Source organism: Parasteatoda tepidariorum, chromosome 4 (genome assembly GCF_982258835.1).
Source record: "Parasteatoda tepidariorum strain Cologne lab strain chromosome 4, Ptep-v5.0, whole genome shotgun sequence".
Classification (NCBI taxonomy): Eukaryota; Metazoa; Arthropoda; class Arachnida; order Araneae; family Theridiidae; genus Parasteatoda; species Parasteatoda tepidariorum.
This window is the reverse complement of record NC_141758.1, coordinates 94424535-94496623: the sequence shown is the minus strand read 5'-3', so window position 1 is coordinate 94496623 and position 72089 is coordinate 94424535. Positions and strand designations below refer to the sequence as shown.

Sequence of the window (72089 nt, the reverse complement as noted above, 5' to 3'; positions counted from 1 at the left end):
TTTTGCTCCCGCCTAGCACCGACTTCAATGGTGACAAAATATCCTCATTGAATAAAGGGTGGGAGTCCCCTTGCCGTTGGGCTTGACCTTGGGAGGATATTGTGGTTTCATACTACATGTAACACCAACGCGGGTAAGCTCCACCAGAAAGTCCTGCTTGATCCTTGTTTTCTGGATTGGGTTCAAAATTACGAGGCTACGGAATTGAACATTGGTAGTTGTAAACTCAGAATCGGGTCGGCTGTTCAACGTCGGGGGTAAAATAAAATTTTAAATACTTATAAGTTTGCATTTATTACTTTAATTCGTATCGAACAGTATTTTAGAAATTTAAAAATGTTTCGCAGTAATAATTTTGAAAATGCACCTAATAGGTTAAAAAAAAAAAAAAAAAAAAAAAAACGATCGACAAGGGTCTAATAGAAGAGTTTTAAAATATCTAAGTGTCTTTACCATTTCGAATTTAATACTTCATATTCGAAATATTATTTTATTTAATGCTTCATTTATATATGTGTGCCCAAACATTTGAAAGATTCTTTATGAACTATATATATATATATATATATATGTTACTCGGCGTTGTTTTAATATGTACTATACATACGGATCATGATACCTACTATAAGTACTGGGCAAATAGGTTTTTTTTTCCAGCTTACTGAATGCGATAAGTACCGGAGAAAATTGTTGACTATAGTAAATTTTAACTATCAGGAATTGGTCTCAAGCCAAAGAATACTGAATTAAGCCAAAGAATACTGAACATTGTTAATTTTTGACTATCAGGAATTGGTCCCGAGCAAAAGAATTAAGCCAAAGAATACTGAACATTGTTTATCTTCATTTTTGAGAGGACGAACTTCTGAAAACATGCTTTGCTTAATCTAATAACTTAAAGGCATCAAAATGAGCGAGAAATTACAATAAATAAAAAAATTGTATTTTTTTAAGTTAATTGTGTCCTCATATTTCTTTTAACTTTGTGCAAGATTTCGCAATATTGATCATTACCGATTTATTGAAAATTTAGTTATTCCATATGAAAAACGAGTATTCAGCTCGTAACAATAATAAGAAACTGAAAAAGTTGCATAAACACAAAATGATACTTAGTTTCAATGCAACTTAGCTTAAATTCATTACCAAGGTCTCTAATTCTGTCAACTAATTCAAACCAGAAACAAACAAAAAATTATATTCTGAAGCTATTTAGGAGTTTTTTTTCTTTCTTTTATAATTATTGATTTGTAAAAAAAATTAATTTAAAAATTCCTCTTTAATGTTTAGATGCTCCTGTTTCAGGTTATTCATTTTCACCACTTTATAGATCTTCTTTCGGAATTTATAGATTAAACAACATAAATGAATGTTATACATTTAAATAAGAGTAAAATTAGAACGTCTTCCAAGAAATCTCAATTTTTTTAGAAATGTCACATTGTCGGTTCCTCCACTAAACTCTTCATTTATTACTGAATTTTTACGAAAATTTTATTCTTTTATAGTTTTTTTTTTCCTTTGAGTTTTTTTTCCCTTTGAAATTTTATGTTAAAATAGCACAAAAAGAAAACTATTACAAATAGCTAATACTTCAAAGTATATTCTTCTTTCATTAATTAATCATGAAGATAAATCGGTATTGGAGAGCGATTTTCTTTTCTAACTTGAAAGAATCGATCGAAAAGATATAGAAATTATTTGAAAAAGTGAAGAAACTCGTTTATAAACGACTCTCTTCAAGTTATGCCTTTCGAAATATCTAATTCGAACATGATTTCTATTTTACATTCAAATTTTATAAAGCTAACAATATTATTATATTAAGTTAAAGATTCGAGATATATTAATAAACATAAATGACTTTCTGTAATTAAATTTAAAATATATTTTATTGAAATGCTTACCTAAAAGACTAACAGCAAAATACTTTTTGGAAACTACCAGAACCAAAGCTATGTTTTAAACTTAACGAATTTCTTCCACTAGAATAATAAGTATTTTTTTTTTTTTGCAAACGATTTTTTAAAAAAATCAAATTAAATTCGAAATCTTTTGCTTTTATTAAATTAAATAGTTTTAATATTTATTTCTATATTTTGTTCTAAAACTAGTTCTGCATAATAAGCAATATTTTAAATGTTATAGTATTTTATTTTAATTATAACTTCCATTCTAATTGATTAGTGGAGATTAACGCGAACAATTACTTCAACTTGAATATAAACTAGCATAAGTTAGGGATATTGAAGTGGTATATTAGTTCTTTGACTAAATAAACTTTATACAAAGAGAAATCCTCTCTGTCCTAGACTGGACAGTATCGAAAAAAAAAAGTTTTCGATAATTGAAAAGCACTACCTCCCAAAGTTGTAAACAGACTGGTATATCACTCGTGAATTTGAAATTTTTTCAGATTTTTTATGCACTTCAAAATATTTATGCACCTTAAAATTTTTCAAAAAACTAAAAAATTTTAAAAACCTATTATATATAAAAAAAAAATTACCATTCAAAAGTAGTGTATTGAATGAAATATCACTAGTGATTCTTTTTGAGAATTGTCATAAATATTATAAAATTTTACATTAAGTACAAAATTTTAAAAAATCACCGAATTTTTAAAATTTTGTTAAAGTAAAAGTTGTTCCGGTTCTTTTGTGAAAGTATCAACTTTAATCAAGTCAATTCAATTTGGTGATTGTACAATTTTAAAAGTATCTGCATCCTCTCATTTTACGAAGCAATGATTCTTTTCCGATAAGGAATTAGAAAAGAAGTCCTACACCGAATTTTTTGGAGTTTGATAGCAACTTCTATGCTAACTTTTTTGCAATGCGCCTTCAAAGCTCATTGCAAGAAGCCTAACAAATGATGCCGACAGTTTGCAAAAAATTCAGTTTTCGAATTCAACTACGACATATATCGTGATTTCTGTATTGGAATTAATATACCAATGACATTGCATCTTGAAAGATATAGATTTTTGAAAACTTTTGAGTAGAAAAATGTTTTACATTATATTATTATACATTTTAAACAAATTCCTCACAAAACCGAAATGTACCAGTGAGGCTTATATAATGAAAGAATTCATGCAAAAATAATTAAGGTTTGAAAGGAGCTTTTTTTTAATTATTTTTTAAGCAATAAACCTTTTAGTTCTTAAATTTTTTAGTATTTTTTTCTCCAGTCACACAGAATAGTGAAAATCTTTTTGCATTTAAATGTGGAAAAACAATTCACAGATGTAGCCATTTATTTATTACTGAAGAGCAGGGCCGGATTAAGACCTCTTGAGGCCCTAAGCACTGAAAATATTTTGGTGCCCCCCTCTAACAATTAAAAATACATCTGCTATTAAGTCACGTGTTAATTCTAAATACAAAATCAAACTTTTTTTAAAAGAAAATATTTATTCAAATAAAAAAAATTAAAATATGATCAATTGAAAACTTTTTAATTGATATAAAAAAAACTTCTGTTTGTGCACATGTACCATGTGCAAAAAAGCAAACACTTTGAATGACTTATGATCGAAAGTTTGAACTTTTATATACTAAGACTCAAAATACTTTAGAAAAACAAACACATCTTTTTCTAAAAAAAGCATAACTTTTTTTTAAATGGTTCGAATTCTTGACTCTCGAAATATATAGTCAAACCACGAGAATTTTTTTAAACGAACTAAAAAATTTTAGCGCACAATAATAAAATTCATTTTCCTAAAAATAGTTTCTTGTCAAAAATAATTTTCAAGAAGTATTAATTATTTTATATTAATTTATTTAAGAGAATAGACGAAAGAACTTTAAATTGAAAATTTAACAAATGTGATTTTAAATGACAAAATACAAAATTTAATGTGTATTAAATCAGTCAAATACAACTGAATTATTCATTTTTAAAAAAGTTATATATTTAACATTTAATTTCTCAAGAACTATTCCACAGATTTCGTTCAAATTTTGTATTTTACCATTTACATTTATGTTCTTTAAAATTATATAAAAATTTGTATTTTTTTAAATTGAAAATTTTTCCGACTATTAATAATAAATAATTTTAAAAAAAAAAAACTATTTTTGTCGGGAAAATATTTTTAGGTAAATGCATTTTATTCGGTATAAAAATTTTTCAATTCGTTTCAAAAGTTCTCGAGACATTGCGAAATGCATGAAAACTGAAATTAAATAATGGAGCCCAAACTTTCAACCTAAAAAAAACTTTTGGGACCTTAATTTCCTTATTGCGAATATCATCCATATTTTGAGGGACAAATATCCAAATTTAACAACAACATACATATACATATGTATATATATAGGTAGAGTAAGCACGTTTGCCTGACTTAAAAAAATATCTTCTGCACCATCTAATTAGCATATTTTAAGATTGGCCCTTAAGCCATTTAGATTGAGATCTAGAACCTAAGTTAAAATCCGATCATTAAATCAAGAGTTATTCAGGTTTTTTACTTTTTTTTATTTTACGCACTGTATATAATACAACATACTTTTACAAATAATAATGCTTTTCATTATTTCTTTTTCCTTATTAAACCTAATATATTAATAATGATTGGAAGAGAAATGAGGGAAAAAAAATTGTGATGAGTAAATTTATAAATGCAACAATTATCATAAATGATCTTATAAAATCTGGATTAAAAATCATAAATGAACTTATTTCATAATAACAACTCACTCTAGATTGCATCTGTGGAAAACAGAACTAATTACTTAATAAAATTATTACTATTTTGTTTAATATTTTGGACATTCTCTTAATTAGGTAACCTGTCAAAGGTACAGAAGAGTTTAGGAGCAATAAATAACTATCAATTAAATCTTAATTTGACTAGTAAAATAATGACCTTTTAGAACAAATGATAGAAATCACTTAAAACTACTCCATTAAACCTGTACATAAAATTCTCATAAGTGATAGCAGTAACTTTGGTCTGAAAAAGCTGTCTCAGTAAATAAACACTCTGTCCTCAATAAGTAAATAAATGCAAAAACAAAATACTTTAAATAACTATAAATTCAATTATCAGATTTTCGTTTACAAATTTAGAACATATTATCATAATACAAAACAAATTATCATAATACAAAACAAAAACATAAATAGAGCAACAATGAATATAATATAAAAACTAAACTTAATTAATAATCAGTAGAACATAACAAACCATAATTTTTAATTTATTCACTTTTTTTTTGGTGTGTGTTAACGATATGTTTTATTCCTGTATGCATACGCGTACATAATACCACATAAGTTTTATAGAAAATAATTTTAGATTTGGAAAAATACAATCCTTAGAAGCATAAACAGAAGTATTGTATGTAATTTTATTGAACCAACATTTATCTTAAACCAACCGAAATCTACTTTGCCTACTCAAATTTTGTGTACTAAATATTTCACATATTCTTTACAACATTTAAAGACAAATTCATAAAATAAATCGAAATAAAATTTGTGCATTGTTACTTAAAATTTTTATTTAAAATCGAATAAATATTTAAATTATAACGTAATAGAATAAAATTTATTTCAACAAGATCAATTATTTAAAAAAAATTTAATTACTTCTTAAAACTTATAATACGGCATCCCCTCTTAAGAAATATGTCACATTGTATTTTTAACAAAAACTTGAAAATTTTTTTTATTACTTTTGAGTATTATTACGTAATAGAATGCTTAAAATGTAAAAAAAATTATATAATTTTTAAAAATTGTAATTTTATTTTTTCATTTAGGTTTAATTAATTTTTTATAATTAAAATATTATAATGCTTTAGAAAAATTTAACTCTTTACTTATATTTATTCAGACATATAATCAATATTGATCGATAAATAATAATTATTGATAAAATTATTTGAGGGGTTTAGCTACTACCTGAAGCAATATAAGCTGTACACTATTACAGCATGCTTTCAAAAGCAAGAATAATGTTGATATAATGTCTATATTTAGAATAATGTTTCAGTACAATAAACTTTTCCTGTGCATTCACGTATAATTTTATCTTTTTTTTTCCCCTTTCATGAAATTTATTTTTTTTCTTCTCATACTTCCGTAAAAATATCAATAATTTTTAGAGTCACAAACAATAGTTTTATTTGTTCCTTATAATTTTTATATACAAGAAATGACTTTGTTAAAATAAGGAAAAACTATCGATACTATAATTTCAATAGCCTATTGAAATATTAACTATTTTAAAGATTAAAATGATAAAATTTAATTACGAATTGCAAATAAAATTTTAAGTTTTTAAGAAAAGATGGTTAGTTATTTTACATATTATACATTAAATGTTACATTATATGTTAAAATAACCAACCTTGAAATACCTTCTACTAGATCTTAGTACACATTTTAACACAAAAAAAGAAGAAAAAGAACTTTTGAATTCAAAATTTCGGTACAGGCAAAGCTGATAAAAGAAAAATTTTGAAAATAAATATTTTCGAAGTGGAGAAACATCAAAGTTAACCATTTTAACAAGGCTATTTATCAAACACCTGACTTTAGCTTTTCCTAAAAATAAATTAGTGATTTCGTTTGAACAAAATTAAACTTATATTTCATTAATCTGCCTTTAAAAACCTGTTCAAAATTTAATAATTAAAATTATTTGCCCAATGAAATGGAAGATTCCTCAAGTATTGTTTATAAAAACATTTTCATTTTCAATAAACATTGGGAACAAGGAAGGAGAACCAATTTAAATAGAATAAATGGTTACTTACGTCAACTCTAAAATTTCTGGAAGAGTCATGTTTGTCTTTATATGATCGTTGCCCGAAACTTTTCTCTTAAAATAGTCACAAAAATCAAATAGTGAAATAATCGATAAAATTAAATAAAAATTAAACAATGCGAAAAAGTAAAATAATCTAAACACGAACCAAGTTGAAACAAAATCCTATAAACTAAGGTGTAAAGTGTTTACCAAAATGTTTAATTTGTGTGTATATACGGGGGTGTGTAAATACGGGAAATTAGTTACTGAATGTAGCTTAAATAAAGTTATTGGTTGAAAATTATGTCAATCAAGAAACTTTTCTTTTCCTAGACCTCCCACTTTCTTCAATCTTAAGTCATCATTTATTTGTATCTGTACCCCTAGAAAGGAAGATCATTTGAATTTTCTGAGATATGGCCCTTTCCTCTAAAAAAAAGGAAGGGGGAACGAGTCGACTATAGGATGCTTAAAGATATCTGAGATGAAAGGATGCTCTCTGTCTGTAGCAAATCAATTGGTTACACTTGTCTTGTCCTTAAAGTGGTTCTTCTCAGAAAATTTAAGCTTTGTATTCTAATGCATATGTTGGGGACAATCACGGTGGTCCTTTTCAAGAGCCTTTGAATTCATGAAATCGAATGCTGGCAATAAACAGCTTTTGTTGTTTTACGACGGGATTGTTTGTTACATGCAGAAAGCAAGATCAGGTTAAATTGAACCACGTTTCCCAGCAGTCTGGTGCTGATAATAAAATAACAGGAACAACAATATTTTTCCCACTCGTTTATGCAGAATGACCAATTTTTATTTTAAGAAAAAGTTAAATGGAAATACTACCTTAATTAGTTATTTATTTATTTCAATCTTCTGCAAGTAAAAATTAAAAGCAACGATTAAATTTATTTTTAGTGACAGAAATAATATTATTTTCAAAATATTTACATGTTCAAATTATCATCTTAATAAAAGTTGATGAAATTACATATATATATATATATATATATATATATATATATATATATATATATATATATATATATATATATATATATATATATATTCTCAATAATAATTTTGATTGGCTCTAACTTTAATCATTATCATTAAGGATTTTCTTTATTAGTTATTAAACATATTTTTAAATTCAATTAATAAAAATATCTTTATATCTTTCTTAAATTTGCTATTTATTTTTGATTTGAAATTTTCAGAAGTTTTCTTATTTCTTAATTGTAATTTTTACAAATTTCGTTATAAGATGCACAAAATATAGTTTACTTGCACTAAACCCAATTCAATGATCGAAAATTTGATTTTATTGTTACTTATTTCTTATATTTGATTTTAATATTAAATTAGTTTTAATGGATACTCTTTTTAACGTATTTTTCACCGTCAACGAACATAAGATTCACATTGTGAATTTACACATCTTTTGTGCTCAACTTTTTGACATTTGTATTTATACAAGACTCTAAGGACTAAGGAACCTGTAATTCTTTCCTTATTAAAAGACTCTTGCATTCATATTACATAGTATATATTTTAAGTTTTAAAATCTAATTTCAACATTCGCTATATATAGATAAAAAAAATTATAAGTAATGCGAAGTGTGTGGTCATATTTTCGCAAATTTAACCTCTCCTCCACAAAAAAATTTTGAAAAATGATACTTAAACACAGCTCCTTTTTCTTAATTTGGAGAATAAAAAAATTATTTGACGTAAAAGTTTGAAATAAATTTTTGTAACACAACCTTTACGTAATTTGATGACTTCTTTTTAATATGCAATGAGAATATAATTAAAAATATAGTGTAAGCAAATATTTTTGAAAAATGTGCAGCACATAAAAACAAAAACATGCACAAAAACTGCAAACATGCATAATACAGTTTTTTTTTCACATCAAAAATCACATATTTTACATCATCAAATCATTGCATCAAAATGTTGTAAAAGAAATTTTTTTTACATAAAAAAAATCAAATTGACGAAGCATCAACTTTGCTACAACTGCGAAAAATATTATGTAAACATGAATCGTAGCAGTATGTTATGGAATCATTGTAATGGATAAATAAATAGATCCTTTATCGCATAGAAGTTCGCTACCTTATTTAATTATAAGACGAAAAATTTTTGATACATAACATCTTTTGTTTTTTTTTCTTTTATTATGTAAAATTTCGCACTTAGAAAAGCTTGTTATCTACTCTTAAAATGGAAGCTCAAAATAATAAATTTTTTAAGTAATGTTTCAAAAAAAATTAAATTATATATTCCTAACATTTAGTCAGGCTTTGTGGTGCCCCCCTATCCCCTGGTGCCCTAAGCACGTGCTTAGTGAGCTTAATGGTTAATCCGGCCTTGCTGAAGAGATACTTAATAATTATTTAAAAGGAAATAAATCTTCAAGTATTCTAAATTTGCACTAAAAGTACTACGACTTAAATGGTGCTGCCATCTATTAGTTACATCAGCATAAAAATATGACAAATTATTTAATGTAAACAAAATAAGAAAATTTTTGAGAATTGCAAGTGAATGAAAAATAAGTTAAATTCTTCACATTTATAATATAGTGTTTTTAAAGACAGTATGCATCAGGATCTACATATAAATCTAATAAATGCCTAATATTGTTTAATACTTTATTTTTATTATTTTCATCAAACAATTATTATCCTGGATTATTTTCCTTTTGAAAAATAATTGTATCAAGTTTCGTTGCAAAAAAAAGTAAAGGAATTTCGAGTACAAAAAATGTCAGCATATCTTACAAATTCGTATTCATCAAACCAAAAATTAAATGTATACTGTCAACAAAATTTTACCCTGCAGTAAAATGCAATAAAAATTATTTATTAAAATGCTGATGCGAATCAAAATTATCTAGTCTTTTTCTTTATATTTATTTTATCTCTCTTTGCTAAAATTTAAATTAAGTACATATATATAAATATATTTTAAGATACATCGATTAACTCAGAGTTATTACCAATGACTAGAACAATCCAATCACAATAATATCAGTTTCAATAGCCAAAGTTCTGTTTTGTATAAATAATTTTATTATACACAAAATTCAATACATTGAAGCATAAAATACACCGTAGAATTAATAACTCCATAATCTGCAATAACACTTGAGTGTAAAGAAGTGAAAATAGCAATATTTTAGTGCTCTTTAATCAATAACTTTTTGTTATCATACAAAATCTAATATATTTCTTAACTGGCCAGTGCTCAACGTCATACTTATTGGACAATATCTTTTTACGAAAGCATACATTGTAATAAGACAATTGCTTCAAAATTGTTATTTCTCCAGAATAATTAAAAGACTCTCACACAATATAATTTATTAATGAATTACACATCCGGAACTAGAATTGGTAGAAATTAGAATGATATTAAGTAACAATATGAAATATCCCCTTAGTTTGAACGCATACATTACACCACTTTTATCATAAGGCTACTTTTTGCATCACTTCATTATAAAAAGTCAAAAAAATGGGTTAAGCATGGACAAAACTTATCAGTTAAAGGGAACATGAAGCAAAGTTCGTCAACATGCCAGATATTTGCTTACACAGATCATCGAATACCAATAATACAAATAGGTGTAACTAATTATGACATCTCCCAATGGTTAACAATAATGATACATATGAAATATATTATCAAGATCAATATTGATGTCTATAATTATTGAATATGATATCATAAATAACAATAATTATTGAATAAGATATAAATAGTGAGCGCTGATAAATTTTATTTGAGTTATCGAGTCAACGTGTAGAAATAATGCCAGATATTTGCTTACACAGATCCCCGGATACCAATAGGTTTAACTAATTTTGACAATCTTTAGACTTCGGGAAAAGATAAAAATTCTATAGGTGTAACCATTGTACACATAACAATTACAAATATCAGTAAACATTTGATACTTTTTGCACAATTTGTTTTAACTTATTGAAGAAAATAATATAATAGGAAAATATTTATAAGTTTTAAAGCTCCACAAGTGAATACAGTGTCCCCTCGCCACTTCGTGCTTCACGTTTTGCGGCTTCAGTGCTCTGCGGGTATTTCCAAAATATTCATCAAAAAATGAAAAAATACAACCATGTCACATTGCGGAAAGGAGCGTTGTTTCATGATACGCGAGAGAGAAGGATCCCTGCATGCCAAACAAAGAGATGAGTTGACTCAGAGTACATATACCACGGGCTCACATATATATTCCTAAAATTTCTATGAGCCAAGTGAGAGCCTCTCCTCTGTCACCAGCACAAGAGTCTTCACCTCTCTCAGAAAACAATGTTGATTGATGTTTATTACTGTATAAGGTTTTGCAATTAACCTTAATAATTAGCACTGACACGTTTAAGTAAATACGTATGCTGTTGTAATTTTTGTCTTAAATGTGTAAAGTATAAATACTGTTTACATATTTAAAATGTTCATGTACCAGCATATACGAAAATTCCTAGGAGAAAATCCTACTTCCTTGTTTTTCAGCTTTCGCGGCTGGTCCCCATTAATCGCGAAAAACGAGGCATCACTGTACCTTATCCTTTAAATATAAATAAATATGCTTTTAATACTGATAAATTATGCTTCGGCATAAGAATAAATAATGCAATATCAAAAATAATAATAAACTCTTTAAATAAAAAAATTAGTTTTCATTTTGTTTCTTGTTCAACAATTAACCTTTTATTTTTCACAATAATTTTTTTTCTTCCAAATTATGACATAATTTTAATAAAAGGGTTTTGAACAGAATGGTTTAAACCGTGGATTAATCCATTCTGTCCAAAACCTTTACAACTCTGGAATATGGATTATCTTTCTAATATTATGTATCATTTGACAGGGATAGATATTTCAACAATGTTGAGGAAAAGCAATAAAATTGGTAAATTAGCATCATAATTTGCAAATGAAGAACCAATGTTAATGATCTATGTGCATAATAAAACGGAGGAAAGGCACATTAAAATTAACCGACCCTTCATCAACCGGGATGTGAGTATCGTAGACTTGATAAATAACATAATTGGTTGACAAAAAATATTATTAAGAAGCAAAAGATGGCAAAAAATTTATGTGCTCAATTATTTTTAAGTTTAATAATGTTGAATGCTTGGCTACTAAACAAATGCGTGCTTGTCGAGAGGTAACAACTGAAATAAGGAAATCTGCAGAATCTAACAGCTGAAAAGTTGTTAAATTCTGCAGATTTCCTTTTTGAAGGTGCAGAAACTTTTTGCAAACTGAACAGCATGTCTAAAACTAACAGAAAAATAAATATCAAAGTTCAGTAAAAAAATATAAAGGTCCGGCTCAGCATATTCCACCATAGTCGGTGCGACCAGATAAAATCTGAGACTGGCCCAATTGGCAAAAGAATTTGATGCAAATGTAAAAAATGCAAAGGATTAACACAAAATATTTTTGACAGATGTGGTGTAGGGCATTGTTTCAACTAGAGTAATAACAGATTTAAAAATTCCGCATTAATTGAAATTTTTGAATATCTAAAACATGCTTTGCTTAATCTAATAACTTAAAGGCATCAAAATGAGCAAGAAATAACAATAAATTAAGAAAATAGTATTTTTTAAAATTAAATTAATTGAGTCCTCATATTTCTTTCAATTTTGTGTATGATTGCGCAATATTGATCATATAATTTATTTTTCCGATTTATTGAAAATTTAGTTCTATTCCATTCCATAAGAAGAACGAGTATTCAACTTGTAACAGAAAAATTTGCATAAGCACAAAATGATATTTCAATATGACTTAGTTTAAATTCACTACCAAGGTCTCCAATTCTGTCAGCTAATCTAAACCAGAAACAAACAAAATAATATATTCTGAAGCTATTTAGGAGTTTTTCTTCTTTTTTTAGAAATTATTGATTTGTAACAAAATAAATTCCTCGTTAATGTATGGAAGCTTATGTTTCAGGTTTTTCATTGTCTCCCCGCGATTTAGCGTTCGATGCACAGCAAGTGATTATCTTGGGTTGTTGACTACTTGTAACTAAGTCACTTAGCCTGTTCTTCCATCAAAAGAATACCCAAATAATGCTACTTCCCTGGTTCTGCCATTGAGTATCTTCAGAAGTAATATATTTAGCAATATAAATGAATGATAGTTTAAGTTTAAATTAGAATGAAATTAGAACTTCTCCCAAGAAATCTCAATTTTTTTAGAAATATCACTTAACCGGTTCTTCCACTTAACTCTTCATTTATCACTGAGTTTTCGCAAAATTTTATACAAAATCGTAGTTTTTATATAGATATAACGAAATTCTCTGCAATTTTCTTTTAATTAAATAAATAAATAAATAAAAACTATTCTATGAACACTATGCATACACTCTATAACAAAAAAATCGAGACACCAAGAAGCAATCATCCGATTGCTTTGAAATTTCGTATGCATTAATGTTTTGAACAGATATGGCTGGAATAATGCCGACAGGGGACGTATAGTCTTTAGCGACGAATCCCGCTTCCAACTGTGTCCTGACGATCATCGAAGACGTGTTTGGAGACGCACAGGGCAGAGGGGGAATCTTGACTTCACTATTGCACGCCAAACCGACCCTCAACAAGGCATTATGGTCTGGGGTGCCATTTCCTTTGACAGCCGGACCCCTTTGGTCGTCATTAGAGGTACACTTACTGCACAACGGTACGTCGACGACATCCTAAGACCTGTTTTGCTACTGTTCCTTTTGCAGCGCCCTGGGCTGGTTTTTCAGCAGGACAATGCCAGACCACATACGGCACGTGTTGCTATGAACTGTCTGCAAGCTTGTCAATTTCTTCCTTGGCCTGCCAGATCACCAGATCTCTCTCCCATCGAGCATGTCTGGGATATGATGGGAAGGCGATTGCATCTGGCACGGAATGTTGATGACCTCGTTCGACAATTGAATTGCCGATCGAATTTGGCAGGAAATACCGCAAGAGACCATCCGGGAGCTTTATTGGTTTATGCCACGCCGTGTGGCAGCTTGTATCCAGGCTAGAGACGGATCAACATCTTATTGAACTTGTTACTGTAACTCTGCAATAAATTATTCAATTGTTCTGAAATTGTAATCATTTACTATTCTGTACAGTGTCTTCCTATCCACCAATTTTCGTTTCAATCGGATAATTCCTTCTTGGTGCGTCGATTTTTTTATAGGGTGTATATATATTTTTTGTAAGGAATTTTGGTCGATCCATTTTGACATTTTGCAAATTGTTTCGAGCTTCACCATTTGTTTTGGCTCATCAAACATTATTTTCTTGTTTGATTTTATAATAGGGCATTCATTTTTTTTCCTTACCTGCTCTTGATCATGGAATTTGTTTCTTTTATTTCATATCGTCCTATAATACTTTTGAAATCGATATCCAATACTTCACAGACATAAAGTGGAATTAATTTCTGTAAAATATTTTTCCCTATGTTTTCCAAATCATTTAAATATCTTGCTCCTTCAAAATATATGCATTTTCTGCACTTGAATTAGAAACAGCTTCGAAGAAAGCTTTTTGTATCGTCTCATTTACAAATACTGCTTGTGCTGTGTGCAAGCAAAATTTGTAAATGAGACGAATAAAAAAAAGTTTCCATTATTTCATTCAGTAACAGCAAATGTATCTTGGAAATAATGTAAGCCACAAGAATCAGGTGGAAAAAATTATCAATAGCAAGAATTTATTCAATACCATATTGTTGGAAACACATTGAAAAACCCTTTAATGTTACATTTCGACTCCAACATAGTGAAATAACACTAGAAAAAAATAAAGCACTCCCTGTAAGCTATCTCCTTATCAGAAAGAATTTACTTTTCACTAGTTAGAGTTTCAACAAAAGAGAAAAATATTGATTATGAATGAATACGTACCTTACATTACTTTCTAAGAATTACAGTAACCTCTCCCACTACTGTCTATTATTTGCCACCTGCAAATTCAAAAGAATCCCCCTTTTTGGATTTCAACTTCATTGTTATTCTTGAACAAGTGTCATAATACCATTTGAATGAACTGCACACAACATAACTGTGTGACTCAAATAAAATCTAAACGCTCATAAAATGCCAGTTGATTTTCAACTAATATTTTAACTTTAACATTTCAGGATAAAATTTTGAACTTCATGCCGAACTGTTTGTTGTATTATCCTTTTAAAAGCCCGTGTCTTATAAAAATAAAATTTTCGGTTAATTTTATTACAAACGGGAGAAAAAATAACAAATTATATCACAGTTTTAAAAGCCATAAAAAAATAATAAATAATGACATAGAATCTAACTAAAAGTACAAAATACTTCAGAATGGAAATTTCAAATCTAGGTAAAAGAAAATATTAATTTCAACTTTGTTTTCTCATTTAATTGAAACTCAAAATCAATGTTCCATTATTGGAACATTGACAGGTAAATGGTTAAAACGTACTTAAGTCTTTATTTGCATTGATTTGGATGTATAAATATTCTTTTAAAAGCAATAACATAAACACAAGGAAAATTTCAAAAAATTAAATACTAATAGCTCAATGGTGATAGATTTGTGAGAAAAATAGATAGGATGACAAATTTATAGATAGGATATCACTTTATAGGATAGAGAGACTCAACCATTCACTGAAGACCACTACCTGGCATGTTTTCATTGCTTCTATAAGTAATCCATTTTATATCAACATGAGATGGGCTTCTAAGAGTATTGTATCGGACGCAAGAAAAAAAGAAAATTCATCAAAAGAGACTTAAAAATTAAAGAAATGTCCTTTAAAATTTTATAAAACATGTTTTATATTAGCTTTTTTAAAGAAAAAATTATAAATCGAAACTTGTTCTTATAAATTTGCAATATACATAATAACTAAATACTTACGTACAATTAATTTTTACAGAAGCGAACGGAATACATAAATTATATCATTTCGGGTTCTTCTGTTCCAATAATGAGTCGGAACAATAACTTATCACCAGGGATAAGACAATGATGATCTAAAAATGCCCTTAAATAAAGCAAAACTGTTGCTGAAACAAATACTTCAAAATTTTATAAAACGTGTTTTATATTAGCTTTTTTAAAAAAAAAATAATTTAAGTCGAAATTTGCTCTTATAAATTTAAGAAAAAATGTGGTAATAATTAAATTAAATATACAAATAAATATCCAATAAGAATAAATAGGAATTAATAAAGTTTTAATTATAATTTCCACGAACATTAGAATTACATTTTGTTACCAAATTTTATATCTATTTTTTAATATTCTTAAAATTGAAATTGGCCAAAAGCAATTCGTATATCTTGAAAAATTCTGTTCAACATTAACACTTATTATTGAAAGTCTGAGGATACACTCGTTTGACTAATTTACATAGAAAAATCTTAATTCACTAACGAATTCTTTTAAAATGTAAAACAACTTTCAACATTTAAAGAAAAAAAATCTAAAAAATGAAATAATTTCCAAAATAAGTATCCTTTAAAAAAAAAACACCCAAAGATGCAAAGGAATACATTCATCATCACAACCTAGCCTTTGTTTGTCACTATTCACAACTCCCAAAGGTTTAGTTTTGAATTAATATTATATTCTTCTTTTTAAGTATTGATATGAATTGTTATTGAGTCAGCATATAATGACTTCTATGTCACATCTATCATACAATTCTGGGATTTCTGTACATTTGTGTCCTATTCTTGTGATACCTATCCTAAAATACAATCATACCTTTCTTCGATTTGTATTTTTGTGGTGGCAATCTCTGAAAATAATCAAATGTCATTCTGATTCAAAAGAATAATACCATGACTAATGATAACAACACCTATGACAATCAAAGTTCATATTATTGAAACATTCATTTTTTTTTTTCATTAGATAGGATCCAAGCGGGAGGTCTACTGACTTTCCAAAAACGTTCAATTTTAAAAGAGATTCAGGAAAGTTTGTTTGACATTCTATAAACATAGTTCTTTTTTCTAGATATTTTTGTATTGTAAAACACTAATTCATTTATACTAAAAGAGAAAGCAACAGGACACATTTAAACAATATATAGGTATAAATTCGTCACATGCAGGAGACCTAAATGTTGTATAAAAATAAATACATTCTTTTTTATTATTATCATTCAATACTGATGTCATTTATTTTGATAATTTTGATCAACTTAGGCCTACTGATCTCCCAAAGCCTACTGATCTCCCAAAAATGTTCGATTTTTTAAGAGATTCAGGAAAGTTTGTTTGACATTCTACAAACATAGTTCTTTTTTCTAGATATATTTGTATTGTAAAACACTAATTCATTTATACTAAAAGAGAAAGCAACAGGACACATTTAAACAATATATAGGTGTAAATTCGTCACATGCAGGAGACCTAAATGTTGTACAAAAATAAATGCACTCTTTTTTATTATTATCATTCAAAACTGATGTCATTTATTTTGATAATTTCGGATCAACTTAGGCCTACTGATCTCCCAAAGACTACTGATCTCCCAAAAATGTTCGATTTTTAAAGAGATTCAGGAAAGTTTGTTTGACATTCTATAAACATAGTTCTTTTTTCTAGATATTTTTGTATTGTAAAACACTAATTCATTTATACTAAAAGAGAAAGCAACAGGACACATTTAAAGAATATATAGGTGTAAATTCGTCACATGCAGGAGACCTAAATGTTGTACAAAAATAAATACACTCTTTTTTATTATCATCATTCAAAACTGATGTCATTTATTTTGATAATTTTGGATCAACTTAGGCCTACTGATCTCCCAAAGACTACTGATCTCCCAAAAATGTTCGATTTTTAAAGAGATTCAGGAAAGTTTGTTTGACATTCTATAAACATAGTTCTTTTTTCTAGATATTTTTGTATTGTAAAACACTAATTCATTTATACTAAAAGAGAAAGCAACAGGACACATTTAAAGAATATATAGGTGTAAATTCGTCACATGCAGGAGACCTAAATGTTGTATAAAAATAAATACATTCTTTATTATTATTATCATTCAATACTAATATAATTTATTTTGAAAATTTTGGATCAACTTTTTATTTCCATCTAAATGACTAAATCACAAATTTGTCTAATTAGTGAATCTGAATACTATAAATTGCTTCCAAAAGGACAATACTACATAGATTTTCTGGTAAAATACAAAAATATATAATTCGCTTAATTCCCTTTCTTAAGGGACACCTACAGAGCTGGAAAAAAACTCTTCACGGCAAATTCTGTTTTGATCAAAGAAGCAATGGATTTTCTTCTGAGGATTTTCTTCTAATTTGTTCATTGTCCTGCACTCTCTTCCATATATTGACGGACGTTACATAGCATAACTTTCTTTCCTTACTAAATATTTCGGTTCGAACTGCCCTCTCAAAACAGAGTAATATTCAGGTATTACCCACATTAATTCGACAGTTGATTTGCATTTCGAAGTCATTTTATTATTCAGAACTGTTAACTGTTACACATTTTCGAGAACGTAATCTTTTATTTTCAATGGTCGCGAGTCTTGCATTTTACTAGTCACTGCCATGAATTCAGCTTTCCCCCCATTGATTATCAAACTAGAATTTTAAGCAGCAGACATAAGGGCTACGGAAGCTTCGCTTAGGCTTTCTTACTGTCCATCCCCCCTTCGGTTTTCGCTTTAACCATAATTTTATTAAAAGGAATTAAGTCCATGATTAAATTTAAGCAAACGATGTATAACTTAACACAAAACGATTTTCGTTTTCATTCAATTTATAAAATCTTGAGTAGAATATTCTTTAGAAATCTTTTTTATTTTCTTTCTGTAGTCAAAACTCTTAGACTCCCGGTGGTAGTAGTGCAATCTCGATCCACAGCTGCTTGGTTCGATCCTCGGACCGGGCAGTAAATCGGCTCAAGATTTTCCCCCTCAAACGAACATAAGGAGCACCTGTTACTAATGATGGTTAAGTTTATGATCAGTTAAAGAGGCTATAGGGTTATCCTTTTAAGACTGTATTGATAAAAAATAACTTGAAACGATAATGAAAACCTTTAATAGTAAAAAAACTGAAAATTCCCCTAAATTTATGTATAAAATGTTGATAAAAATCACTATAATTAAGAAAAATTATATTGCACGTAAATTAAACGAAATAACTAAAATTAAAGGAAATTAACATTAAAATCATTAAGTTATAATAAAATAATGAAAAAAAAATATGGTTTTATAAATAGCATAAGAGTGATAAGCATAGAATTATTTGGTAAAATTATTAAACATTTTCCAAAATTATTAATTTTTATTCAAATCAAAAATAACGTTTAAAGGTTTTAAAGAATATAACTTTAAAAAAAAATTTAATTTTAAAAATTTATGAGAGATCTAACGTTACACTTACTAATGCCAACTGGTATAATTTGAGTATCGTAAATTAAAATGATTTGTTATCGTAAATTAAAATGAAAAATTAAAATGCTCATAAATTAAACTAAAAATGTAAACTAGCATTAAAACCATTGAGAGCTTATTAGTTAAAAATCATAAGAATATTAAACACAAATATTTTATTAAATTTTTAATTAGACATTTATAATTATAGCAAATCAAAATATAAGCTTAGAGTTCAAAACTAGCACTAAAACGTTTAATACTGTGAAACAAAATTGAGTTGAAATGATACTATAAATAATACCAGTCACACACTCTAAAATAAAAATTATTTAAAAATCATTACACAATGCTGATAAGAAATTAGTAATAATTAATAAATAATTAATAACTTAAAATTCAGAGCATAACATAAATTTAATTAAATAACTACAAACTAAAATTATTAACCAAATTAAGTTATAATTAAGAGACATTTATGAGTTTCGAAACACCGTTTACACTAAGTGATAAATATAGAGTTATTTTATTTCATTTTTGATAAACTGTCTGAAATTAAATAATTTTTACATGAATCAAGAATAACTTTTTGAAATATTAAGAAAATAGCTTGTAAATAAAAAAATATCTTGCAATTTAAAAAAAAAAAAAAACTCTGCTGGAATGATAAGGGATACTCCTCTAGCAACCCTCTCCAGGCTTCCTCACCCCGACACTGATTTTGAAAGTTGAAGATTGATTGAGGATTATAGCTGGAACATTACTGGGCAGGGTCAACACAGCCTTTTATCCCTTCAGTGAGTTAGTGAGTTAATAAAATGAGTACCAAGCATGCTTGGGGACTACAATAGGACACTGGGGGTTCAGTGTTCAGATGACCACCCAGCCCATACATCTGCTCTTGCACCCCAGAGCTCAAGGTCAAGAAAACTGAGATGGCCCTCTATGGGCTGTCGCACCACTGAGTTTAGTTTAATCAAAATTCTGGACGTTTTCCACTTTCTTCCCATCCGAATATGAAAATAATCCAGCTGTAATTTCTTTTGTTACTTGTTTTCTGTATTTTAAATGTATATTGAAAATAAAAGGATTTTAATTTCGTACCTAAGCATTGCTCAATCCCTCCTTTCCTCTTTTAAGCAGAAATAAGCAATTCTCAACCCCCTTCCCGTTTCAGGTGCTTATTAATATTTGAACAGCCCCTAAACAATATTTTTATTATTTTGTTCACCAGGACGTTCTGCTGCCCCTTATTTGATACGGACCCCCACAATTACGTTTTCGTTTCTTGAAGAAAAGCAGATTCATATATCAGAATTAAAAACAATTCAGTTAAAGAATCCAGAAATGTTTTTCCATAAACGAGGATTTGATGCTATAGATTCAGGTTCCGATTCTTAGAATGTAATCCCAGATTACAGGGAACCTTACAGCAAACGTTGTCGACTAATTAATCCTTCTCTGACCAAAATAGAAATATAAGTATGGCGAGCTTGTTTCAATAAAAACTGAATAAAGGCATGAAAGAAAACTTTATTAGAAAAAATACTAATTTTTTAGTTTGTCTTTTTTTTTTTTTTTTTTTTTTTTGTCTTTATTTTCATTCTAGCTCTGTCCTGACACTCAGATGCTATATTTTGTATGCGTTGAAAACTTGAATTACAATTATTCTTTATTAATTGATACAATTGCTACAATCTTATATGCTACAATTGCAACTAATTATTTTATAATAATTATTTTAGTTGCATGCGTTGAGTAGATAGAATTTTACATAAAATGCATTATTAAAGTAAATATAACTTATTAAAAACCAATACCTTGCTTTACGTTTGATGATTGTAAAATGGTTACTCATTGTGAGCATTATAAAATGTTACAAAATAAAGTAATACCACGCGATTACTTTTCAGTAAAAAAACATCACTTTTAGTTTTAAGTTTTTAATTGAGAATATGATTATTACCCTGAAAAGCACAATTACACTTGTTATTTTTCATTTTAATAAAAATTTGACAAAAAAAGAGATTAAAATAATAAGTTGATTAATTGAAGATAATTTCATCAAGTGCATATTAAATATCTCTGTAATCGAAATCGAAGGTAAAGAGTTAAATCAGGGCCGGATTAACCTATAGGCACACTAGGCACGTGCCTAGGGCCTACGAAAAACTTGGGAGAAAAAAATTTGTTAACAAAAATAATTTAACTTTAAAAACAACAAGTGTATTTTGCACAAAATTATGAAGATGCAAATAAAAATATAATATTTTTCGGTAATAAATTATTTTGCAGAATCTTATGATCTAATGTATTACTTTTTTTGCGATTTTTGGATTCAACGAAATCTTGTATTATGCTGTCGAATTCCAAACTACGCATTTTATTAGAATAGTATTAAATCATTTTTTTACTATTAGTAAACATTTAACCTACCTTGCAAATTTATTTATAAATAATTTCAAAAGATTTACTTTTGACAATGTTAATTTCCTTCACTTAGTTATCATAGTAGTATCATGAAAACTATGAAGCTATTTGCAGTATAAATATTTCTGGTAATTAATCTCACTATCAATTTCGCTGTTTTTTTTTTGCTGGTTTGTTGTTGTATATTTGACGTGAATTGTTTACATAGTTATCGATCGAACTAATCATAATGGTATTATCGATATCAACTGCAATATCGGCAGTATGTCGGTATTGCAGATAAAGTTCGATAAACAAATTTGTACATTAAAATCCATATTAATAAAAATGTAAAAAAAAAATATGCAAGAAAATTTTAGCATATATTTTGAAAAGAGGGGAGGAGTGGGGAAAGGTGGGGAGGGCCCAAAAACCGCTATGCCTCGGGCCTACGAAAGGTATAATACGGCTCTGTGCCTAGGGCCTACGAAAGGTATAATCCGGCTCTGAGTTAAATAAATAATTTACTGATAAATACTGGTATAACTTTGTTTATTTTATGTTGATAACAAGCAAAATTTCCTTACTTCTTTTGTTAACAAGGCAAATCAGTTTAAGACCATGTTTTTTTTAAACTTCTTAGATTTTTTAATCTATGTAGTATAATATATATAGCTAATACATATAATGCACAATACGTTTTTATACTCTCTTTCTTGCTATGTTAAACATGCTAACATATTCATTGATGATCAGAAAATTTTAATGTAACCATCCAGAATAAGTATATAAAATAATATGTCAAATGTAAGAATATGTTAAAAATTATATTTGTACGATTTAGAAAAAAAAAATGAATACCAATTTAAAAATGCAACTTTTTCACTCTGTTTTTGACACTGAATTAGACACACACCTAGCAAATCAAAACAAATTACTATGGCTGACAAATTTTAGGCAAAATTATTTATAAAAAAAAATGATTTAACAACATATTTAAAATGAAAAATTGATGTAACGATGCTATTTTTTTTTGGGGGGGGGATATAAGTTAACATTCTAGACCACACGGGTTGGGGATGTACTTGATTGGAAAATTCTTCTTATCAGTATAACTTGCTTCCAATGACTAAGTTATTGTGTAGCTAATAATAATGGTTATGCCCCCCCCCCCCCACCTAGTGTCAATTCTTAGCCAATGGTAATTGATTCGTTGGAGTTCTTTTTAAAGATTCACTTCTCTTAAGGTCTTTCAGTTATTTAACTGTGAAGTTTTCTAAGTGTTGTGTCCTCATTTGGATTAGTTTTTAAGTACATTTTAATTAAAGAAGTCATTATAAGAAGATATTTTATTTTAGATTGGGGTGAGTTTTTCTTTTCCTAATGTTCGTATTTATATTTTATTTAATTAAGTGTACGGCGTTGCTATTTTATTGTTTGTTTGCTTTTTCAAAATTTTCCACGTGTTTTCCTGTTTTAACCAGAGCTCTTTTCTTTTTTTTTTTTAAATCTAAGTTGATTTGTATTTACTCTTCTTATGAAACCAATTAATTTTATGTAATGTAAGGTGAGATAGTCTTACAGATTTACGCTCTAACTACTTTAAAAGTCCATAATTTATTCTGTAATCACTTATTACATTTTGAAGTAATAGTTTATTCATTCAAAGTATAAATTTGATAATCATAAATAATATATCTTGCTTATTAAATTAGTTATTTTAACCTATGAATTCTATTCTTCTGTTAGGTTAATTAGACACCATCTTCCGCCACTATTTCCCTAAATTTTTTATTTATAGCTATTACATGATCTTTTTTTTTTTTTTTCTTTTTTTTTTTAAAAGCCTTGTTTATTTCATGAGAACCTCTGATTATCCTATGAATTATATTTTTCTGCTAGGTTAATTGGTCAACATGCTCCACCACTAGTTCTCTAAATTTTTTTATTTATAGCTATTATATGATCTTTTTATTTTCTTCTAAAGCCATGTTTACTTCATGAGAACTTCTGGTTATATTTTCTTTTTATTATAAAAGTACTTATGCGTTGAACTAGTGAAAATTATTAGCTAATAGGAAAATAGGGGTTTAGAATTTAATATCCAGTTAGTTTCAGATGTATCTTATCTAGTGTAATATAAACACGTTAATAATAATTTCTATAAAAGCATAAAAAAAGAAAATTTACGTTTACACAATTTAAATGAAATTTCGAATAAATTGTTCAGATGTATTTTGACATTAGTAATCAGGATTATAATTTACTTATTTTTTCTAAGTGCTTCGACAGTTTGTTTAAAAAATTATCTGATATTAGTGCTTAGAGTAGCTAATTGAATGAATAAATTCTGCCACAGTCGTTAAACAGAATTTATTTGCCTTTTTAGTAAATCTATTTCATCATTGGTATGCATTTGAATTAAACCTTTCTCTTCAGAAATTTCGTGAGTCTATAAAACGTCACACAGCGTTCAAGTGTCTCAAAATGCAGATACAGATAATATAACTATATTAAATTTTAATTTGCTTACCAGCATTTTTTTTCCTCTCTTTAAAAAATATTTTCCTTGTTTTCTTTATATTTTAACTTATTTTATAGGTTCTATGTACGTGTACTTCACGCGCACTAAATGAAACTTCTTATTACTTTCCTTTTTTTTCTTCGTTAAACTCCTTTTTCTTTTTGTATTGTGTTACCCGAAATTTTTCCGTCTTAAAAAGCGTGTGGTGATAAAAGATGTAAAACTTACCCTAATATTGACAAAAAACATATAATTCATAATAACGGTAGCTCCAGATTTCTTTGTAAAATTAAAACTGTTATTTATATGTTGACCTGTATTTTTTGTAATATGAAATGTGTTGGACAAACCAGTCAGTATCTTAATATTTGAATTAATTGACACCGTTTAGATATAAACAGTGATAAAATTATCTATAACCTAGAACTAAATCATTTTAGAGAACATAATTTTAACATAATTAAAATTAATATTTTAGAAATAGAGAGATATTTTGATTTAAGACTACAAAATGAAATTTATTGCATGCTTTTATACAAAACAATTTCGCTGTATGCACTAAATGATACCCTACATTATACACAGTTTAACTTTAATAACTCCTCAACTTAATCATTTCTTCCCCACTAAAGATAAGCGGACAAATCGAGGTAAACGGGGGATCAGGAAGTATTAAATCTAACAAATTAAATCTAATATGGAAAAAGATTTTAAAAAACATTCTAATATTAAACTAATAAAAGATTTTGTTTTCTCCTTTAAAAATAATGATATATATAGGCTTCAAGATCTTATTATTATCCTTTCTTTTATTGATTTACACTTCAAAATTTTTTGTCACAATTTTGTAAAAGCTAAAATGAGTAAATTATATTTTGTTATTGACTTTCAAATCGTTATTTTCGATTAAATTTATGATATTTTTGGAAATTTAAGAGATATGTTACCATTAAAAGATTTTAACTTAATTCAAAAGCTGTAAATATAATATAATCTATTGATATAACTATTTTTAATTATAATGATATTTGCAAAAATTTAGGGAAAATTAATCTACCCGATTATGGTTGTCACTGTGAGGAGAAAAAAATTTTTTGAACTTGTTGATAAACATCCTGAACATATTATTACTGGTAATTTAATTATTATAGAAAACTTGCAACTAAATTTAATTACAACTTAATACTTGGGAAATTAACACAAAATTTAAACCCATTTACCATAGCTAAATTAATGAAATTCTAAAATACTTTTTCAATATTTTTTTAAAGATATCAAAATAGATTCTCTATACCTTTATGTTAATAAAATTGCCATTTTTGAGAGAAAAGTTTTGAGGGCCATCCTTGGTGGGATAAAAATAAATAATTCCTGGAGAAGACGATATAATACTGAACTGTATAAAATCTACAGAGAGCCAGATATTGTGAAATTCATTAAAATAAATCGAATGAACTGGGCAGCTCACATTTTCAGAAGGAATGATGACTCAAATTTAAAGAAAATCCTATTACACAAACCCCTAACGAACAGGAAAAGAGGTAGACCCAGGCTGAGATGGCTAGATTTAGTTGAGACTGATTTCCTTACTCTAAAGGAGAAAAACTGGCGAACAAGTGTCAAAAGTAGAGAGAAGTGGATTCGAATTCAAAGGAAGGCACTGGCCCACCCTGGGCTGTCTAGCCAAATATGATGATGATGATACCTTTATGTTAACAGAATAATGGGCTTTGAAAACTTTGTTTACAATAATAAGGAAAATTTAATTAACAATAATAAGGAAAATTTAATTAACAATAATAAGGAAAATTTAATTAACAATAATAATTCAGCAAATTTTTCTAAAATTGATCGATCAATTAAGTAATTGCAAAAAAAAATTTTCATTACCCCCATAGACAAAGATAACAATAATTATGTAAACTTCTGTAAAAATTCTACGTTGAACTTTTAAATAAAGAGTTAAAAAATAATCAAAATTTTAAGCTTATAAATTAAAAGAATAATATTGTCATTAAAATTTTTTTTTGCTTTATATAAGAGGTTAAAAATTAAAATTAGCATTATTACTGATACTTAACATATTATTACTGATAATTTAAATATTATAGGAAACTTAAAACTTGGGGATTTAATGATAAGAGGTACAAAATTTAGACCCATTTACCATATATAAATTAATAAAATTCTAAAATACTTTTTCAATGATCACACTAATTTTTGTTTAACGATATCAAAATAGATTCTCTTTACCTTTAGGTATGTAAACAGAATGTAAATGGGCTCATTATTATTACTTTAAAAACTTTGTTTTCAATAATAAGGGAAATTAACTAACAGTAACGATTCAACAAATTTTTCTAGTATTGATCAATCAATTAAGCAACTACTTAAAAAAATGTATAATTACCCCCATAGACAAAGCTAACAATAATTTTGCACAATGGAATAATTATGAACAATAATTATGCACAATAGAATTATGTTACAGTAGGAAAGATATTTTTATTAAAATTGATGGAATAACGCAAGGTTCTAATTCTTCATCTCTCTTACAAGGGAAACTAGGGAAGTGTGACTCGCCAATTTTGAAATAAACTAGTGGGATGTATGCCTTATGAGGAATAATTTTAGGGGGCAACAATCGTTTCGGCCCATAGAAGGTCCTGTGAGAAATAAAAAATAATTCAATATATAGAAAAATCGGTATTTTATTACTTCAATGCAGACTATTAGTTATTGTAATTGTCTCATACTCTAATTAATTTGTAATTAATTGGATAATTAATTAATTTGCTAATTAATAAATTAATTAACATTCGTTTTGGCCCATAGAAGGTCCTGTGAGAGATAAAAAATAATTCAACATATAGAAAAATCGGTATTTTATTACTTCAATGCAGACTATTAGTTATTGTAATTGTCTCATAATCCAATTAATTTGTAATTAATTGAATAATTAATTAATTTTCTAAATAATAAGTTAATCAGAAAATTAATTAACTATTAATTACTCCGATTAATTTAGAAAGTTTTTTGGAAGAAAAATTAAAAAAATTTGATGTAAATTTTTTTTTTTAAATTAACCTAGCAGATTTTTCTGAAAAACTACAGATATATAAAATTTTCGAAATCAATTTTGACAATAAGTATGCATAATATAGTACGTGAAAATACCACAAAATTAATTGGAGTATGAGACAATTACAATAACTAATAGTCTGCATTGAAGTAATAAAATACCGATTTTTCTATATATTGAATTATTTTTTATCTCTCACAGGACCTTATATGGGCCGAAACGAATCTTGACCCCTAAAATTATTCCTCATAAGGCATACATCCCACTAGTTTATTTCAAAATTGGCGAGTCACACTTCCCTAGTTTCCCTTGTTAGCTAATTTATTTTTGCACTATTATGAAAAAAATTACACTCTTAATATTAAATTTGTTTTTAGGTTTTTTGATGATCTAATTATCTTTAATTTTCAAGATTACACAATTATGTTTAATAATGTTTACCCGAGGAATTAATTAATCTTGCTTCGTAATCATGATGATAATATTAATTTTATTTTTTTGAATTTGGGTCCTAAAAAAAGAAGAAAATATCTTCTTTTTTATTTATGTTATAAAAAATAATTTTAATTTTAATATAAATAAGCTAATTACTCGGAATTCTAATGTTTCTAAAACCATCTATTTAAATGTCATTTTTAATTAAATGAATAGAATTATAAGAATATGTAGTAATGTTTAAAAATCATGTTTCTCTCTCTCCCTTTATTAAATAAATGTTAATTTGCTAAAGATCATTAAATTTGTATAAATAAATATCGACCTTATTAATTATAAACTTATTTAAAAGATCCAGTATAATATTATTACCTTGCTCACATCCATTTTCTTATTATTTATTATATAGTTTTAAAAATATTCAATGAAATTAAACAAAATTTCAAGAGAACTTCAAAATTAATTACGAAATTTTTGCTTTAAAATTTGAGAAAAAAGTCGTTCAAAATCGCACAAGATATGAGTAATTAAAGTAATTTCTTTACATTGCGCATCAGCGGGAAAAAAAAATTTCTTCTTAATTTTGAAGACAATTTGGTAATTAATAAAAAAATCCGATATTAATATCTTGAAAATTAAAAAATTTCTAAGTAATTTTTGTACTTTTTAAAAGAAGCTCAAAATGATTTGGGGTTTCCCACAAGGATCATTTTATGCTAAATAAGATTTATTAAAACTGACACCGGCATTGATAAAAATCCTCATCATAAAAATATATTTTCTTTCTCCTGTTTTCTTTCTTTATAAAAACATATTTCAGTGTATGAACATTTATTGTAGGGCATTATAACTCGTTATTTATTTATCGTTTGTTTATTTATCGTACGTTTATTTATTTATCGTACTCGTTATTATGATACAAAATAATAATTGGAGAATTGTAGAAAACTGCTCATCACTTTGAGTTTTTTTTTTAAGTACTAATACTGCATAGAAAATTGCCTGAAACTTTTCAAATTTTTAGGATATTCAAATCGGACTTTCTTTATTTGTTGCCAGATGTGATTCTCTTCAAAATTAAGGGGGGAAAATTTCACTTCTTTCCCAGCACTATTAAAGAACTACTTTAATTGCTCAAATCTTGTGCAATTTTAAACGAATTTTTATTAAAATTTTACAGATTTTAATTTGAGTCAATGGTTTTCAAACTAATTTTAAATTGCTTTAAAAATTTTGTTTAATTTTATTAAATATTTTCATAATTAGCACCAACAAAAAAGTGAGACAAAAAATTATTTTATGCCCATATCTTCATAAATATTTAAGCTAGACTCACGGAATTATTGCATACAATAATCAATATAATTGCTACAAATTACAGATTTATTTCTACATTTTTTTGAAATAGGGTGTTCGAAAACACTATTTTCCTTTTGTAATTTATTGTCGGTTCCTTAAACCTCTGAAAGCATTAAACTTCATTGATAAGTATGAGAAATTACATAATCTAAACACTTTGGAGGTCATAAAAAGATTTTTTAAGTAGTTCTTGAGGAATATTGAAAAATTTATTAATATAGAAGTGTTTCCATTATTTTGTCTACTCCCTGTGTGTGTATATATGTATATGGTCAACTCCTTGAATTTAACTCCGGCTAATATAAGCTGCACACATAGACTCAATATTGAGTCTAGGTGTGTTGCAATAGTAATTACATGCATTGTAATCTATGTATTTCAGTAATAATTCATAGATGCATAGTAATAATAATTTAATATTTGTAGTTAATTTGTGTTCGTTCTCTTTTTCTTGTATTAATAATTTCATGTAAATTCCCGATTCTTGATGCATTTTTTACTATTTACTGATGGATGCAATATATTTAAAATTTGCTTTGTATCTTATTCTGTGTTTATTTATTTATTTATTTTTTTTTGCAGAAATTCTGTCTTTGAAATTAAAGGAGATAGAAGTTAGAGCTGAATCATGGCGGAGTATAAAGAAAGTAAGTGTAAATGTTATAATTCTCTTTCACTGCGATAGTTAAATGAATATAAAACTTAAGAATAAAATTTAATTGTCATAGTTTTGCTTATGGGATGTTTGAATTCGAAGGATTTGAAATTTCAAAATATCTTTTTTTTTTTACTATTATTTTAGGAAATTTCATTTCTCTCAATGTTTGAAATGACAATGTTAAAACGTGTTAAAGCGACAATGTTAATGAACGACACTGCCACCGCTGTTACAATTTCGCTGCTGTAAATGTTTTTTATTTTTATTTTCCTACTGTTGCTGCGCAAAAATACTGCGTGGGGCCCCCACTCTAAATCTCACATAAGTGCTTGAAATTCAACATTCTAAATGAACCATTTTCATTTATGAAATTGCGGGAGATTTTTTTTTCTCAAAATTTCAATTTGTTTAAAAATTATTACGTTTTGCTTTGCCCTTTTGGCTTTAAATAATGATCTTGACGCTTTTTATTGTTTAATTAATGAATTTTACTTTAATTATATAAAGGCTTCGTTGATTAGGTGGGGGAAAAATTGAGAACTGTTTGAACTTCAGCGATTTTTTTTTCCTCAAAAATTTTATATAATAATAAAATTATGTAGAATGCTATTCCTAAGAACAGAAAATTTATACTTGTTTGTTTTTAGAATTTCTAAACTTGACAGTATACTAAAAAGTTAACTTCTCTTTCATCTTTTGATTTCATGATTAGTTTTCATGTACTAAATTCTTAATCTTTAGAGTTCAAGGATATAATCTCAAAAAGCTAATTAATATATGCAGACGATATTTTAAACTGTGACATCAGACGCAATTGGGTATACTATAGCCTACGTCACAGGTTGTGTTATTCCTACTAAATTTAACCCATGAACGGCATTTTCTGCGAGCCTAACTTCAAGCCACAAATAAACAGACGAAGTGTTTGATCGTTTAAATAGCTGCTCGCCAGATTTTATTGCATTATAAAGAAAAGTAATTGATATTCGATTATTGATCAATAATTGATTTATGTGGATAGTGGCATTTATGTGGATAGTGGCATAGAATTTAGCATTGCGTCATGGTAAATGTTATTCCTACTAAGTGGAAGTAGTTGTGTTTTTTTTTTATATTAGACCCAATAACGAACTTTTTAAGGAATATATTTTCCCCCCGACAGATTAGGAATCTTGACTTTCGAAGCCGGTATCTGGAAAAAATAGTTTCAATAGTGGCTAAAAGTTTGGGCTCCTTGATATCGAACTTAATGTTGGCGCATTTCGCTATATTTTCGTATCCAATGAAGAATATCATACATTTTTCGCAATCAGCTATAAATCTTTTTTTTTTATTCAAAAATAATTATCCTCAAAAATTATTTTTTATAATTATTTGATATTTTTTATTATTTAAGTTATTCAATGCAATTTTAAATGAGTAAATCCAAAAATTGAAGGGAATCAGTCAAATAGTTGTTGAAAAATGAAAAGTTGAATTCTTTGAGTTACGCAAAAAGAAAATAGCACAATTAAGAGGCTTACTTTTCAACTACACTACTTCAACTAAAGGGACCGTATTTTCCAGATTGAGGAACCTCCATATTTTGACCTTTCTCCATATGACTTCCTTCCTCCATATTTTGAAGGTCAATATTCAAAATCCGCTTAAGAAAAAAGGTATATTTTTTCAGAGAATATCCATTTTTGTCCTAGAATTACAAAAGTTGATTCCTAGTACGTGAAAATACAATCTTTAGATTTAAAGTCATTATAAGTTTTTTCCCCCTTTAATTTTTTTTTCACAGTGTAAATTCAGTGTTGTTTATGCTGACGGAAACTGATTTGGTTGATAAGGAAAGCTTCGAACGTAAGTTACGTGAAAAGGTGCACAATTTTCGAGATTCTAAAAACCATCATGCATGTAATAGCTACTATGTTTCTAAGATGCACTACATATAAACTACTTTTCTGAAAATTTGTAAAAATAATATTAAAGGGCCAAACTTTTTAACGTTCTCCTGCCTAAGCGATTGAGACCATATTTACCAGATTGCGGTAATAATTTTCATGATATCAATAGTAACTTCTTTTAATAATAATGACTTCTTACAATAAAATTTAAACAGCAATCCCTAGCAATTTCCTATAAAACCGTGATTGGTCTCAGACAAAACAGAGTAAGAAGTGCATAAGATGCGATACATTATTTTCTAGATAGCAATGTCAGAAGAGCAAAAAGGTAGAATTCTTTTAGTATATACCTATAAAAACAATACGCAGAAAACTCAATCGTAATAACTTTTGATTTAATGATCAAATTTTCATGTACTGTGATTCAAACTTAATGGTTTAGTTGGGTAATTTAAAAATGTTAAATCATTTATGCAAACAATATTTTAAGCTACAGCAATTAAGTTACGAAAACGGCAGGTACAAAATCGTACACTTTCCTTGAATGAACATACCTTTCCTTCGGCGGATTTGGATTTTATTTTTTGCGTTTTTCACCATAGAGGCCTTTTAAAGCGAATTGTAATCTTTTGCAAGCAAATATAAAATTCGTTTATACAAAGATAATTCCATGTAAAAAATAATTTTTATTAATTATATATAAATTTGAATTTTAAGGACTTAAAAATTCTTACACCGCTTTAAAGAAAGTTATTTAATATATTATAAAACAAAATTTGTATAAAATTGGTCAAATAATTCTTGATAAATTGAATTTTAAATGTGAAAAATTCGATTTCTCAGGTTCGACTTCATTCATTCTTCTCCATTATACAGAAAGATGGACTCTCCCTCATACTGTCTAGAGGCTATTAATTATCAAAAAAATGCTAAAAACCCTGTCACTGCCATTTGTTAGAGAATTGATGTTTTTAGCCGAAATTTTCCAGCAAAAAAATTTTTTTAATTTATGGCGTAAAATTTTCTGAGTGGTGGGTATTGTACAACAGGTTGCTTGTGATCAATGACATATTTATTCTTTTACTTAAGTGCAATCCACAAGAAAACTTTGGGGTGGGGGCTATCCTCAGTAGGGTGTTGTATACCAAAAAAGGTAGTTTCAGTCTGGGACAGAATTGAGGGCTACCATCATCGAACTCGGCATAATATTGATGCATTGTATCCACGGGTATTGCTCAATATCCAGACCCTGATGGCAGAATTTTTTTTATATCTTTGTTTCCTATCCAGGTAGAGTAAAGACTGAATGCTCCTTGTATATATGTAAAAGAATATCCACTTTCTTAATAAACATATTGGTTTCACGTTGGTTTCCTTTACGTTAAACTATAGCACGAGAATAATCTGGCTTTATTTAAGTGGGACATATTGTACTGGTGTCAACGCTACTAACATAGTTTTCAATTTTTCTTTTAAACATAATTTAATTTCCTTACCTACAAAGTACTTCTATTTGTTAGATTTTTTTTTCTATTGTACCGAATTATTCTGTTGTTCTGAATAGCCATGATTTATTAATGAAATTTTCATTTTTGAATCTTTTAGGTCGAAGCGTAGCAACATCAACTCTCAAGGAGTTTCGAGACTTGAATCTTCCCAAAGGGAAGGTATATACTAATCTCAGTAAATATCTAATGGACTCGAAGTATTTTGACAAACTCACCCACGAGCTGACTAAGGGAGCCAAGATATCCGAACATGGAACAGTTGTTAGGAAATGCTATAGGTGCCGAAAAAGATTTGAGGTCACACCAGAGGGAAAATACACGGTGAACGAAAAATGTTACTACCATCCAGATAAAGTAATAAAATTTTCTGGCCATCCACCTATCTTCAAGTGCTGTAAAAGACACGCTTCTCTTATTGGATGCAAAGTGTATCCGTTACACATTTGTGGAGATCCACTGCTCAAACCGGAGATCAAAAGAACTGGTGAAAAGCGCCTTGCACACCAGCTTCGTGGAGTCTACGGATTAGATTGCGAGATGGTTTACACTATAAAAGGATTGGAAGTTGCAAAAGTCGGTTTAGTTAATGAAGAAGGCTTCACAATTTACGAGTCCTTCGTACAACCTGAAAATGAAATCCTTGATTATTGCACCAAATTTAGTGGCATAAAGGCCGAAGATTTACTTGGAGTAACAACAACTCTTCGTGATGTGCAAAGTGTCCTAGGTAACCTGCTTCACAGCGAATGCATATTAATCGGACATGGACTTGAAGGAGACCTCCGATGTCTAAGACTGACTCACACAAAAATTGTGGATACGTCTGTTGTTTTTGCAAGGAGTGATGGCTCTAAGCCAAAGCTTAGAGATCTAGCTTACGAAAAACTAAAGCTTGTGGTGCAAAATGACATTGGTGGGCATGATTGCATCGAAGATGCAAGAACTTGCATGGCTTTGATGTTGAATAAAATTAAGGAAGATAAAGCTGCAGAAGCTGTATCACAAAAAAATACTGCAACTAATGAATGTCGAAAGTTCAATATCCCGACTCAAGGTATAGATATGGCATTTCTATCAGCCCAGGGCATTAGCCAGGAAGAGTTACACACCAGAAAATGGCCTTTTTTTGAAACATCACATCAGCCTGAATATCACATAGTTGAACAGAAAGGTAGTTTTAAAAAAGTGTGTTATATTTGCACAAATCTACAATTTGGACATGAGTCTTACTGCTACGCTTAAATTTTTAGTTCTTAATTACGAACGGTATACAGTCATGTTCGTGTGAGTCGAAATAAGGATAATTAAGACTTGACTGTTACATGTTGGCTTATTAATTCACTGTAAGTAGATTTGAATGAATGGATCACAAATATTAATTTTTTGTTTTAAAATTTACTTCATTAAAGTAAATTTTAAGTAAAGTAAGTGTAGTAAAGTAAGTGTGTAGTTATTAAAATTCATTTAAATTAGTTATTAAAAATTTAGGAAAGTGATTCAGTTTTTTATCTGTATATTTTGAATGATTTCTTGAGTTATGAAAGAGAATTGTAATTGTAATGTTCTGAAGTTATATGCTGTTTTAAGTGAATTGCTGTATTTTCTTCTATTGATATCATTTGTAAATATTTGCATATTGCTGTGTTTTTAATTTTTAATGTTTTGTGATTGCTACTGTGACCTGAAAAATCTTTCCTTTTTGGTATAATTTTTTCTGTTTTAAGTAAATTGCTGTATTTTTTCTATTAATATCATTAAATATTTGTATATAAAATACATTTTTTCAAAAATATTTTGTGATACTAACTGTAACTGTGATAGATAACTGTAAACTGCAAACTTTTAACTTTTTGGTTCAATTATTCTGTTTTAAGCAAACTGCTGTATTTTTTCTAGTGACATCATTTGTAAATATATTCATATTAAATACATTTTTTTATTTTTAATATTTGTCATTATTACTATGAACTGCGATATCTTTACTTTTTTGTATGATTTTTTATTCAAAAATGTCCTTTTTTTAATCTTTTGTTGTAACTGTAGTGTACACTGTGAGCAGGAACTTTTTTGACACTATGACAAGTTCCAGAACGAAACCGTGAATTGAACATGTTTCATGTCTTCTATTTGGTTTAGAAACATGACAAGGTGCTAAAAATTTTAAAAATCTGACAAAATTTTAAAAGTTCAAGACAGTTACAATTTTTTTTAAAGAAACATTTTTTCTTTTTAAACGAAAACAACAGGTTGACTTGCAACTCGAATGCACATCCAAATGATTTTAGTTTAAGTTATGGAGTAAAAAGTAAGATATTTTTAAAGGGATAAAAAATGTTCACAAAAATCTTTCAGGTATAATTAATTTAATTCAAAGTAAGACTGATCAGTATTTGATTATAATTAACTGATCAATGATATTAATTTCAAAGTATGGTATTGAGTAATTCTTAATCAAAATATTTTCAAAAGAATCGAAGCTTCCTCTTTGTGTTAAAAGAAAGTTAATGCAGCCATCTCTGCTGTGTCAGAAAATTTAAACAGAGCGTTCTTTTTAATGTCCTATAACTCAAAAACTATTGCGTGAAACGATAATGGAATTGTGCACTTTCTAGATAAATGTTTAAAGAAAATTCTGATAACAAAATGTTATTGATGAAGTCATTAATTCTTGAGTTCCTTGATGTTGAAGAATAGAATGTTACGCATTATTCAGTTCAGCGAGAACTATTAACACAATTATTTAATTTAATTAATGATATATATATATTATTATCATTATTATTATTAATTAAATTACGATATCAGTTATAAAGCAGTTAGCAGTTTTACCGAATAAATATATTATTATCAACTTTCAACCTTTCTTTGCTCACAAATACAGAATCTGTGTTACTCACAAAAAATCCCATGAAAATATAACATAACGTTTATTTGATTATTTTTTTCATTACTAAATTCCTTACAATGATATTTATAGAAATTAATTATAAAACTAAAAAATATTACATCATAATAATAATTAATCATTTTAAACTTTTAAAAAGAACTGAGCTTTTAAGCAAAATTAGTCAATTTTAATTTTTTTTAAAGTCTTTTACAAAGGATTCGAAACAGTTCTAAAAATAACAGCTCTCACCAACGCTAACCACTTATCCATATTAATGGGTAATTTTAAATTTACAATTTAATTTCACGGAGTTTTTGTTCCAGAATTGATTTGGTAATAATATCATTTAATCGTTTGCAGTGACTTAGTTAAAATATTAGGATTCGAAACATATGATTTTCTAGAAATCATATGTTTTTATTCTTCTGTTAATAATAATTAAATTATTATTAACTATAAATAAATCTTTGTGATAGAAGGAACAATATATCTTTCGAAGGTTATCTGTAATCATCCTGCAGGATTGAGACTAGTTTCTCCCATTTGTTTCTGATTACATATGATCTAATTGAGGTTAGCGTACGAGTCAAGGTGTTGAACTAAACAGAATAACTTTTATCTTGTACAGAAGAGAAAATTTTAATGAAAATCTCACTTGCAAATTTTTTATCTTGATTATCATTTTAACTTTTGAAGAGATTAATGGTAGACAGGGTGTGATGAACTGGCTGATAAAAAATGGCCACCAAAAATAATTGTTTTCATAAGTTTATTCAAGGTGATTAAATTTTAAAATTGGAACAACTTGCGATATTTTAATTTTTCTTATTATTACCATTTTATTTGTATATTATTCATAGTTGTCTCAATATTCTTCAATGTTACAGACCTATAAGTCTAAACAGCGGTGGCTTGCTCAGGGGATAGAACGTTCACTTCCCAATGAGAGACCCAAGTTTGATTCCCAGCGGTGGCTGGTTGATACGTTTTTTGCTCCCGTCTAGCATCGACTCCAATGGTGACAAAATATCCTCAGTGATAAAGGATGGGAATCCCCTTGCCGTTGGGCTAACCTTGGGAGGATTTCGTGGTTTCATACTACATGCAGCGCAAATGCGGATTAGCTCCACCAGAAAGTTCCACTGCTTGATCCTTCTTTTCTGGGTTGGTTCACAAATTACAAGGCTACGGAATTGAACATTGGTATTTGTAAACTCAGAATTGGGTCGGCTGTCCAAATTAAATTTTAAATACTTATAAGTTTGCAGCAATTTACATTTATTACTTTAATTCGTATCGGACAGTGTTTTAGAAATTTAAAAATGTTTCGTAGTAATAATTTTGAAAATGCACCTAATAGGTTTAAAAAAAATTAAAAAAACGATCGACAAGGGTCTCATAAAAGAAGTTGTAAAATATCTAAGTGTCTTTATCATTTCGAATTTATTACTTTATATTCGAAATGATATAATTTTTTTAATACTTTATTTATATATGTGTGCGCAAACATTTTAAAGATTCTTGATAAACTATATATATATGTTACTCGGCGTTATTCTAATATGTACTATATATACGGATCATGATACCTACTATAAGTACTGGAAAAATAGGTTTTTTTACAGCTTACTAAATGGGATAAATACCGGAGAAAATTGTTGATTATAGTAAATTTTGACTATCAGGAATTGGTTTCGAGCAGTAGAATTAAGCCAAGGAATGCTGAACATTGTTAATTTTTGACTATCAGGAATTGATCTTGCGCAATAGAATTAAGCCAAAGAATACTGAGCATTGTTAATTTTTGACTATCAGGAGTTGGTCTCTCGAGCAATAGAATTAAGCCGAAGAATACGGAATATTGTTATTTTTTGACTATCAGGAATTGGTCTCGAGCAATAGAATTAAGCCAAAGAATACTGAACATTGTTAATTTTTGACTATCAGGAATTGGTCTCGAGCAATAGAATTAAGCCAAAGAATACTGAACATTGTTAATTTTTGACTATCAGGAATTGGTCCGGAGCAATAGAATTAATCCAAAGAGTACTGAACATTGTTAATCTTCATTTTTGAGAGGACGAACTTCTAAAAACATGCTTTGCTTAATCTAATAACTTAAAGGCATGAACATGAGCGAGAAATAACAATTAAAATTTTTTTTTTTTTAAAGTTAATTAATTGTATCCTCATATTTCTTTTAATTTTAGGCATGATTGCGCAATATTGATCATTACCGATTTATTGAAATTTTATTTCTATTTCATTCCATACGAAGAACGAACATTCAGCTCGTAATAATAATAAGAAACTGAAAAAGTTGCATAAACACAAAATGATATTTAGTTTCAATGCAATTTAGCTGAAATTCATTACCAAGGTCTCTAATTCTGTCAACTAATTCAAACCAGAAACAAAAATTATATTCTGAAGCTATTTAAGAGTTTTTTTTTTCGTTTTAAATTATTGATTTGTAAAAAATAAATTTCCTTTAATGTATGGAAGGTTCTGTTTCAGATTTAGGTTAGGTTTTGTTTAGGTTATTGACTACTTGTCGCTAAGTCACTTAACTATTCTTCCATCCAAAGAATACCTAAATAATGTCACTTTTCTGGTTCTTTCATTGAGTATCTTCGGAATTTATAGATTAAGCAAAATATGAATGTTATACTTTTAAATAAGACTAAAATTAGAAAGTCTTCCAAGAAATCTCAATTTTTTTAGAAATGGCACTTAGCCGGTTCTTCCACTAAAGTCTTCATTTATTACTGAGTTATTGCAAAAAATTCATTTTTTAGAATTTACTTTTAAAGTTTTTTTATCCTTTGAAATTTTATGTTAAAATATCACAAGAAGAAAACTAATACAAATAGTTAATACTTTAAAGTATATTCTACTTTCATTCGTTAATCATGAAATTAAATCAGTATTGGAAGGAGATTTTCTTTTATGACTTGAAGGCAAATCGATCGAAAAAATTATAGAAATTATTTGAAAAAGTGAAGACGATAACGATTCTCTACAAGTTATGCTTTTCGTAACATGTAATTCGAACATGATTTCTTTTTTACACTAAAATTTCATAAAGCTAACAATCTTATTATATTAAGTTAAATATTCGAGATATATTAATAAACATAAATGACTTTTTGTAATTCAATTTAAAAATTTTTATTGAAAAGCTTACCTAAAAGACAAACAGCAAAATACTTTTTGAAAACTACCAGAACCAAAGATATGTTTTAAAATTAATGAATTTCATCCACTAGTATACTAAGTATTTTTTTCTGCAAACGATTTTTTAAATCATTAAAAAAAAGTCGAAATCTTTTGTTTTTATCAATTCAAATATTTATTTCTATATTTTTTTAAACTAGTTTTGTATAATAAGTAATATTTCAAATGTCATATTATTTCATTTTAATTAAAACTTATATTCTAGTTGATTAACGGAGATTAACTCGAACAATTACTTCAACTTGCCTGCAAACTAGCATAAGTTAGGGATATGAATAAACATCCACTGAAAAAGGTTGTGCACCCCTACTAGGAGCTAAAATTAACATTACAGCACATAAATAAATAAATATAAACTGTTTTTAACTTCCTTAGTCATAAACATAAAAATGAAATGTGAAAAGCCTTAAAGCATTTTTGATTTTTAAATAACCGAAAGGCGACTATCATACTTTTTTAACGTTATTATAAGTTTAGAGAAATAAGAAAATTGCTTATATCTTCTTATTACAAATTCTTATGGTTTTCATAAAATTTTTGCTTCTTGTTCACCTCAGTATCAAATTGAATCGCTTTTTTATATCATTTTTATCAAGAGTTCTGAAAAATTTATTAATGGTAATGAAAATTGAATATCCTGTTCAAGAGTTAATTAAAATAATTTTTGGAGCTTTTTTTTCAAGGACTAATTTAAAATATAAATTTATTTCATTTGAAAAAAAAACTGTAAAAATTAATAAAAGCCCGCTGACTTCCAAAATATTTATTTGAACGTGAATTAAGGAAGTATTTATTGAGAAATATTAAAATAAAAAGTTTAAAACAAACATAAAAAGTTATTTACATAAAGATTTTTAAAAAAATCTTTCAAAAATTGGAAGACTTCGAAAAATCTATTTTTCCAATTAAAAGTTTTAAATCAATAAGAGAATTCAATTTTTCAAACGTCTGTCCTGAACGATATAATTGAAAGTTTTAAACTACTTTTGAGATCTGGGGCAAAATTTGCGCTTTTCATCCACTGTCCAAATTTTAGGACGATTCTGTTATAACAAAGACCCCGACATACAGACGCACAAACTCCTCATTTCGATAAATGACAATGGAAACACTGATAGAAATAAACAGAAGAAATTTTGAAAATATCCTTCAAGTTTAAGAATTTTTTGTTTGTTTTTTAACCAGAAAAATTTACAATTATTAAAATCTTTCGTGGGATAGGACATGTACTGTGATGTATAAATTGCGAAACTATCGAAAGTCTGAGTTTTGATGTTTCATATTCTTAAAATTAAAAAGGCTCCGGCAAGAGGTAAGGCTTTCCTGTAAAGAGGTACCGTAAACCGGGGCGAGTCTACCCATTCAGGGGCGAGTCTACCCATTTTAGTTTTATTTAATTTTCACTATTTTAAATTGCAAATAAAAAAAATTTTACAGTCGGAGGACTTAGTTCAGACTCTAAGGAAGATGGCGCTGTAGTAGTTTGATCCATTTTTATTTATTTGGTGTCTTTTTAACCGACCTGTTCAAACGTTTTTTGAGAGATTTGTACTGAAAATCAGCAAACTTTTAGTTGGTGCTCCGTAAGTTAACTTGGTTAAGTTATAAACTTATCTAAGACTAAGATTACATTAATTTTATATGGAAAAAAAACAAAAAGAATGTAAGTTTTGCTGTTGTAAACAAAAAGCCTGAATTCGCGGGGAGAGTCTGCCCATTCGTATTTAGTTTTAATAAAGCATAATAATATAATTTAGAACTTTGTTTATATTAAAATTAAGTCATTTTAAATGAATTTGAGTATATTATCTTAATTCTGCATTGATAAATTTATCATTAATAAGAAAATTTATAGGTTAAATATAAACGTAAATATAAAATATGTTTATTTTACCTATTTTTTCAATTTTTATATTGCAAAATTAACTTTTTTTATTTAATGCAAGTTAAATAAATTATTATTTATAAATTATTTTTACCTCCCAAAAGAATGGGAAAAGGATTTTTCATGATTCCCAATGTTTGAATTTCGATTTTGTTAATAATCTTTAATTATTATTATTTATTAATTATTTAATTGTAAATTTATATTAATTTTAATTTATTTTTATCCACAATAATCAGAAAAAAATGTTATTTTATAATGTTAATGATTATAAAAACAAAACAGTGATCAAAATGTGATAATCGATCAAATACTCAATTTGTGTTATTTTATGAATAAAAAATTGAATATATAATAAAGTTATGAATTTTACTTCATAAATATCCTATATAGTAACTAAAATAACAATTTAATAGTAAAATTCGATTATTTACAATGTTAACATTCATTTTAGTAGAATGGGTAGACTCGCCCCATACGAGAAATTTGTCAGCAGTTCTATAAAAATATACAGTAACAGCGTAAGTGTTAATATTTTCTAATATGGATTTCACAGCTTTAAAGAGGGATAAATAGCTATTCCGAAACACCTATTAAAAGCCTTTTTTCTTTAATATTTACAAAAGTTTGACCACTTGAAAGTTGACAAACTGAAAAAATGGGTAGACTCGCCCCGGTTTACGGTAAGGCTCCCGATTTCAATAAATGAATATATAAATTGTTTTTTTTTCTCGATTTCCCTGTGTATTTTTCATAATTATTAATACATTTTGATAGAACATTGATTTTATGAACTTTATTATTGGTTATTAACAGATGTCCCTAATGTTTACTTCTTTAACAGCAAATTGCGAAATTATTCCTGTAAGATTTACGCAACAATTTAATTTTCACACAAAGTTGTGATTGAAAAATAATACAAACTCAAATATAATCCAAATATTCACAAATATATTTTTAATAAAATAGTAGTTTAAATGTAAATTATGTAAAAAAAGTTTTGAAAAAAAAAACTTGAAACGATAATGAAAACCTTTAACATGAAAAAAACTGAAAATTTCCATAAATTTTCTTATAAAATGTTGATAAAATACACTGTAATTAAGAAAAATTTTCTTGCACATAAATTAAACGAAATAACTAAAATTGAAGGAAATTAATATTTATATCATTTATTTTATAAGTTATAATAAAATAATGAAGAAAAAAAATATGGTTTTATAAATAGCATAAGAGAGATAAGCATAGAATTATTTGGTAAAATTATTAAACATTTTCTGAAATTATTAATTTTTATTCAAATCAAAAATAACGTTTAGAGGTTTTAAAGAATAAAATTTTAAAAAAAATTGTAATTTTAAAAATTTATGAGGGAGCCACCACTACACTTACTAATGCCAACTGGTATAATTTGAGTATCGTAAATTAAAATGAATTGTTATCGTAAATTAAAATGAAAAATTAAAATGCTCATAAATTAAACTAAAAATGTAAACCAACATAAAAACTATTGAGAACTTATTAGTTGAAAATCATAAGAATATTAAATGCAAATATTTTATTAAATTTTTAATTAGACATTTATAATTATAGCAAATCAGAATATAAGCTTACAGTTCAAATCTAGCCCTAAAACGTTTAATACTATGAAGCAAAAATGAGTTGAAAAGATACTGAAAATAATACCAGCTACACACTCTAAAATAAAATTTATTTAAAAATCATTACACAATGTTGATAAGAATTTAGTAATAATTAATAAATAATTAATAGCCTAACATTCATAACATAACATAAATTTTATTAAGTAACTACAAACTAAAATTATCAACTAAATTAAGATATAATTAAAAGACATTTATGGGTTTTGAAAAACCGTTTGCATTAAGTGATAACCATAGAGTTATTTTATTTAATTTTTGATAAATTGTCTGAAATTGAATAATTTTTACATATATCAAGAATAACATTCCTCACCCCAGCTCTAATTTTGACAGTTAAAGATTGATTGAGGATTAGGACCCCAGAGGGTGGACTTGGTTTTGGGTCCAGATAGCTGGATCAGGGCTGGGCAGGGTCAACTCAGTCTTTTATCCCTTCAGTGAGTCAATAAAATGAGTACCAAGCATGCTGGGGGACTACAATAGGACACTGGGGTTTCCGTGTTCAGATAACCACCCAGCCCGAACAACTGCTATTGCACCCCAGAGCTCAAGGTCAAGAAAACTGAGATGGCCCTCTATGGGCTGTCGCACCACTGAGTTTCGCGTCTGTGCTCGATCGTCACAGATATTTTCCCCCTCTTCAGTGGGCGTAATCAGTAATCAATCTTCAATTGTCAAAATCGGAGAAGGAAAATCGGAGGGGTGAAGGACTAAGATGAACCTAGGAGAGGGGTGCTAGAGGATTATCCTTTATCGCTTCTTACTTGCCAATTATTTGACTTAAAACTAACGCCAAGCAAATGATGTTCACAGTGTAATCCAGGTGGCAACGTTTATCATTTTTTTTCAAGATGTTTATCGCCAAACAGCTTTTAAATGAAATCGAAGTAAATTTCAGAATGCAATGGCATCATCAATCTATACTCTGGAATATAAGAGGTGACAAGCTGATAATAATGATGATTAATAGAGGAAAGCATGTGCTGTTAAAAGTTTAGCACGTGCTTTTATAAAAGTTATTTTATTAAAATGTAAAAAACTTATTCTTGGTTTAAGTTTAAATTATTTAATTTCAGAGATTTTATCATAAATGAAATAAAATAATTCTATATTTATCACTTCATATAAATGGTGTTTTAAAAATCATATATTTCCATGAATTATAACTTAATGTTAGTTAATAATTTTAGTTTGCAGTTATTTAATTAAATTTTTGTTATATTTTAATTTTTCTTAATTATGATACTCAGCTTATACCAGTTGGCATAAGTAAGTGTAGTGTTAGCTCCCTAATAAGTTAAAAGCGTTAAGGTTTTTTTTTATTATTATTATTTCGATTGTAACTTAAGAATGTTAAGTTCTTCTAATTGTAGTTATTTAGTTTAATTTACGTTGTAGTTATCTAGTTTAATTTAGTTAAGTTTAATTTAGTTCAAGCTTATTTTTTATGACTATCATCTTGATTTATTTATTCGTTAGTTTACAATTATACCACTGCTTTATTAAAAATATATTTTGTGAATATTCGGATTATATTTGATTTGTATTATGTTGTACTTGTTGAAAAGCAGAAAATTAAACTTTCTTAACCTTCACTTTGAAGATAAGAAATTTAAATATATTTTCAAAAATTTTAAATGAAAATTTAATTAAAACGAAGAGTTTATGTGTGATGGTCTTCGTTATAACTCCAGAATCGTTTGAGCTATCGTCCTTAAATTTCGACAGTTGATGAAGAAAGCAATTTTATCCCGATCTCAAAAGTAATTAAAAAATTTCAATTACATCTTTCAGGGGAGACTTTGGAAAGTGTTGACAACTTTGCCTGCACATAAACCCATTATGCAGCACTAGTGTGATGTTTATAAAGTACCCACTTAAATGGAAAAATAAAAGTGTAGTTATTTGAGAAAAAAATTTTATAGAAAGGAGAATGAAAAATGAATTGCGTGTTTTGCACATTTAATTAACCATGGATTTGCCCGGAATTGATTTGCACATAGTGAAAAATATACAAATTAACAAAGAAATTTTTATCGTATAAAGCAATAGAGCAAATATTTTCTTCTTTTATTATACCCAAATCAAAAAAATTTAAATCAATATTATTATTATGATTACGAAGCAAGAAGAAATCCTCGGGGAAAATATTATTCGATAAACAAGTATAATCTTGAAAGATAATGAAATCATCAATAAATCTAAAAACAAATGTAATATTAATAGTATAAATTTTCATAGAAATGCAAAAATAAGATAAAGATTAATAATTAGTGAATATGAATTTATCATTAAATTCCTCAGTTTTCTATAATATTTAAATTACCAGTAATAATATGTTCAAGATCATCCTTTGTGACATTCATAATGGGATATATTAATCCTCCCTAAATTTTTGCTTATATCAGTATAATTAAATATTGTTCTACCAAGAGATTTATTTTATTTAAAGGTTTTAATAATCTTGAAATCTTTTAAAGGAAATAAAGATCAAAAGTATTAAGAAATTTGATATTAGCAAAAATAGGATTTTGAAAGTAAATACTGAAATATCACCTATCTGAATTTTCTTTTTATTTGGAGAAATTTTACTCATTTTGGCTTTTACAAAATCGAAACAAACGTGTTTCTAAGTCTATAGATTTTGAGCAGCAAAGCAAAATGTAACTTAAAGAAATTTTTTTAATAATTTAATGTTAATTCTTTCCCCTTTCTCTTTTCTTAACATTATTATTAAATTTTTTTAATAATAATGTTAATCCCGTCTTTTTCAGTAACTTGGGGCCCCGCCAAGCTTAAATCCGGCCCTGCGGCGCAGCAATTTAGATTTTACCATTATTATTATTAGTTTCTTCAGTAATAAAATTTTTACCACGGTGTAAAGCATTACCTTTAAAGAAAGGCAGTCAAAATAGAAATAAAAAATTTGACATTCTGTTTTTTATAACAAGAATAGAAAAACTAACGCAAATTTTTTTTTTCCTGTGAGAGTGATTCTTAAGACGAACTGCTCCATCCTACGATTTGCATATGCGGAGGCAGGTTATTGCGATAATAGCATGCACGAGCAGTTCTTTTTACATATACATAGTTTCAAACCATTTAATGCACTTCGATAGGAAAGGAGCTTTACTTTTTAAAGGAGGATACTTTTTAAAGAATGCATTAAATTCTTAATCACCTGTTTAATATATAATAAATATATAAAAATGTTAAATGGATGAAAATGTTAAATATATTAAAACATTTCTAAAATTATTCCGCGCATGCATAGTCTGAAAAAACTACTTTAAAACCCCATATCTTGAGAAATTTTTAACAATTTTTTATATAACTTAAAAATAGCAATTTCAATAGTGATTGAAAATGGTTCCGAAAATTTCGTTGATTATCTGCGGAGTTATAGCCCAAAAAGTTACAAGAAAAAAATTACTATTTTATTAAAATTTTAAGTATGGAGGGGTTTGCAAATAACAACCAAAGTTATCAATGCAAATTAAAATCTTTTATTTCATCTATCCATCATCAATCTTTTTTCAATATTTCATTCAAATTAATTGCTTTATTTTTTGGCATAGGGTGTTCAAAAATACTTGTTTTCGTTTGTAATTCATTACTGTTCTTTGAAAGCTTTGAAACATTTTTTCTAAGTATGAGAAATTTCATGAACTAAACACGACTAAAGTATTTCTTGAGAAATAATTCTAATTGGATTTAAACTACTTTCTTTTAATTCTGCTATTCAAACTTTTTTCAATGTCTCCTACCACATAAATTATTGGTCCAGTTTTTATTAGATTTTTCCATGATTCAATGCTATTTTGTGGCATCTAATAAAAACTAAAAGTTCAACTTTACTTTTAAAAGAATTTTAAAAATGTAGTTTACAGGCGTTGCTTATTGGGATATTCTATGTGTAAAAAAAGTTTTCTGTACTTTTTTTTTCTTTTTGTATAAAATATAATTTCATTTAAATTTAAAAAATTTTTTGGATTGTGCAAATTGATTTACATTCCTTCATTTCGTATGACAAAACCAACTAACTACATTTAATTTATTTTAGTAAAAGGTGATTTTTCTGAAAGCTAATAAATTGTCGAAAAATTTATTTGCGAAAAAGAACAACTAAGTTTCAAAAAGAAAAGCTTCAAGATCAAGATTTTTGAAAAAGTAAGAAAAAAACTTTGGATTTGGGAAAAAAGGAGAGTTAATTATAAAACCGCATTTAACAATGTTGTGCTTAATAATAATAAATAAAATTGCCATGAAAATATTTTGTTAATACCATTAAAGACTATTGAATGATTTCTCAGTTCTGTACTGAACATGAATTTAATTTAGTTCGCAAGTCTGTATCACGGCTTGAATATCAATACATAGAAATAGTTTCAATCATTATCCCATAAAATCTTGAGAAAAATAATTATTTTTTCTAATTATGTTTTTACGGTGCAGTTACTATATTACGTTAAATTCTTATATGTGTTGCATTTTCAAACCTCATTCATACAGACGATAAATTTTATGGTTTAAAATTATTAATAATAATAATAACATTATGATCGATTTCATTAAATTTAATTGACTTAATAATTGTACTCAATGAAAAATTAGATTTGAACTACAATTAAAAAAATTCTTAAAGACTTCAAATATTTTTTTAATGCGATTGTTAATAACGACTTCCAACGTTTAGAAAAAAATGTTCTGATAATTGAAATTTTATTTAATTTTATAGTTCATAAATCTATTTCAATTCGCTAGACAAGATAAGCTATTCATGAAATGGCGGTAAGTCAAGGTACAGCTCTTTCGCTTCTTTCATTCTTAAAAAATTTTCCCTCTTCACTATTTACAAGCATGCCAAAATATTATATTAACCTCTTTTCATGGCTCTAACGGGAAAGCTAAAATATTGACGGCTTATTATCAAACGCGCCAGAACATACCCTTAAAAAGGATAACCCTATAGTCTGTGGGGGAAACATTTTCAGCGTGTTAGGTGGGTCATCTTGACCATCATTTAGTAGCAGGTGTTCCTTTGTAACACTCCTTACAATGCCTTTTGTTCATTTTGGGGGGAATAAGTTTGTGACGGATCTTGCATGTCATCCTGAGTTTAGTATCAAAACTCTTAATCTTCTGGACGTTTTCCACTTTCTTCCCATCCGAATATGAAAATAATCCAGCTGTAATTTCTTTTGTTACTTTTGTTACCCAAGCATTGCTCAAGCCCCCCTTTCATCTTGTAAGCAAAAATAAGCAATTCTCAACCCCCTCCCCACTTTAGGTTCTTGCGAAATATCTGAACGGCCCCGAAACAATACTTTTATTATTTTGTTCAACCAAGACGTTCTGCTCCCCCCCCCCTATTTGATACCGACCCCCCCTCCAAAATTGCATTTTTGTTTCTTGATTTCTTGAAAAAGCAGATTTATAAATCAGAATTAAAAACAATTCATTTAAGGAATCCAGAAATGTTTTTCAATAAACGAAAATTTGATGCCATAGATTTAGGTTCCGATTCTTAGAATGCAATCCCAGAATACAGGGAATCTTACAGCAAACGTTGTTGACTAATTAATCCTTCTCTGAACAAAATAGAAATATGAGTATGGCGAGCTTGTTTCCATAAAAACTGAATGAAGGCTTGAAAGAAAACTTTATCAACAAAATAATTCGCTTTTTAGTTTTTACTTCATTTTGCCTGTTTTTTTTTTTTGTTTTTTTTTTGTCTTTATTTTTATTCTAGCTTTGTCCTGACTGTATGTGTTGAAAACTTACGCTACTATTGTTACAATTATTCTTTATTAATTGATGCAATTGTTACAATCTTGTATGCTACAATTGCGACTAATTATTTTACAATAATTATTTTAGTTGCATATGTTGATTAGACAGAATTTTACATGAAATCCATTGTAAAAGTAAATATAACTTATTAAAAACCAATAACTTGTTTTACGTTTGATGATTGTAAAATGGTTAATCATTGTGAGCATTATAAAATGTTACAAAATAAAGTAATACCACGCGATTACTTTTCAGTAAAAAAAACATCACTTTTAGTTTTAAGTTTTTAATTAAGAATATGATTATTACTCTGAAAAGGACAATTATGCTTGTTATTTTTCATTTTAATAAAAATTTGACAAAAAGAGAGAAATTTGATTGAAATAATAAGTTGATTAATTGAAGATAATTTCATCAAGTGCATATTAAATATCTCCGTAATTGAAATAGAAGGTAAAAAGTTAAATAAATAATTTACTGATAAATACTGGTATAACTTTGTTTATTTTATGTTGATAACAAGCAAAATTTCCTTACTTCTCTTGTTAACAAGGCAAATCAGTTTTAGACCATGATTTTTTTAAACTTTTTAGATTTTTTAATATACGTAGTATAATATATATAGCTAATACATATAATGCACAATACGTTTTTATACTCTCTTTCTTGCTATGTTAATCATGCTAAAAAATTCATTGACGATAGAAAATTTTAATGTAACCATCCAGAATAAGTACATAAAATAATATGTGAAATGTAAGAATATATTAAAAATTCTATTTGTAGGATTTAAAAAAAAAAAAAAATCGGATACCAATATAAAAATGCAACTTTTTCACTCTGTTTTTGACACTGACTTTAACACGCACCTGGCAAATAAAAAAAAATTACTATGCCTGACAAATTTTAGGCATAATTATTTATAAAAAAAGATGATTTAACATATTTAAAACGAAAAATTGATGTAACGATGCTACTTTTTTTTTGGGGGGGGGGATATAAGTTAACATTCTAGACCACACGGGTTGGGGATGTTCTTGATTGGAAAATTCTTCTTATCAGTATAACTTGCTTCCAATGACTAAGTTCTTGTGTAGCTAATAATAATGGTTATGCCCCCCCCCACCTAGTGTCAATTCTTAACCAATGGTAATTGATTCGAGTTCTTTTTAAAGATTCACTTTTCTTAACGTCTTTCAGTTATTTAACTGTGAAGTTTTCTAAGTGTTGTGTCCTCATTTGGATTTATTTAGTTTATACGTAAATTTTTAATACAGAAGTCATTATAAGAAGATATTTTATTTTAGATTGGGGTGAGTTATTCTTTTCTTAATGTTCGTATTTATATTTTATTTAATTAAGTGTATCGCGTTACTATTTTATTGTTTGCTTGTTTTTTCAAAATTTTCCACGTGTTTTCCTGTTTTACCCAAAGCTCTTTTCCTTTTTTTTTTTTAAAAAAATCTAAGTTGATTTGTATTTACTCTTCTTATGAAACCAATTAATTTTATGTAATGTAAGGTGAGATAGTCTTACAGATTTACGCTCTAACTGCTTTAAAAGTCCATAATTTATTCTATAATCACTTATTACATTTTTAAGTAATACTTTATTCGTTCAAAGTATAAATTTGATAATCATAAATAATATATCTTGCTTATTAAATTAGTTATTTTAACCTATGAATTCTATTCTTCTGTTAGGTTAATTAGACACCATGTTCCGCCACAATATCCCTTAATTTTTTATTTATAGCTATTGTATGATCTTTTTATTTTCTTCTAAGGCAATGTTTATTTCATGGGAATCTCTGGTTATCCTATGAGTTCTATTTTTCTGTATGGTTAATTAGTCACCATGTTGAACCACTATTTCCCTAAATTTTTATTTATAGCTATTATATGATCTTTTTATTATTTTTTTTAAAGTCATGTTTATTTCATGAAAACCTCTGGTTATCCTATGAATTATATATTTTGTTAGGTTAATGGGTCAACATGCTCCACCACTAGCTCCCTAAATTTTTTATTTATAGCTATTGTATGATCTTTTTATTTTCTTCGAAAGCCATGTTTACTTCACGAGAACTTCTGGTTATATTTTCTTTTTATTATAAAGCTATTTATACGTTAAACTTGTGAAAATTATTAGCTCATAGGAAAATAGGGGTTAGGAATTTAATATCCAGTTAGTTTCAGATGTATCTTACCTAGTGTAATATAAACACGTTAAAAATAATTTCTATAAAAGCAAAAAAAAAAGAAAATTTACGTTTACACAATTTAAATGAAATTTCGAATAAATTGTTCAGATGTATTTTGACATTAGTAATCAGGATTATAATTTATTTATTTTTTCTAAGTGCTTCGACAGTTTGTTTAAAAAATTATCTGATATTAGTGCTTAGAGTAGTGAATTGAATAAATAAATTCTGTCACAGTCGTTAAACTGAATTTATTTGCCTTTTTAGCAAATCTATTTCATCATTGGTATGCATATGAATTAAACCTTTCTCTTCAGAAATTTCATGAGTCTATAAGACGTCACACAGCGTTCAAGTGTCACAAAATGCGGATACATTTAATATACATATATTACATTTTAATTTGTTTACCAGCAAAAACCTCTTTTAAAAATATCTTCCTTGTTTTCTCTGTATTTTAACTTATTTTATAGGTTCTATGTACGTGTACTTCACGCGCACTAAATGAAACTTCTTATTACTTTTCTTTATTTTCTTTGTTAATCTCCTTTTTCTTTTTTGTTTTTGTATTGTGTTACCCGAAATTTTTAAGTCCTATAAAGCGTGTGGTGATAAAAGATGTAAAATTTACCCTACTATTGACAAAAAACATATAATTCGTAATAACGGTAGCTCCAGATTTGTTTGTAAAATTAAAAACGTTATTTATATGTTGACCTGTGGTTTTCGTAATATGAAATGTGTTCGGACAAACCAGTCAGTATCTTAATATTCGAATTAATTGACACCGTTTAGATATAAACTGTAATAAAATTATCAATAACCTGGAACTGAATCATTTTAGAGAACATAATTTTAACAGAGTCAAAATTATTATTTTAGAAATAGTGGAATAATTTGATTTAAGACTGCAAAATGAAAATTATTACATGCTTTTATATAGAACAATTTTGCTGTATGGACTAAAATGACAGCCTCCAACATACACAGATTAACTTTAATAACTCCTCAACTTAATCATTTTTCTCCACTAAGGATAAGCGTACAAATCGAGGTAAACGGGGGATCAGGAAGTAATAAAAACTCTCTTAATAGTGACAAATTAAATCTAATATGGAAAATGATTTTTATAAACATTCTAATATTAAACCAATAAAAGATTTTGCTTTTTCCCATTAGAATAATGATGTATATAGACTTCAAAATCTTATTATTATCTTTTCTTTTATTGATTTATTACACTTCAAAATTTTCTGTTTCAATTTTGTGAAAGCTAAAATGAGTAAATTATATTTTGTTATTGACTTTCAAATCGTTATTTTCGATAAGATTAAATTTCATAATATTTTTGGAAATTTAGGAGATATGTTTCCATTAAAAGATTTTAACGTAATCCAAAAGCTGTAAATAATATAATAAATCTATTAATATAGCTATTTTTAATTATTATGATATTTACAAAAATTTAGGGAAAATTATTCTCTCCGATTATGATTGTCACTGTGAAGAAGAAAATTATTTTGAATTTGTAGATAGATATCTTGAACATATTATTACTGGTAATTTAAATTTTATAGAAAACTTAAAACTTTGGAAATTAACGCAAAATTCAGACCCATTTACCATATATAAATTAATGAAATTCTGAAGTACTTTCTCAATATATTTTTAAAGATATCAAAATAGATTCTCTTTACCTTTATGTTAACAGAATAAGGGGCTGTTTATTATTACTTTAAAGACTTTGGTTTCAATAATGAGGAAAATTTAAATAACAATAACAATTCAACAAATTTTTCTAAAATTGATCGATCAATTACGTAACCACAAAAAAAATTTTTAATTACCCTCATAGACAAGGTAACAATAATTATTTAATCTTCTGTAGAAATTCTATGTTGAACTTTTAAATAAGGAGTTGAAAAATAATAAAAATTTTAAGCTTAAGAATTGAAAGATTAATATTATCATTAAAATCTTTTTAGCTTTATATAAGAGATTAAAAATTAAAATTAGCAATATACAATTTCCTTAATTAATTATTTGTCCAATGTTTCATAAAATTCGTATAAAATTTAAAATAATCACATGTGGGTCTAATACTTACCTAACTAAACCTAGCACCATTTTCTCTTAAATTAACTACTAAACTCTACTAATCTCTACTTAAATAAAATTATTAACAACATTATTTAAGAAGCTTTTTGTTGGATTATCAACTGATTTAAGAATTTGTCATAATCTTTTCAACAGCATTCTCTTTTCAACACTAAAAGATGTTCTTTTGAGTTATAACTATGATTTTAAAGATATCCTTCATTGCGATTTTGATTCTTGGGAAATTCTAATTAGTTTTTGTCCTTAATTACCTTTGCAATGGAAAAAATACTTTTATTCAAAATGATGTAATAAATGATGTAAGAATCTAATATTTCATCTCTCTCAGCTAACTTAATCTTACATTATTTGGAAAATTATACTCTTACTATTAAATTTGTTTTTAGATTTATTAATGATTTAATTATTTTTAATTTTCAAGATTATACTAAATATATCACATACTATATATCCCAGGGGCAATCATAATTATATCCGATTATGATTGTCACCGTGAAGAGGAAAATTTTTTTGAATTTGTTGATAAACAACTTAAACATATTATTACTGATAATTTGAATACTATAGAAAACTTAAAACTTAGGGATTTAATGATAAAAGGCACACAATTTAGACCCATTTACCATATTTAAATTAATAAAATTCTTAAATACTTTTTTAATGATTCCAATAATTTTTTTTTAAGATATCAGAATAGATTCTCTTTACCTTTAGGTTTATCAGCAAAATGGAAATGGGCTGTTTATTATTTCTTTAAAAACTTTGTTTTCAATAATAAGGGAAATTTAAGTAACAGTAACAATTCGATAAATTTTTCTACAATTGATTAATCAATTAAGCAACTACTATTTTGCAGATATTTTGTATTTATCTCCATAGACAAAGCTAACAATAATTTTTTACAATAACATAATTATGAACAATAATTATGTACAACAGAATATATATTTTTATTCAAATTGATAGAATACGACAAGAATCTAATTTTTCATCTCTCTTAGCTAATTTATTTTTGCACTATTATGAAAAAGAATTATACTCTTATTGTTAAATTTGTTTTAATATTTATTGATGATTTAATTATCTCTAATTTTCAAGATTATTCCATTTTGTTAAATAATACTTATCCGAGGAATTATTTAATCTTGCTTCGTAATCATGATGATAATATTAATTTTAATTTTTTGGATTTGGTTAATAAGAAAAGAAGAAAATATCTTTTTTGTTGATTTATGTGATGAAAAATGATTTTAACTTTAATATAAATAAGCTAATTACTTGGAATTCTAATGTATCTAAAACCATCAATGTAAATGCCATTTTTAATCAAATGAATAGAATTATAAGAATCTGTAGTTATGTTTAAAAATCTATGCAAAACGAATAAGCTCTCTCCTTTTTTTAAATAAATGTTAATTTTCTAGAAATCATTAAAATTGTATAATTAAATATCAACCTTATTAATTATAAACTTGTTTTATCCAGTACAATATTATTACCTTGCTCACAATCATTTTCGTGTTATTTGCTATATAGTTTTAGAAATATTCAGTGAAATTAAACAAAATTTTAAGAGAAATACAAAATTAATTACGAAATTTTTGGTTTGAAATTTGAGAAAAAATTCGTTCAAAATTGCAAAAGATATGAGTAAAGTAGTTCTTTTATATTGCACATCAGCGGAAAAAACATTTTTTTTTCTTCCTAATTTTGAAGACAATTGTATATGGTAATTAATAGAAAAATCCCATATGAATATCTTAAAAATTAAAAGAATTTCTAAGTAATTTTTGTACTTTTTAAAAGAAGCTCAAAATGATATGGAGTTTTCCACAAGTATCATTGTATACTAAATAAGATTTATTAAAACTGACACCGGCATTGATGAAGATCCTCATCAGGAAAATATTTTTTCTTTCTCCTGTTTTCGTTCTTTATACAATCATATTTCAGCTTATGAACATATATTGTAGGGCGTTATGATTTGTTATTTATTTTTGTCGTAAGATACGAAATAATATTTGTAGAAAACTGCTTATCACTTTGAGTTTTTTTTTTTTTTTTAAAGTACTAACACTACTTATAAAATTGCCTAAAACTTTTGAAATTTTCAAGATATTCAAATCGGACTTTCTTTATTTGTTGCCAAATATGATTCTCTTCAAAATTAAGAAGGAAAAAAAAAATTTTCACTTCATTCCCTGCGTCTTTGCAGTAAAGAAGAATTACTTTAATTACTCAAATCTTGTGCAATTTGAAACGAATTTTTATTAAAATTTTACTGATTTTAATTTGAAGCAATGGTTTTCAAACTAATTTTAAATTGCCTTAAAAATTTTGTTTAATTTTATTGAATAATTTTAAAATTAGCAGGAACAAAAAAAGTGAGACAAAGAATTACTTTTTTTTAATAAAAATGCCCATATCTCCAAAAAATATTTAAGCCAGACTTACGGAATTATTGCGTACAATAACCAAAATAATTGCTACAAACAACAAATTTATTGCTACATTATTTTATAAACCTCTAAAAGCTTTACACTTTATTGATAAGAACGAGAAATTGCATAATCTAAAACTTTTTTAAACTATACAACTAATTATTTTAATGTGATAAGAAATAAAAACTTAAAAGTGGGGATCGATTCGAACATTCAAGCCATGAGGGAATCTTTATGAAAAGCACATCACATCGTAATGGCCAACTTTAACTAATATAAGCTACACGCATTGACTCAATACTGAGTGCAGATGTGTTGCAATAGTAATTACATGCATTGTAATCTATGTATTTCAGTAATAATTCATACATGCATAGTAATAACAATTTAATATTTGTAGTTAATTTGTGTTCGTTCGCTTTTTTTTTTGTATTATTATATTTATGTAAATGCCCGGTTCCTGATGCATTTTTTTACTATGTACTGAAGGATGCATGTATTTAAAATTTGCTTTGTATCTTATTCTGTGTTTATTTATTTTTGCAGAAATTCCGTATTAGAGATTACAGGAGATAGTTAGAGCTGAATCATGACAGCTAATAAAGAAAGTAAGTGTAAATGTTATATATCTCTTTCACGGTGACAGTTAAATGAAGATAAAACTTAAGAATAAAATTTAATTGTCATAGTTTTGCTTATGAGATATTTGAATTTGATAGATTTGAAATTTCAAAATATCTTTTTTTTTATTATTGTTAATATTTTCGGAAATTTTATTTCTCTCAATGTTTAAAAATCGTGAACGACACTGCCACGGCTGTTGCAATTTCGCTGCTGTAATTTTTTTTCTTTTTTTTTTTGCCATTGCTGCTGCGAAAAAATACTGCGTGGTGCTCCCACTCTAAATCTCACATAAGTGCTTGAAATTCAACATTCTTAAAGGATCGTTTTTATTTAAGAACTTGAAGGATATTTTTTTTTCTCAAAATTTCAATTTGTTTAAAAATTATTGCGTTTTGTTTTGTTTTGCTCTTCTGGCTTTAAATAATGATCTTAACGCTTTTTATTATTTAAATAATGAATTTTGCTTTAATTATATAAAGGCTTCGTTGATTAGGTGGGGAAAAAATTGAGAACTGTTTGAACTTCAGCGATTTTTTTTCCTCAAAAATTTTATATAATAATAAAATTATGCAAAATGCTATTCTGAAGAGGAGAAAATTTATACTTGTTTGTTTTTAGAATTTTTTAACTTGACAGTATACTAAAAAGTTAACTCCTCTTTTATCTTTTGATTTAATGATTAGTTTTCATGTACTAAATCTTTAATCTTAACAGTTCAAAGATATAATCTCAAAAAGCTAATTTATATATGCACACGATATTTTAAACCTTGACATCAGACGCAATAACGAACTTTTTAAGGAATACATTTTTGGAATCGTGACTTTTGAAGCCGTTATCTGGAAAGTATAGTTTCAATAGTTAGAGTGGCTAAACGTTTGAGCTCCTTGATATCGAACTTAGTGTCAGCGTATTTCGCTATATCTTCGTATCCAATGAAGAATATCATACATTTTTCGCAATCAGCTATAAATCTTTTCTTTATTATTCAAAGATAATTATTATTTGATGTTTTTCATTATTTTAGTTATTCAATACAATTCAATTAAATGACTAAATACAAAATTTGAAGGAACTCAGTCGAATAGTTGTTGAAAAATAATAAGTTGAATTCTTTGAGTTACGCAAAAAGAAAATACAATTAAGAGGCCTATTTTTCAACTACACTACTTTAACTAAAGGGACCGTATTTTCCAGATTCAGGCTACCTTCCGCCATATTTTGAAGGTCAATATTCAAAATCCGCTTAAGGAAAAGGTCATATTTATTCAGAGAATATCCATTTTTGTCCTAGATTTATAAAAGTTGATTCCTAGTACGTGAAAATGCAATCTTTAGATTTAAAGTTATTATAAGTTTTTTTCCCCTTTTAATTTTTTTTCACATTTTAAATTCAGTTTTGTTTATACTGACGGAAACGGATTTGTTTGATAAGGAAAGCTTCAAACGTAAGCTACGTGAAAAAGTGCACAATTTTCGAGATTCTAAAAACCATCATGCATGTAATAGCTATATTTGTAAGATGCACTACATATAAAGTACTTAATAGCGTTTACTCAAAAGAATTTTCCTATTATTATAATTTTCATGGCATCAATAATAACTTCTTTTAATAATAATGACTTCTTTCAAAAGAATTTAAAACAGCAATCTCTTGCAATTTCCTATAAAACGGTGATTGGTCTCAGACAAAACAGAGTAAAAAGTGCATAAGATGCAATACATTATTTTCTAGATAGCAATGTCAGAAGATCAAAAGGGTAGAATTCTTTTAGTATATACCATATATGGCAACGTTACTTTTAAAAAGTAACGAGTAAAAGTACAAGTATTTTTTAAAAAAGTAACGAGTAAAAAGTTTTTATTTTAAGAAGTAACGAGTAAAAAGTACAAGTAAAAGTACAAGTACTAAACAAAAAAAGTAACGATTCAAAAGTACATTTCTAGGAAATCGAAAATTCAAAGTAACCTAAAATTTTATTGAATAATATTCTTATGTTCTTCAATGTTTTTGCAAAATTGGTTTTATTTATTTAATTATTTTTAATTTTGAAAGTTATGGACATTAATTTACTTTCAAATTCGGCGGAATGTTATAATATAATTTTATGATATAATCGTATAATATAATTTTAAAATCAAATATAATTTTAATATCAAACTTGTTATGGATTTGCACTAAAAAGAAATTTTATCTATTGATTTTAATTTTTAGTTTATTATTTTTATTTATTTAAATTACCATTGATTTAAAATTGTTTTACTCTATAGAAACGCGTTTTAAAAGCACAAAAATAAACAAAGCAAACATGGGGTTTCAGATAGCTTTGTGATCTTCGAGCTGGTAAAAAATAATTGAATGTGCAGTATAAGTTGAAACAGAACAGTTTACAGTTTTATTTGTAAGAATGGCTAATGCTGAAGTCATGCGAGAAAATCATTTTCCGAACATTTCTGCCAAACGGAATGATTAAAATTTGTAAACGAATTTTAGTATCAGCAGCTAAATTAATACCTTCGTGTTTTCAAGAGTTAAAATAGTAAAATAGTTTTCAGTAGCACAAATAGTTCCGAAGTTCTTAGAGATTTGACTGGGCGTTGTTTGACAAGGTCGGGCATAAACATAATTTTAGGAAAAAATGTACTAGGTAAAAATGTATTTAGTAAAAAATGTATTAAGACAAAAATGTATTATTAGTGAGATCAGAAAGAAAATTGAAAAACGTAATAACAAAATCCAACAATTTTTATTTAAAATGTATTAAGCAAATGCATAAAACTCGAAAATGAATGAAAATAACTTCTTAATTAATATTTTTATTCATTTTGCAAAATAATTGCATTTTGACAGCATTTTTTTAAAATTTTTTTTTTAGAAAGCTTACCGAGTTTTAGAAAAAAGTAACGAAGTACAAGTAAAAGTACGTACTTTTTACTTGTACCGGCGGTACAAGTAACGAAAGTAAAAGTACTGCCATATATGGTATATACCTATGTAAACAATACGCAGAAAAATCAATCGTAATAACTTTTGATTTAATGATCAAATTTTCATGTACTGGGATTCAAACTTAATGGTTCAGTTGGGTAATTTAAAAATGCTAAATTATTTAAGCAAACAGTATTTTAAGCTACGAAATCAGCAATTAAGTTACGAAAACAGCAGGTACAAAATCGTATACTTTCCTTGAATGACCATACCTTTCCTTCGGCGGATTTGGATTTTATTTTTTGCGTATTTAACCATAGAGGCCTTTTAAAGCGAATAGTAATCTTTTGCAAGCAAATATAAAATTCGTTTATACAAAAATAATTATATGTAAAAGATAATTTATATTAATTATCTATTATTTTATTCAATAAAAATCGAAGAAAATTTGAATTTTAAGGACTTAAAAATTCTTACACCAATTTAAAGAAAGTTATTTGAAATATTATAAAACAAAATTTGAACAAAATTGGTCAAATATTTCTTGATAAATTGAATTTTAAATGTGAAAAAAATCAATTTCTCAGGTTCGACTTCATTCATTCTTCTCCCTTATACAGAAAGATGGACTCTCTCTCTCATACTGTCTAAAGGTTATTAATTAGTAAAAAATGCTAGAAACCCTTTCACTGCCATTTGTTGGAAAATTGATGTTTTTAGCCACAATTTTCCAGCAAGAAAAATGTTTTCATTTATGGCGTAAAATTTTGTGAGTGGTGGATATTGCGCGTATACAGGTTGCGCGTAATCAATGACATACTTATTCTTTTCCTTAAGTTCAATCCCCAAGAAAACTTTGGGTGGGGGCTATCCTCAGTAGGGTTTGTATACCAAAAAGGGTAGTTTCAGTCTGGGGCAGAATTGAGGGCTACCATCATTGCACTCGGCATAATATTGATGCATTGTATCCACGGTATTGCTAAATACCCAGACCCTGATTGCAGAATTTTTTTTATCCTCGTTTCCTATCCAGATAGAATAAGGACTGAATGCTTCCTGTAAATATGTGTTAGAATATCCACTTTCTTAACAAACATATTGGTTTCACATTGGTTTCCTTTACGTTAAACTATAGCACGAGAATAATCTGGCTTTATTTGAGTGGCACATATTGTACTGGCGTCAACGCTGCTAACGTAGTTTTCAATTTCTCTTTTAAGCAAAATTTAATTTCCTTATCTACAAAGTTTTTCTATTTGTCAGATTTTTTTTCTATTGTACCGAATTATTCTGTTTGTTCGATAGTTGTTCTGTATAGCTATGATTTATTAATGAAAGTTTCATTTTTGAATCTTTTAGATCTAAGCGTAGCAACATCAACCCTCAAGGAGTTTGGAGACTTGAATCTGCCCAAGGGGAAGATATACACCTATCTCGGTAAATATCTAATGGACTCGAAGTATTTCAACAAACTCACCCACGAGCTGATTAAGGGAGCCACGATTTCCGAACATGGAACAGTTGTTAGGAAATGCTACAGGTGCCGAAAAAGATTTGAGGTCACACCAGAGGGAAAATACACGGTGAACGAAAAATGTTACTACCATCCAGATAAAGTAATTAAATTTTCTGGCCATCCATCTATCTTCAAGTGCTGTAAAAGACACGCTTCTCTTATTGGATGCAAAGTGTATCCGTTACACATTTGTGGAGATCCACTGCTCAAACCGGAGATCAAAAGAACTGGTGAAAAGCGCCTTGCACACCAGCTTCGTGGAGTCTACGCATTAGATTGCGAAATGGTTTACACTGTAATAGGATTGGAAGTTGCAAAAGTCGGTTTAGTTAATGAAGAAGGCTTCACAATTTACGAGTCCTTCGTACAACCTGAAAATGAAATCCTTGATTATTGCACCAAATTTAGTGGCATAAAGGCCGAAGATTTACTTGGAGTAACAACAACTCTTCGTGACGTGCAAAGTGTCCTAGGTAATCTGCTTCACAGCGAATGCATATTAATCGGACATGGACTTGAAGGAGACCTCCGATGTCTAAGACTGACTCACACAAAAATTGTGGATACGTCTGTTGTTTTTGCAAGGAGTGATGGCTCTAAGCCAAAGCTTAGAGACCTAGCTTACGAAAAACTAAAGCTTGTGGTGCAAGATGACATTGGTGGACATGATTGCATCGAAGATGCAAGAACTTGCATGGCTTTGATGTTGAATAAAATTAAGGAAGACAAAATTACTCAAGCTGTATCACAAAAAAATACTGTAACTAATGAATGTCGAAAGTTTAATATCCCTACTCAATGTATAGATATGGCATTTCTATCTGCCCAGGGCATTAGCCAGGAAGAGTTACACACCAAAAAATGGCCTTTTTCTGAAGTATCACATCAGCCTGAGTATCACATAGTTGAACAGAAAGGTAGTTTTAAAAAGGTGTGTTATATTTGCACAAATCTACAATTTGGAAATGAGTCTTACTGCTACGCTTAAATTTTAGGTTCTTATTTACGAACGGTATACAGTCATGTTCATGTGAGTCGAAAAAAGGATAATTAAGACTTGGCTGTTACATGTTGGCTTATTAATTCACTGTAAGTAGATTTGTATGAATGGATCACCCATATAAATTTTTTGTTTTAAAATTTAGTTCATTAAATTAGTTATTAAAATTAATTTAAATTAGTTCTTTTAAAATTTTCTTTTTATTAGTTAAAATTCATTTAAATCAGTTTTTAAAAATTTAGGAAAGTGATTCAGTTTTTTATCTGTTTATTTTAAATGATTTCTGGAGTTATGAAAGAGAATTGTAATCCTAAGATGTTCTGAAGCTATATGCTGTTTTAAGTGAATTGCTGTATTTTCTTCTATTGATATCGTTAGTAAATATTTGCGTATTGCTGTATTTTTTAATTTTTAATGTTTTGTGATTGTTATTGTGACCTGAAAAATCTTTCCTTTTTGGTATAATTTTTTCTGTTTTAAGCAAATTGCTGTATTTTTTCTATTGACATCATTTGTAAATATTTGTATATAAAATGCTTATTTTTTTATGTTAAATATTTTGTGATTATAACTGTAAACTGCAAAATCTTAACTTTTTGGTTCAATTTTTTCTGTTTTAAGCAAATTGCTGTATTTTTTCTAGTGACATCATTTGTAAATATATTCATATTAAATACATTTTTTAATTTTTAATATTTGTCATTATTACTATAAACTGCGATATCTTTGCTTTTTTTGTATAATTTTTTATTCAAAAATGTCCTTTTTTTAATCTTTTGTTGTAACTGTAGTGTACATTGTGTGCAGGAACTTTTTTGACACTATGACAAATTCCTGAACAAAACCGAGATTTGGAGAATTTTCATGTCTTCTGTTTGGTTTAGAAACATGACAAGGTGCTAAAAATTTTAAAAATCTAACAAAATTTTAAAAGTTCACAACAGTTACAATTTCTTTTAAAAAAGCATTTTTCTTTTTAAACAAAAACAACAGGTTGACTTGCAACTAGAATGCACATCCAAATGACTCGATGCGAAGAAATTACGCTTACAGAAAAAAGAAGATTTTTAGTTTAAGTTATGGAGTAAAAAGTAAAATATTTTTAAAGGGATAAAAAAAGTTCACAAAAATCTTTCAGGTATAATTAATTTAATTCAAAGTAAGATTGATCTGTATTTGATTATAATTGGCTAATCAATGATATTAATGTCAAAGTATGGAATTGAGTAATTCTAAATCAAAATGTTTTCAAAAGAATCAAAGCTTCCTCTTTGTATTAAAAGAAAGTTAATGCAACCATCACCGCTATTTCAGGAAATTTAAGCAGAGCGTTCTTGTCTTATGTCTAAATGTCTTATAACTCAAAAACTATTGCATGAAACGATAATGGAATTGTACACTTTCTAGAGAAATGTTTAAAGAAAACTCTGATACACACACACACACACACACACACACATATATATATATATATATATATATATATATATATATATATATATATATATATATATATATATATATATATATATATATATATATATATATATATATATATATATATATATATATATATATACACTTTTATCAACTTCCAACCTTTCTTTGCTCACAAATACAGAATCTTTGTGACTCACAAAAAATTCCATGAAAATAATATAACATAACGTTTATTTGATATTTTTTTTCATTACAAATATCCTTACAATAATATTTATAGAAATTAATTATAAAACTGAAAAATATTACATCATAATTAGTTACGTAATTTCAAACTTTTAAAAAGAACTGAGTTTTTAAACAAAATTAGTCAATTTTAATTTTTTTAAGGCTTTTACGAAGGATTCGAAACAGTTAAAAAAATAACAGGCCTCACCAACGCAGACCACTTATCCATACGAATGTGTAATTCTTAATTTACAATTTTATTTCAGGGAGTTTTTGTTCCAGAATTAATTTGGTGGTAATATCATTTAATCGTTTACCGTGACTTAATTAAAATATTAGGATTCGAAACACATGATTTCCTAGAAATCATATAGTTTTATTCTTCTGTTAATAATAGTTAAATTACTATTAACTATAAATAAATCTTTGGGATAGAAGGAAGGAACAATATATCTTTCGAAGGTTATCTGTCATCATCCTGCAGGATTGAGACTAGTTTCTCCCATTTGTTTCTTCATTTAATTGAGGTTAGCGTACGAGACAAGGTGTTGAACTAAGCAGAATAACTTTTTTCTTGTACAGAAGAGAAAATTTTAGTGAAAATCACTATCTCACTTGTAAATTTTTTTATCTTGATTATCATTTTAACTTTCGCAGAGATTAATGGTAGGAAGGGAGTGATGAACTGGTAGATCAAAAATGGGCACCAAAAATAATTTAATTCTTAAGTTTATTCAAAGTAATTAAATTTTAAAACTGGAACAATTTGCGATACTTTGTTTTTTTTAAATTTTTCGTATTATTACAAATTTATTTTTTTAATTTAATTATAGTTGTCTCAATATTCTTTAATGTTACATACCTATAAGTCTGAGCTGTGATGGCTTAGGGGATAGAGCGTTCACATTCCAATGAGTTGAACCGGGTTCGAATCCCAGCTATGGCTGGTCGATACGAATCCGCATCCGGCTTGCACCGACCACAGTGCTGACATTGAAATATCCTCAGTGGTAGACGGATTATGGGTTAGAGCCATTTGCCGTCAGGCTATCCGTGGGAGGTTCTCTTGATCTTCATCTCCATGTGACGCAAATACGGGTTAGTTCCATCAAAAAGTCCCCCACGAAGGCAAAATTTCTCCCAATACTTGATCCAGGAGTTCCCTTGTCTTATGGATTGGGTTCAAAATTACAAAGCTGCGGAGTTGAACATTAGAAGTCGTAAACCCCAAAATTGGGTCGGCTGTTAACTCAGGCTGTTCGGCTTAGGGGATAGAACGTTCACCCACCAGTGAGAGACCCAAGTTTGAATCCCAGCGGTGGCTGGTTGATACGATTTTTGCTCCCTTCTAGCACCGACTCCAATGGTGACAAAATATCCTCATTGAATAAAGGTCGGGAATCCCCTTGACGTTAGGCTGACCTTAGGAGGATATTGTGGTTTCATACTACATGTAACGCCAATGCGGGTTAGCTGCATCAGAAAGTCCCTCTGCTTGATCCTCGTTTTCTGGATTGGGTTCAAAATTACAAGGCTACGGAATTGAACATTGGTAGTTGCAAACTCAGAATCGTCTCTGCTGTTCAACGCCGGGGATAAAATAAAATTTTTAATACTTATAAGTTTGCAACAATGTGGCTGGGTGGCGCAGTTGGTATGTCGTCGGCCTTCTGAGCCCAAGTCTGCGGGTTCGATCCAGACACCGGATTTTCGGGATGCAGAAAATCCTCAGCGGCCATGTCGTATGATTATGCGGCATGTAAAAGATCCCTGGAGTGCCTTATTGGCTCTTGGCATTTCCGGCAAAATTAAATTCCTAGAGCACTTTAGCATCCAAATAGAGTCTCGGTGCTGCCATCTAGTGTGGCAGAAACTAGACGTCCAAATTAACATGACCAATGGTATCTCACCCATTGTGGTGGTCCTGAAAGAGTGGATACCATCACTAGAGAATGCACTAGGTCTGCTTATCGGCAAGACCGATTGTGCAGCTCATTGGGAAAAAAAAAGTTTGCAACAATTTGCATTTGTTGCTTTAATTGGTATCAAATAGTATTTTAGAAAATTTTAAAATGTTTCGCAGTAATAATTTTGAAAATGCACCTAATAGGTTTAAAAAAAATTTAAAAAAACGATAGACAAGGGACTAATAGAAGAAGTTGTAAAATATCTATAAGCGTCTTTATCATTTCGAATTTATTACTTCATATTCGAAATGATGTTATTTTATTTAATGCTTTATTTATAAATGCGTGCGCAAACATTTTAAAGATTCTCGATATTCTTCCTCGCCGGTTCTTCCACTTAACTCTGCATTTAATATTAAATTTTTTCAAGAAAGTTTATTTTTTTAGTGTTTATTTTTTAAAAGTTTTTTTTTTCCTTTGAAATTTTATGTTAAAATAGCACAAGAAGAAAACTAATACTAATACGATTTTCTTTCTCGACTTAAAAGCAAATCGATCGAAAAAAATTCAAAAATTATTTGAAAAAGTGAAGAAACTTGTTTATAAACGATTCTCTTCAAGTTATACTTTTCGTAGCATATAATTCGAACATGATTTCCTTTTTTATACTCAAATTTTATAAAGTTAACATTATTATATTAAGTTAAAAATTCGAGATATATTAATAAACATGACTTTTTGTAATTCAATTTAAAATATATTTTATTGAAATGCTTACCTAAAAGACAAACAGCAAAATACTTTTTAGTCTTAAACTTTATGAACAAAGCTTTAAACTTAATGAATTTTTCCCACTAGTATAATAAGTATTTTGCAAACGATTTTTAAAACCATTTTTTAAAAAAAATAATATTCGCGATCGCAACGCTCGAGTACGCCGTCTAGCGGGAGCCTGTAAATATCAGACATTAATTTATCACGTTTTCATTTAGTTCCATCAAAGTCATTGACTGAATCAGACGCCATTTTTTAGCAGCAAATAAGAAGCAAAATTTCCCTAAGGAAAAGGCCGAAGAACTTGAAAAAAATCTCCAGAATATTAGTAAATCTTTCAGGAACCGAACATGCCAAACATGCCAAACTCAATAATTTTTTATTTCTATTATCAACAAACTTGCAACTGATGACTTTCGATTTCGGATACTGTTACAGATGTGTGTATTAAGGTAAAATGCATTTCTTCTGTCTTCAATTCATTACGAATTAAAGTGAAGTCAACATTGCTTTCGTCATTCCAGTGAATAAATATGAATTCAGAACATACAGAATTGTAATAGTTATAGCATATTCTTCTTCGTTATAGAATAGTATATATTTTTGTATCCATATAATTCGGAAAACAACAATAAAAAATTATCCAAGTTACTTGAAATAGTGCCATTTGTGCTGATTTTTAATTAATTTGAATCGTTTTCTTGGTAAGTTTTTTTTAGTTTTGAAAGAATAGATCATTTCAACTAGAATTCAGCTGTTCTGTTTTTAAGATACATATTCAAATTCATATCAATTATAAAATTTTGCTGTGTAGTATGTTATCTAAAAGTAATGAAGGGATAAAAGTAATGAAGGGATATGTATCTATTATTTGAGAATAAAGTTTTCAAACAAGGAACTTATCATTTTGGAATTCTCCGGGAATTATAAATCAGGTAAGTGCAATGATTTTTACAATAAAAAATTTGCTTGTAAATATTTTTTTTTTCATTTGATGATGGTTCTCTACAGAATGGTTTTTTACGTCTGATTAAGAACTATAAGAATAATAAAAAAAGAAACAATATGGAAGTTTTTATTTCAATGTAAAGAATTCTTAAAATCGTTTTTTTATCCTAAGAATTCTTTATTTTCCGTTTTTTAGTTTATAATTTTTTGATAAAAATTGTTCTCAAAATACTTTTTTTGAAAAATTAAATGGTATAACATAATGTGTTTATGTATACTTCTTGTATATTCCAATGTTTGAAGTAATATGATTCAGAAAAGTATGGAATAAAAATTCGGTACTTACATATTAACGCCACCGCCGCTACAGATTTGGCGGTTTTTAAGTGCCGCCAATCTACACTTAAAATTTTTGCACAATTCATAAAATAAAACACTTTATTTAAAATCAAAATAGTCGATCGGATTTCGGTGGAAAATGAGCCGATATAGAGTTTAGCATAGATTCAAAACAATCATATCGCCATATGAACTCTGATAAATAAGATTCCAAATGAAATAACATTTCCAAAACGTACTTTTACCAAGATAAAGGTTCATGTTGTGGGAATTGGTACATTTTCGTTTTTTCGGTAAAATATTTCCCTCCTGAAAAAATAAAATTGCATCTTGTTTTGTTTTTGGCAAATCCCAAAGACGAATTTTCGTAGCACTAAAAATGGCGACAAAAAAGAATTGTTTTTTTTTTGTTTTTGCTTCGTCAGCATTCTTTATTTTACGTTTCTTCGTTTCTAAATAATGATTTTTATTGAAACTTGAAATTTTTTGATAAAAATTGTTGTCAAAAAACTTTGTTTACAAAATTAAATTTCATAAAATTATGAAGCTTATGTATACTTTTTGTTCATTTTAATTTTTGAAGTAATATGATTCTTAAAACTATAGAATGTAAAGTTTAAATGGGCCTTTCATGTTATATCATTAAATTTAGTAATACTATTTCTCGGTCATTAGGTTTTAACTCTTATAAGAATATACATATTTTTTTCTGTTAATGTACAAATATTTTTCCGATGTGTTTTGGATATTCCTTCTCTAATAAAAAGAGATACCATTTTGTTTTCGGTTGTACAAGAAAGAATATCAAGCATTTTTCTTTTTTAAATTTAATAAGCCACATTAAAGAAGGAACGTTGCAATGCTACACGCTACATTAACGACGTCTCCAGAGTAACTGAATGACGGTTCATATAGAAATCGCAGGTATGCGTCTCATACAACGCCTCCTATAGTTCGTTGCGATCGCGAATTCGAAATCTTTTGTTTTTATCAATTTAAATAGTTTTAATATTTATTTCTATATTTTGTTCTATAACTAGTTTTGTTTAATAAGCAATATTTCAAATGTTATAGTATTTTATTTTGATTATAACTTCCATTCTAATTGATTAATGGAGATTAACGTGACTTCAACTTGCTTGCAAACTAGCATAAGTAAACTACAAATTTTTCAAAACTTATTATATAAAAAATATTGCCTTTCAAAAGTTGTGTATTGAATGAAATATAACTAGTGATTCTTTTAGAGAATTGTTATAAAAATTAAAAAATTTATAAAAAGTACAAAATTTTAAAAAATTACCGAATTTTTAAAATTTTGTTAAATTGTTAAAGTAAAAGTTGTTCCGATTCTTTTGTGAAAGTATCAACTTTAATCATAGTCACTTAGTAAGGCATTTCATTTTGGTGATTGTACAATTTTAAATGTATCTGCATCTTCTCTTGTTCTCATTTTACAAAGCAACGATTCCGATAAAGAATTGGAAAAGTTTCTACATCGAATTTTTTTGAGTTTGATAGCAACTTCTACGCTAACTTTACTTTCGTTCTTTTTTTAATGCCCGTTGTTATTCAGTCGATTCCAATTTTAACATCGTAACACATCTTATCGTTTGACAGTAAACTACAAATAAATTATCTTGAACAAACAGTAAAAGGAGACTTCTCTTTATTTCGAGTTCAAGACAGATTTAACCAATTCTTCGAGGTCCATTCTATCGTCGAGCCGTTACGATTAATAGGATATGATGTAAGCAACATCATGGAATATTACGAACTTTTCGATAACAATAGAAAATTTGACTTTCTGCGAACTGTAAAAGTCAATTTGCAGTGCACCTTCAAAGCTCATTGCAATAAGCCTAACAAATGATGCCGACAGTTTGCAAAAATTCAGTTTTCGAATTCACCTACGATATATATCATGATTTCTGAGCTATTTGAATTAACATACCAATGGCATTGCATCCTGAATGATATAGATTTTTGAAAACTTAGAGTAGAAAAATGTTTTACATTATATTATTATACACTTTAAACAAATTCCACACAAAACCAAAATGTACCAATGAGACCTAACCTATATAATGAAAGAATTCATGCAAAACTATATATATATATTAATTAACATTTCCAAAAAAAAAGAAGATTAGTTTTGTTAATTAACAAGCATTGTTTTTAACAAATGAAGCTGAAATGGCGTCTTGGGGACGATTGTAACAATAAGTAAAGGGACGATTGTAACAGCTGAAAATAAAATTAATAATTTCAATTGCAATTGTTTAACCCCTTAGGTCCCATTTCTTATGTTTACAAACCATTACTTAACTCTTTAAGAACCACCAATAGTTTCCTATATCATTTATATTATGTTGCATGTATATTATTTTATTTGTCACCTTTCACAGCATAAATTAAAATTTTTAACCCCTTAAAGTTAAAAGTTTAACCCTTTAGGTCTCTGTTCATTATTATTTTTACTCCTAAGATATCACTACTGTTTTGATCAATAAAAAAATATATCACAACTCTGATAATATAGATAATTAACTATGTTTTAGTTGAATTTATGAACTGTTACAATTGACCCCGTAAGTGGGGACAATTGTAACAAATGCACGACTGTCAAAAATTGTTAATAACTAATATAATAACATTTAAAATAAGGTATTTATTTTTTTTTCTAGTAGAGGATAGTTTACTTTACTCGTCTGTCAATTAATACTAATAATATATTGGATTTTTTGTTAGTTAAAAATAGTTAATAAAAAAATGTTACAATTGACCCCAGTCTCCCCTACAGTTATTGAGATGATTTATTTTTTATTTTGCTCAAAGTAATTTTTAAATTTAACTACTTACAAAGAAGAAAACGTTTGAAATACTATCAAACCCCGCTATAGCGAACTTTCAAGGGACTGAAATTTCGGTTCACTATATCCCTACTGCTAACAATTTTAATTAAATTTTCCGAACCTTTTATTACGCATTATTTAAGTAAATGACCAATAGAAAGAAATACGAAAATGATTTAAAAAAACATGATTAGTAACAGAAATGATTAGTAGCAAAAAAGGTATTAGCTTTTATTTTTTATTGTTCCTCGTCTTGCGTACAAAAAATTTAGGGATGGGAGACTGAGATAGAAGAAAAAATGCTTAGAGCTACATTCCACTTAATAGAGGGTTTTAAAAATCGATATATGTATTTTGTGTAGAAATTTCAAAATTACCAAAAAATGAAGAAGAAAAAATCAGTCGAAGACAGAAAAAAGTTCATCTTTTGGTTCTCTATATCCACAAAAAATAATATTGTATGTGTATAGCAAGACACGGGAGAGAACATTTCTTTCTCTATATCCGAGAGTTCACTATAAACCGTGTTCACTATAGCGGGGTTTGACTGTATAATAATTCAGTGCAATGTAAAATTCATGCTAAAAATTTCGTGTTGTTTACTCTCATTTTTTACACGATCCATTTATATTTTTTAATAAAGTACCTTGTCTTATAAAGATTGAGAGACATATATGGCAGTACTTTTACTTTCGTTACTTGTTCCACCGGTACAAGTAAAAAGTACGTACTTTTACTTGTACTTCGTTACTTTTTAAATTTAGTACTTTTACTTGTACTTTCGTTACTTTTTTAGGGAAAAAGTACAAGTATTTGTAACGGAAATGTCGAATTAAATCGTTACTTTTTTCTAAATCTCGGTGAGCTTTCCAAAAAAAAAAAAAAGATTTAAATTAAAAAGAAATGCTTATGTTTTTTTAATTTATAAAATTAATGTGCAATATATATGCATTCACAGCTAACTTCGTGTTTAAATACCTTGACCTTGAAAATTTCTTTTTCGTGCAAATCCATAAAAAGTTTGATATTAAAATTATATTTGATTTTGAAATTATATTATACGATTATATTATAAAATTATATTATAATATTCTTCCGAATTTAAAAATAAATTAATGTCCATAACTTTCGAAATTAAAAATAATTAAATAAATAACAACAATTTTTCAAAAACATTAAAGAACATAAGAATATTATTCAATAAAATTTTAGGTTACTTTGATATTTCGATTTCCTAGAAATGTACTTTTAAATCATTACTTTTTTTGTTTAGTACTTGTACTTTTACTTGTACTTTTTACTCGTTACTTTTTAAAATAAGAACTTTTTACTTTTTACTCGTTACTTTTCTTAAAAATACTTGTACTTTTACTCGTTACTTTTTAAAAGTAACGTTGCCATATATGTTGAGAGATAAATAAATTAAGATATAAAATTGGGTATAATATGAAAAAAACACAACTACTTCGATTTAGTAGGAACAACATATGACGCAATGCTAAACGAATGGAATTTAGTTGTTGTTTATTTAGTTATTGTTATTAGTAGTTGTTGTTATTTGTTTTAGTTGTTGTTGTTTATTTAGTTGTATTTAGTTCCAATAACTTTTCTTCATAATGCAATAAAATCTTGCGAGCAGCTATTTAAACGATCGAACTCTTCGTTTGTTTATTTGTGGCTTGAAGTTAGGCTCGCAGAAAATGCCGTTCATGGGTTAAATTTAGTAGGAACAACACAACCTGTGACGTAGGCTATATTATACCCAATAGTTAAATATGTTTATTCTAAATGACATATTTTCCAAAATAAACTGTCATAATTTCTTACGGAATATTTTCATGTTCGTTAAAGTTCTTCATTTTTAATACTTTTTCATCCATATGAATGTATTTGAAACTAAACTATAAAACAGTGTTTCAAAGTAATACTTCAAGGCAGAAGTCTAAAAATATTCTAGAATAAAAAGCCGTAGTAAAAATAAATTCTCCGACTGGCAACTGAGATATTATTCTTCAGACGATAAATTTCGAGTTTTGTCTGAAAGATGCAGCAGCTTAATGGGATCTGAAAATTTTCATCGAGAGAGTGAAACGTAAGACTATTATCTAGTCACTATGGCAACGAATGCGTGGAATAGTATCCAAATCTAGATATTAGATGGTCTCCTAATTCAAAACAGGATAATCATTAGCCGCTTAGATATCTAAGACATTACTTGCTCT

The 72089-nt window shown here is 27.5% G+C and overlaps 2 protein-coding genes across 2 annotated transcripts; both read left to right on the top strand.

The window, feature by feature from the left end:
* The first annotated feature begins 29602 nt into the window (after nucleotides 1-29602).
* On the top strand, nucleotides 29603-34517 carry LOC107449222 (RNA exonuclease 1 homolog). Its single transcript, XM_043056857.3, has 2 exons — nucleotides 29603-29668; nucleotides 33177-34517. Exons 1-2 carry the CDS (start codon nucleotides 29650-29652, stop codon nucleotides 34319-34321), a joined length of 1164 nt encoding a protein of 387 aa, XP_042912791.2. The 5' UTR covers nucleotides 29603-29649; the 3' UTR covers nucleotides 34322-34517.
* A 15153-nt stretch (nucleotides 34518-49670) lies between these two features.
* Nucleotides 49671-61974, top strand: LOC147812031 (RNA exonuclease 1 homolog). The gene is made up of 3 exons (XM_087161718.1): nucleotides 49671-49858; nucleotides 55854-55915; nucleotides 60220-61974. Exons 2-3 carry the CDS (start codon nucleotides 55897-55899, stop codon nucleotides 61362-61364), a joined length of 1164 nt encoding a protein of 387 aa, XP_087017844.1. The 5' UTR covers nucleotides 49671-49858; nucleotides 55854-55896; the 3' UTR covers nucleotides 61365-61974.
* The last annotated feature ends 10115 nt before the right edge of the window (nucleotides 61975-72089 follow it).